Here is a 72,089-nt window from a genome sequence, read left to right as displayed (position 1 = left end):
AAGCCATCCCACCACGACAAGGTAACTCTGTTCGGGATAGTCCTACACTGTCTAATATTAAAAACCTTGCTTTGTGTCAAAGTTGACCTCAATGTGTGAACAAGGGCAGACAAAAGGACTGGGTCCCAAACAGTAGACACCAGTCTGGGGAAGCCTTATATACAATTTCCAGCTCAGGAGAGGGAGGCCACACCCCAGCTTGCACAGAATGCAAAAAATACAAAGAAAAAACACAAAAATTGAGCTTGGTTTGAGATTATACCCTGACATTAGTGTGTATAACCATACAATTGGTGGTATTGTATTTATTTCTATGTAGCTACAAAGTGGGCCCCAAGAATGATTTTCTTTGGTAGGCCCAGGGTGCCCCAGTCCGATGCTTGCTGGAGGTGTAGGTAGATAGTGAGAGAACATTTCACATGGAGGGCAGGTAAAGAGTGAGAGACAGACCCCGCACTTCACAGAGGGCAGGTAGAGAGTGAAAGAACCCTGCAGTACACATGGAGGTCATGTAGGGAGTGACAGAACCCCATAGTACACATGGAGGGGAGGTAGATAGTGACAGACCCCACACTACACATGGAAGGCAGAAAGGTAGTGACAGACCCAACAATACACATAGACGGCAGGTAGGGAGTGACAGACCTCAACCTACACTTGGAGGTCAGGTAGGGAGTGACATACCACATACTGCACATGGAGGGGAAGTAGATAGTGACAGACCCCTGTACTACACATGGAAGGCAGAAAGGTAGTGACAGACCCAGCAATACACATAGACGGCAGGTAGGGAGTGACAGACCTCAACCTACACATGGAGGGCAAGTAGGGAGTGACCGTCCACCGCACTACACATGGATGACAAGTAGGAAGTAACAGACCGCTGCACTACACAAAGTGGGCAGGTAGAGAGTGACAGACCACTGCACTACACAAGAAGGTCAGGTAGAGAGTGACAGAACCCCAGAGCACACACAGAGAGCAGGTAGAGAGTGACAGACCCCACACTACACATAGCGGGCAGGTAGAGAGTGACAGACCCCATGCTACACATGGAGGGCAGGTAGATAGTGACAGACCCTGTACTACACATGGAAGGCAGAAAGGTAGTGACAGACCCAACAATACACATAGACAGCAGGTAGGGAGTGACAGACCCCAACCTACACTTGGAGGGCTGTAGTGCGAATATAAAAATGGCTATTTTGAGTCCATATTGAAATATATAGAATGAATTCTGTATATGACAGAGCTGCATTTACATAGTAACATAGTTTTGAAGGCTGAAGGAAGACCTTATGTCCATCTAGTTCAGCCTATTTTTAGTGCAGCTGTTCTGTATTGTTGATCCTGGGGAAGGCAAAAAAACGCACAGAGTAGAAGCCAATTTTCTCCATAGGGAAAAAAATTCCTTCCCCTAAGCTGGGTCAACCATCTACCTATAATATTATGTTATTTGTAACCTTCTATACTGTTACTCACAAGAAAAGCATCCATTCCTTTCTTAAATTCATTCAGTGAGTTGGCCATCACCACTTCCTAAGGAAGAGAACTCCAGAGTGTCACTGCTCTTACCGTGAAGAACCCTCTTCTATGCTACTGCAGAAATTGTCTTTCCTCCAAACGAAGAGAATTCCCCCTTGTTCTTGTCCAGGTCCTTGGTACAAACAGTTCATTGGAGAGATCTCTGTATTGCCCTCTGATATACTTGTACATATATATTAGGTCTCCCCTAAGTCTTCTCTTTTCTAGAGTAAATAAACCTAATTTTGATAACCTTTCTGGGTATTGTAGTGAACCAACTCCATTTATCATTTTAGTAGCCCGCTTTTAAACCCTTTCAAGTTCAGTAATGTCTTTCTTGAGCACCGGCGTCCAAAATTGCAAACAATACTCCAAGTGTGGTCTGACGAGTGATTTGTACAGAGGGAGAATTATGTTTTCATCTCGTGTCCCCAGACCTCTTCTAATACATCCCATGACCCTATTTGCTTTGGTGGCAGCTGTCTGACACTGGGCACTCCAATTTAGCTTCTTATTGACTAAGATGCCTACGTCTTTTTCCATGTCTGATTTCCCCAGCATTTTCCCGTTTAGGAAGTAATTATAGCATTTGCTTCTCCTTCCCATGTGCATAACCTTACATTTATCTGTGTTAAACCTCATTTGCCATTTTTCAGCCCAATTCTCCAATTTATTCAAATCTGTCTGTAGTTGCAAACTGTCCTCCTTTGTGTTAACTACCTTACATAGTTTTGCATCATCTGCAAATACTGATATTTTTCTGTGTAAGCCATCCACTAGATCAGTAATAAATATATTAAATAGTAGGGGGCCCAATACAGAACCCTGTGGTACCCCACTAGTAACCCTGGCCCAATCTGAGTATGCACCATTAATAACCACTCTTTGTTTTCTATCACTAAGCCAGCTACCTACCCATCTACACACATTTTACCCTAGCCCAAGCTTTCTCATCTCACTTACCAATCTTTTATGTGGGACAGTGTCAAATGCTTTAGAGAAGTTGACATAAATGACATCCAATGATTCTCCTTGGTCCATTTGAGAGCTTACATCCTCATAGAAGCTGGTCAGGTTAGTTTGACAGGAGCGATCCTTCATAAATCCATGTTGATATGGAGTTAAACATTTATTAACATTGAGATATTCCAGAATGGTATCCATTAGAAGCCCTTCAAAAATTTTACCCACAACAGATGATAAGCTTACCGGGTTATAGTTTCCAGGTTCCCTTTTTCACCCCTTTTTGAATATTGGTACCATATTTGCTTGCCGCCAATCAAAAGGAACAGACCCTGTTTCTATAGAGTCTTTAAATGTAAAGAATAGAGGCCTGTCTATCACATTACTTAACTCCCTTAATACCCGAGGGTGAATGCCATCAGGGCCTGGTGATTTGTCAATTTTAATCTTACTAAGGCGGTTCTGCACTTCTTCCTGGGTTAAGCAGGTAATACTTAATTGGGAGTTTACATTATCACTCTGCATTTCCCCTGGCAAATCCTTTTCCTGTGTGAACACTGTTGAGAAAAAAGTATTTAAAACATTTGCTTTTCCCACATCGCTCTCTATGATTTCACAATCATTGTGCTTTAAAGGGCCGACACCATCAATTTTCATCTTTTGCTGTTTATATAATTAAAGAATAGTTTGGGGTTTGTTTTACTTTCCTTAGCAATGAGTCTCTCAGTTTCCACTTTTGCTAAATGTATTTGTTTTTTACACATTTTATTTTTTTCTCTATAACTTTTAATGCTTCTTCATTGCCTTCTTGTTTTAGCTTCCTAAATGCCGTGTTCTTGTTATTTATTGCCCTTTTTACAACCTTATTTAGCCACATTGGTGTTCTCCTGTTCCTAGCCCTTGTAATTCTGTAAGGTATGGCTAGCTCGCAGTGGGTGTGTAAAACGGATTTAAATATTTCCCATTTATTTTCTGTGCTCCTATTTTTGAGGACATTGTCCCAATCAATTCGGCGAAGGTCCTCTCTAAGCTGATCAAACTTTGCTTTCCTGAAATCCAGCGTTTTTGTAACCCCCTTCCAGGGCACCTTACTGAAGGACAAGTGGAATTGTACTATTGTTGTCATTGTTCCCTAGGTGCCCATCGACTCGTACTTCTGTTATTCTATCTGGCCTGTTGCTTAAAATTAAGTCCAGAAGGGCTGTCCCTCTAGTTGGGCCCTGCACAAGTTGTGACAGATAATTATCCTTGGTCACTGACAGAAATTGGTTTCCTTTCTGAGACACACAGTTTTCAGTTTCCCAGTCTATGTCGGGGTAGTTGAAGTCCCCCATAATAATCACCTCATTGTGATTTGCTTCTTTGTCTATTTGTCTCAATAATAAATTTTCAGTGGTTTCTGTTATATTTGGTGGCTTATAACAAACCCCAATGAGGATTTTATTACTTTTCTCTCCTTGTATCTCCACCCATAGAGACTCCACCTCTTCATTTCCCTCTTGTATATCTTCTCTTAGTGTGGGCTTTAAAGTGGACTTTATATATAGACAGACTCCACCCCCTTTCCGTTTTAGACGATCCCTCCTAAACAAATCATATCCTTGCAAGTTAGCCGCCCAGTCATAGCTGTCGTCTAACCATGTCTCAGTTATTCCTACTATGCCGTATTTTTCCTCATACATTACCAACTCCAGATCTTCAATCTTATTGGTCAGGCTTCTTGCATTGGTTAGCATGCAGGAAAGAAGTTTTGCTTCATTTTTCTTAGCTTCCTTCTGAGTACCCTGTCTTGGGTCCTCTTTACCACGTCTAGTATCCTTGATTAGTTTGTCCTTCTGCTGCATGTTCTTGTCTGCTGTTTTTCCTCCCATCCCCTCTTCTTCTAGTTTAAAGCTCTCCTGATGAGTGTGGCAAGTCTTCCGGTGAATGTGTGTTTCCCAGGTTTTGAGAGGTGTATCCCATTTTCTTCCCCAGAATTTCAAAGTCTTCGCAGATAGTTGGTAGGTCATTTCTTGCCATGTCGTTTATGCCTACATGTATCAGTAGGAAAGGGTAGTCATCCTTGGATTTGAGGATAGTTGGTATCCTGTTGGCCACATCCTTGATTTTTGCTCCTGGGAAGCAGCATACTTCTGGAGCGGTTATGTCTGGCCTGCAGATAGTTGCCTCCGTGACTCTTATTAGTGAGTCGCCCACAACTATCACTCTTCTTTTCTTTCCGGACGCACTGCTTGTTGCTCATAAGTGTTTTTGAGTGTCATTTGTTTCCGCTTTTGTTGACAGAGTAACTTTTGTTGATACCAAACAGTCAAACAGTTACAGACAAAATAATGGTTATATTGACAGTCTTGAGAATCTATGTTTGCTGTTTGTCATTGTAAAACATTAAGGTTTATTAACCTCTGCCTGTGTTGATTTTATCTAAACCCATGTGGCTTTTATATTGTTAGTGTTTATGACCCATTGTCTGATGATGCCATGTTGTCTGTTTCATCCAACCTTGAAGGCCGGCCACTGGATGGACTGGGTGAAGCTAGTTACACATTAGTGTAATTTATTATATAAGGCCAGAGAAACATGACTTAGACAGAAGCAAAAACTGGATACCTGTATGTGTACAGTGTTGATACCTGCATAAGTGGGGATGCCCGTGCAGTGTTGTGAATCTTCCAGGGGACTCTGTCTTGGTGTTGCTTCTTTGATATTCCAGACGGATAATGTTTAAAAGCCTCTTGGTGATTGATGATGTGAGTATACTGTATATAGTTAATCTTTATATATATACCTAATCATATGTATTTAATCTTTATATGTACTTAACCTTTCTATCTTAAATTATACAAGTAGTGGGCTAAAAATGCACTACTCCCATTTAAGACTTGGGCACAACAGCAACTTGGATAGTGATCCGGGACTCAGGAGTGAGGAGTCCCCGAAGCAGGCTACAGCTGTCTGCCGTACAAGTAGAGTTCTTGGGAACATCTGTCAGGAGGAACTCCAGTGTAACTAAGTACTAGGAGATATTCACACTTAAAGGTGCTATAAGAGGAGAAGTTCAGAAAGGTACATGTTGGCGGAGCGCTGGAAGGGAGCATTCCATCTGACCTGGAGGTTGATTGAGCCTCTGACCCGGAGAACACAGTATGGAGGCAGGCACCTGTGTGTACTACAGACTGTGAGTAAAGCTTTGGAACTACAAGCCCTGGTGTCCTCCATTGATTCTTGCGTCAACACACCCAGCACTGCAACATCTGGGTACCAGCTTCAACACTGCTTGTGTCTCTCCTCTAACTCCACATCTTCACTGCCCTGGGGCATAGCTTCACCTGTGGGGAGCTTCACCATCTTGGCTGCAACACACCACCAGCTCCAGAGGATCTGCAAGCAGCTTCGGCTGAACATCTCACTTGACGAACACCACAGGTGGCGTCACAAACTATTCCATTTACTACATTCTACCATTCAAACTCCCCCTATTAATTGGGCGCCCAGGGCCACAGACCAGGTACCCGCTGCTGTGACACATCCCGCCGACACCAGCCCGGTACCGAGTACCCCACAGCCTTGGGAGGGCGACCCACACATAGCGGGCAGGTAGAGAGTGACAGAACACTGCACTACACAAGGAGGGCAGGTAGAGAGTGACAGAACCCCACAGAAAACATAGAGGGCAGGTAGAGAGTGACAAACCCCAAACTACACAAGGGGAGCAGGTCCAGGGAGTGACAGCCTGCTGCACTACATATGGAGGGTAGGTAGGGCGTCACAGACCCCGCACTACACAGAGGCAGGTAGAGAGTGAAAGAACCCTGCAATACAAATGGAAGGGCAGGTAGGCAGTGACAGACCCCGCCTTACACATGGAGGGCAGGTAGAGAGTGACAGACCCCACACTTCACATGGAGAGCAGGTAGGGAGTGACAGCCTGCTGCACTACACATGGAGGGCAGGTAGGGCGTGACAGACCCCGCACTACACAGAGGCAGGTAGAGAGTGACAGACACCTGCACTACACAATGAGGGCAGGTTGAGAATGACAGAATTCTGCACTACACATAGAGGGCAGGTAGACAGTGACAGACCCCTGCACTATACATGGATGGCTGGTAGGGAGTGACAGACCCTGCACTACACAAGGAGGGCAGATAGAGAGTGTCAGACTTCGAACTACACATGGAGGAAAGGTAGATAGTTACAAATCCCGCACTACACATGGAAGTCGGGTAGAGAGTGACAGACCTCTGCACTACAGATGCAGGGCATGTAGACTGTCTTCCCTAGTAGGAAGAGTGCAGTATGGCACTTTTTTGAACAAAATCCTAATGATCAGGGTAAAGGTAATCTGTAAGAAGTGCGCAAAGACCTTTAGCCGAGGGAAAAATCTGAGAAATTTGAATACCAGTTGCATGCTAAGACATTTAACCACCATGCACTTGCAAGCGTGGATGGACTACCAAATCTCACGTACCACTTGTGCTACTGCTCCCCAAGAAGGTAGTCAGCAACGCAACATTGTTTCCCCCACTGTAAGTCCACCGGTTAGCACACCACCAGCAGCAAATGTTGAGTTGTCGTCACAAGGGCAATCATTCAGGCAATCACACTGTTATTGCAACGAAAGACTGAATCTAGGCCATCAGAAAGAACACCAACTCCATCACCATCATCAACCCTTTCTCTGTCCGCCATGTCCACCGCTACTTCCACCATATCCAGCTCTCAAGTCCAGCTCACCCTACCAGCGACTATGAGTAGGACTAAAAAGTACTCATCCTCTCATCCGCGTACACTGGCTTTGAACACCCACATTGCCAAACTAATCTCGTTAGAGATGATGCGCTATCGGTTGGTTGAAAGCGCAGCTTTTAGCGAACTAATGGCCTACGCAGTTCCACGCTATGAACTACCCAGTCGCCAATTCTTTTCTCATAAAGCCATCCCAGCCCTCCACCTTCATGTGAAAGACCGCATTGTCCATGCACTCAAGCTGTCAGTGAGTGGAAAGGTGCACCTCACAACTGATGCATGGTCCAGTAGGCATGGCCAGGGCCGTTACGTGTCCATCACTGCGCACTGGGTTAATGTGGTGGATGCAGGGTCCACAGGGGACAGCGGTGGTGGCACAGTGCTGCCTAGCCCACGGTATAGGGAACAGTTGGCTGTAAGCGTTAGACCCTCCTCCTCTTCCAGAAGCGAAAGCTGGTCCACAGAGCGCAGTCGCACGAGCACTGCATCCGCAGTTGACAGTGTTGCAAGCGAGGTGTCCCCCTATCAATCAGCTAGTGGAAAGCGTCAGCAGGCTGTGTTGCAGATGATGTGTTTGGGCAACAGACTCACCGCAGAGGTACTGGCCGACTACTTTCAGCGACAAACTGAGTCATGGCTGGGCAGTCTACATCTTGAGGCAGACAAGGTAGTTAGTGATAATGGCCTGAATTTTGTGGCAGCCATAGCCCTTTCAAAACTCAGACACATACCTTGCTTGGCTCACTCCTTGAACCTGGTGGTGCAGTACTTCCTCCCTAATTATCCGGATTTAACAGGCCTGCTCCTTAAGGTTCGAAGATTGTGCTCGCACATCCGCCGGTCGCCGGTACACTACAGTCGTATGCAGAAGCTGCAGCGATTGCTCCACCTTTCCAAGCACCGCCTAATTATCGAAGTTGCAACAAGGTGGAACTCCACCCTGCACATGGTTGAGCGGCTGTGCGAACAAAGGCAGGCCGTAATGCATTTGTGGGAGGATACACGGGCAGGCACTTTGAGGGCAGACATGTAGTTGACAGGTGTGCAGTGGTTGAAGCTGAAAGACCTCTGTAAAGTCCTTCAGTGTTTTGAGGAATGCACACGACTGGTAAGCGTTGACGACGCCATCATAAGCATGAGCATCCCCACTTATGAGTCTGCTCATGCAAACTTTGACACACATTAAGGAGCAGGCGTCTGCAGCTGAGGTTGATGAGGAGGAAGAGGAGGAGGGAAGCCTTGATGACAGTCAGCCATTGTCTGGTCAGGGAACTGTCGTGGACGAAGTGGAGAAAGAAGAGGAAGAGGAGGAGGATGATGATGGGGATGATTATTTAGGCGAGGAGGATGCTTCTCGTGGGGCAAGAGAAAATGTTGGCTTTTCAAGGTCTGGTACAGGGTTTGTGCGTGACTGGAGGGATGTGGATTTGCCAGAAATTGCTCCTCCACCCAGCACTCGCAGTGCATCATTGACACCGGGAACATTGGCCCACATGTCAGATTATGCCTTGCAGAACCTAAAAAGGGACCCCCGCATTGCCAAAATGATGAACGATGATGACTACTGGTTGGCCAGCATCCTGGATCCACGCTATAAAGGCAAATTCCAAAACATCATACCACATACATACTACATATATACAACATTCATACAACATACATACATACATACTACATATATACAACATTCATACATACTACATACTACATATATACTGCATTCATATAACATGCATACTACATACCTACTACATATATACTACATTCATACAACATACATATACTACATTCATACATACTACATACATACTACATATATACTACATTCATACAACATACATACATACTACATACATACTACATTCATACAACATTCATACAACATACTTACATACTACATACATACTTCATATATACTACATTCATACATACTACATACATACTACATTCATACAACATACATACTACATATATACTACATATATACTACATTCATACAACATACATACATACATACATACATACTACATACATACTACATATATACTACATTCATACTACATACATATTTCATATATACTACATTCATACAACATACATACTACATACATACTACATACATACAGCATTCATACAACATACATGCATTCATACATACTACATACATACTACATATATACTACATTCCTACATACATACTACATACATACAACATGCTACAGACATACAACATACATACAACATGCATACTACATACATGCATACTACATACATACTACATATATACTACATTCATACAACATACATACATAGTACATACTACATACAATACATTCATACATTCATACAATACATACATATAGACATACAGTACATATAACATAGAGTACATACTCACCAATACTGGTCACTTTGATCCCCGAAGCCAGTGTCATCTGTGGAAAAATATGAAAATAACAAGCAAGCCATATACTCCCTGATCCGCAGAATTCCACACGTGTCCCATGCCAATCTCCCGTGGAGAACAGCAGCATCAGCTGATGCGACCGCTCTCTACGGGGCTCCAGGAATCCAATGACGGGAGGTAGGTATCCTTCTGCACTGTATTCCTCCGCCACTGTAAAAAAATAGTCCCTGATCTCACTTTATGGCAAAAGCTGCGTGGGAACTTTCTCACACAGCAATGCCAAAAGTGTGACTAGGGACTTTTTTTTACAGTGGCGGAGGAATACAGTGCAGAAGGATACCTACCTCCCGTCATTGGATTCCTGGAGCCCTGTAGAGAGGGGTCGCATCAGCTGATGCTGCTGTTCTCCACGGGAGATCGGCGTGGGACACACGTGGATTTCTGCGGATCAGGGAGTATATTGTTTGTTTGTTATTTTCATATTTTTCCACAGATGACACTGGCTTCGGGGATCAAAGTGACAAGTATTGGTGAGTATGTACTCTATGTTATATGTACTGTATGTCTATATGTATGTATTGTATGAATGTATTGTATGTAGTATGTACTATGTATGTATGTTGTATGAATGTAGTATATATGTAGTATATATGTAGTATGCATGTATGTTGTATGTCTGTAGCATGTTGTATGTTTGTTGTATGTATGTATGAATGTAGTATATATGTAGTATGTATGTAGTATGTATGAATGCATGTATGTTGTATGAATGTTGTATGTATGTAGTATGTATGTAGTATGTATGCTGTATGAATGTAGTATATATGTAGTATGAATGTAGTAAATATGTAGTATGTATGTATGTATGTTGTATGAATGTAGTATATATGTAGTATATATGTAGTATGTATGTTGTATGAATGCAGTATGTATGTAGTATGTATGAATGTAGTATATATGAAGTATGTATGTAGTATGTATGTATGTTGTATGAATGTTATATGTACTGAATGTCTATACAGTATGAATGTATTGTATGAATGTATGAATTTATTGTATGTAGTATGTATGTAGTATGTATGTATTGTATGAATGTATGAATGTAGTAGTATGCATGTAGTATGTATGCAGTATGTATGTTGTATGTCTGTAGCATGTTGTATGTATATAGTATGTATGTATGTATGTAGTATATGTGTAGTATGTATGTATTACTGTATGTATAAATGTATGTATGTTGTATGAATGTTGTATGATTGTTGTATGTCTGTAGCATGTTCTATGTATATTGTATGTATGTAGTAAGTATGTAGTATGTATGTATGTTGTATGAATGTAGTATATATGTATGTAGTATGCATGTGTGTATGTTTTATGGATGTAGTATCTATGTATGTAGTATGTAAGTATGTATGTTAAATGAATGTAGTATATATGTAGTATGTATGTTGTATGAATGTAGTATATATGTAGTATGTATGTATGTTGTATGAATGTAGTATATATGAAGTATGTATGTAGTATGTATGTATGTTGTATGAATTTTGTATATATGTAGTATGTATGTACTATGTAGTATGTATGTATGTATGCTGTATGAATGTAGTATATATGTAGTATGTGTGTTGTATGAATGTAGTATATATGTAGTATGTATGTATGTATGTATGTTGTATGAATGTAATATACATGGAGTATGTATGTAGTATGTATGTATGTTCTATGAATGTAGTATATATGTAGTATGTATGTATGTTGTATGAATGTAGTATATATGAAGTATGTATGTAGTATGTATGTATGTTGTATGAATTTTGTATATATGTAGTATGTATGTAGTATGTAGTATGTATGTATGCTGTATGAATGTAGTATATATGTAGTATGTATGTTGTATGTATGTATGTATGTATGCTGTATGAATGTAGTATATACGTAGTATGTATGTATATATGTTGTATGAATGTTGTATATATGTAGTATGTATGTAGTTGGTATTTTTTTTTTTTTTACATTTAACACATTAGCCGGATGATGGGACTACTACTGTCCCATCATTGGCTAATGTGTCAATCACTGTGATTGTAGCAGGCATCGCCCGATGGGACTTGTAGTCCCATCAGACGATGCCTGCACACACACAATACCCCCAGCAGGCCCGCACAGACCCCCGGCAGCCGGCACAAGCCCCCGGCAGGCCCGTACAGACCCCCGGCAGCCGGCACAAGCCCCCGGCTGGCCTGTACAGACCCCCGGCAGCCGGCACAAGCCCCCGGCAGGCCTGTACAGACCCCCGGCAGCCAGCACAAGCCCCCGGCAGGCCCATACAGACCCCCGGCAGCCGGCACAAGCCCCCGGCAGGCCCATACAGACCACCGGGAGGCCCGCACAGACACGCATAGTGTCCGCCCACGCACCGCCCACACTCTTCCCCTCTCCCGAACTGGATGTGCAAGTAAAGAAAGGGTTTTTTTTAATTCCGATATTTCTGTCCCATTGACTTGAATGGGACTTCCGGTATCGGCATTGGCGATACCGATACTTTTTTGAGTATCGGGCCGATCCAATCCAATCCGATATTTCTCATTATCGGATGGTATCGCTCAACACTAATTATAACACAATTATATAAGCAAGATACAAAGCATACATTTAAAAACAATTAAAATACCATTGAAAGGCTAAAGTAACCCCAGGAGCACCTAATAGGGACCAACCAGACTCCTCCACTGTGTGCGCCGGAAATAGGCATAAACCATAAAAATCACCAATGAACAGATCAAGAAAAAAAAGAAAATAACAATAAATTCAATGTGTAATCACAAACCAAATGAGGTAAATGGCCTGAGAATGAAAGTAATACACAGATTCTATAAAATATGCTGCACAAGGACCCCAAGGAGGAGTGGAAATAATAAAGCCTATATAATAAAAGGCTCCTCCCTCTGCACAACATGCTGTGACCGGGCATCTGTATATTCACATCAATTCACAGGTCTTAGGCTGCTCCATCTTTTCCCCTTCTCTACCGTGTGTCATATCCTTCAATTCTAGGATGCTGTTTGACTGACCACCTTTATTATTTAGGCTAAGGATTGGTCATCAGTGTTAAAGTAGCGGACAATCTCTTTAAATATTCATGTTTCCATTCTCTGTTCCAGAACTGGCTGATGGCTGACTTTTGGGGCTGATGAGAATTACGTTTTCTCCCAGTCCTCCAGCCAGTTTTGTACCAGGAGCTTATTTAGCCAAGAATATCTATTCTATCATTGCCGGACAATCAGTCCCTATATAAATCAGATCTTCTTGGAAAAATAAGCTCCTGGTGCAGGACTGGCTGGAGGACTGGACATTTTTAGTATATGGACAATCCCTTTTATTTTTACTTTATGTGGTGATATCATTAAGAGCTCGGTCACACGATTGATGATGCCAGAGAATCGTATCGATTATGGTAATGACAGTGATCATACTCTGATCAGTGTCAGCTTACTGTTATCTGATTCTAACGCATGAGATAACAGTGTCAGGTACGGAGGAGACAGAGAATCTACATTTTTCCATCTTCTCCATTCTCTGTGTCTGCTTAAATTAGACTGTAGTCCGATGTGTCACATGCACCCACAGACTTACGTAGGTGCGTGTGATCTGAATTTGGGAGCCACTCACAGCATGCTGCAATTTTTTTTGTTTTCAAAACCAAAAATGTCAGCAGGGTCACGGGGCATATGCGCAGTCATAGAATGCCGTATCTCCCAACTTTTAAAGACAAGGAGTGACGTACCATATATTGTAATTTTTCAGCTATTTAACTACCTAAGGCTAGTTTCACATTTGCTGTTGAATCTGCAGCGTATTTTCCGCAACCTCAAATGCACGAAAAACCGCATGCAAACGTGTGCAAACACTGCGTTTTTTAGACACATTAGCTTACGTATGCTGACAAAAAAACGTAGCGCTTGCATGCTTTAGCATGCATTTTGCATGCGCTTGTGTTTTTTGTGTGCATAGTGGAAAATTTTACAGGAGAAAAATCTAGATAAACAGACACCACCAATGGGACAACAGTGGGTGTGTCTTATAGGATACATTTATATAGACCCTTGGACAGCTGAAAACTTCAGATTTTGCTCCTGTATCCTGATACATAATGGATCTTCGCATGGAGAGCTTTTATTTCAACCTGGATTTGGATATAAAGATGTTTCTTGCCTTTGCTTCTGCTTGTGAGCAACAAAGAAATGGAGAAAGACGGAGAAGACTGTGTCGGCGTTATTACAGACACCCCATTATTGAAGTCCGGGAGAGCCGTGGAGCCTACCACACCCTAAACAGTGAGCTCAATGCCAACCCTGAGAAATTTGCAGAGTATACCAGGATGTCTCAAGAGACCGTCCGGGATTTGCTTGGTCATGTCCAAGGAGCCATCTGGAGACAGGACACCCAGCTCTATAGAGCAATTCCTGCTGAGGAATGTCTCCTGGTCACATTAAGGTAAGTAATATTTAAAAAAAAAATGCCTGTCATAATTATTATTGTTCTGCCTTGTATTTTGTTTTTTTTTTCCTTTATCTGTTTAGCTAAACCCCGTCATATTATAGTTTGCAATATTTTTCTTTCTTTGTTTGGCAGATTCCTGGCTACCGGAAAGAGCTTATCATCGCTCCATTTTCAGTACCGGATAGGAATTTCCACCCTGTCTGGAATAGTTGCGAACATCTGCCGGGCTTTGTGGAACATTCACCGGGATGAATTTATCCCCCTATCCACCATGGAAATGTGGCTTGAAATTGACGAAAATTTCTGGCAAGTGTGTAATTTCCACAACTATTTGGGAGCAGTGGATGGAAAGCACATTCGGATTATCAAACCTGCCAGAACTGGATCTGAATACTTCAAGTACAAGAAATATTTTTCTGTAGTGCTCATGGCAATAGCAGATGCGGACTGTCGCTTTATCGCCGTGGACATTGGAGCTTTTGGCCGTGGCAATGACTCCCTGACTTTTAAAAACTCTGATATGGGCCAAAACTTCAATGGAAAAAATTTTAATTTCCCCCTGCCACGACCTCTTCCCAACACTCAAGGCCCGCCCTTGCAATTTGTTATGGTTGGGGATGAGGCCTTCCAGATGTGTGAAAACCTACTGAAACCTTACTCCAGTCGGGACTTGAACCACACAAGAAGAATTTTTAACTACAGACTGACCAGGGCCCGAAGAACTGTTGAGTGCACCTTTGGGATTCTTGTCTCAAAATGGCGCATTCTTGGAACCGCCATTAATCTAAAAATGGAGACAGTCGATGAGGTGGTAAAAGCCTGTGTGGTTCTGCAAAACTATTTAATGGCTAAAGAGCGACCCAACATTGAACTTGTTGAACCCGTTTCAAACCCATTGCCAGATTACTATCATCACACTCTGCGGTCAACAGTTGAAGTTGCCCAAATGAGGGACCTGTCATGATACCAGTGCTGGGTGACCGGCACTGCTGGGGTTAATGTTTTGATCTCAGTGAAGACTCTTACCTGCACACCTGGGACCTATTATGGTGGCCTCTCATTGCTTCTGGGAAAGCTTCTTATAGCCTCAGGAAGCTCCCATCCCCCGTCAGTTATACTTTTGCCCTTGGCATTGTGTGGTGACCCCTGAGTGTGTTTGTGCTGTGTTCTGGTTACTTGATTTTCTGTGTACGACTTGGTCTGTTCTCTGGATATTGCTTTGGATTCTGTTTGGTACCTTCTATGTCTGTTTGGTTTTGACTTCTGCTTGGCCCTGACTATCCGTTCTGTCTCATCCCTGGTACTTTACTGATATCTCTGTGTATTACCTCCGTTTTGCCTGACTCTGAGTATTTCTGTATAGTGTCCTGCCATCTCTGAAAGCAGGATGCTAAGCCCTGCCCCATTGCAGTCACATGACCGTAGGTCCTGTGTCTGCTTGCTAAACATCAGCGTCCACAAGTCCTGTGTATCTGTACTTTCCGGCTGTACCTGACCCCGGGCCCCCTACAGTGCGGGTGAGTCCCTGCTCAGCGGAGGCTGCACGTCGGCGCTGACAGGATCCTGACATTATAACTGACCATTAAGTTTTTGTGGTTTTTTGTGCAGAGAGTTATGGATCCCATACAGTTTCTGGCTGACCAAATGAAAAGTCTGAGTCAGATGTTTCAGGGTTTATCTCAGGAGCAGCAAGCTCTGGCTCGTTCTCAGCAGCAGGTTTCTGAGACAGTGCGAGGGGCTTTATCTGCTGGGTCTCCGGGGGCTGGGGCGAGGGATGTTGTTCTGGTGTCCCCGGAACCACCTGTTAAACTGCCTGACTTTTTTTCTGGGAACAAAAAGGAGTTCAGGGTCTTCATGGAGGGATGCAAACTTTTTTTAGTTTGAGACCACGTTCCTCTGGGGACGAAAACCAGAAGGTAGCGGTCATTATGTCGTTATTAAGAGGGTCCCCACAAGCTTGGGCTTTCTCCCTTCCTCCCACTGCCCCTGAGAGAGTGTCTGTGAATGCATTCTTTGAGGCCCTCGGGCACATTTATCATGAGCCTGACCGAGTGCGATTGGCAGAGGACATGGTGATGAGCGTCTGTCAGGGGAAACACTCGCTGAGTGGTTTTGTACTGAATTCCACCGCTGGGCTGCAGAGGTCTCTTGGAACAACGCCGCACTCCGAGGACTCTTTCGCAGAGGCTTGTCTGAATGGCTGCAGGATGCCTTGACGTTACATCCCCCACCTAACGCTCTCGAGAACGCCATTACCCAGGCCGTCCAGATGGAACGCAGGCTGCGGGCCAGAGGGGTGATGTAGGTGGAGACTCCATTGTTCCCCAGTGGAAAAGAGACTGCCCCTGAGCTCATGGATGTAGGAGCCCTCTCCCTGAAGGATACGGAGAGGAAACGCCGGAAGGACAAGCAGTTATGCTTTTACTGCGGTAAAACGGGACATTGGAAAAGGGAGTGTCCTGATTGCCCGTCTTCGACCCGGTCGGCGGGAAACAACTAGGTCTGGGTAGTCAACGGGGAGACTACTCAGACCCTCAGGTACCCTTTTCCTCATTTTCTAAAGTGTTACTTCATGTGGAACTGTTTGTGGATGGTAGTTCTTTTCCCTCTACAGCCTTCGTGGACTGCGGATCATCGATTAATCTCATTGACTCCCAACTGGTCACACACACTGCAAGATAGGGACAGTTAGGCTCAAGGTTCCGATCAAGATGATGGCCATTGACTCCTCTCCCCTCACTAAGGAGGGAATTCTCTTTATGTCTGACTTGTTTTCGCTCAGAGTAGGCGCTACTCATGTGGAAAACCTAAGTTGTTTTGTTCTGGACAAACTACTTGCAGGGTTGGTGTTGGGCATGCCCTTGTTACAACACCATAACCCAGTTATTAACTGGAAAACGGGGGAGATTGTTCAATGGGGGTTTAATGATTTTAAGTTATGTGATAAATCCGCACTGCTGGTTGAGCCTGTTAAATCTGTGTCTGTATCATCTGTCCGAGCTGGAAGGTATTCCGGAATGCCTGAAGGACTTCGAAGATGTATTCTCTGAAAGCGAGGCCGAGACATTACCGCCACATAGACCCTTTGACTGCGCTATTGAGCTGGTCCCGGGGGCTAAATTACCTAAAGCCCGTCTGTTTAATTTATCCGGCTCTGAGCACTTGGCTATGAAGGAGTACATTGCTGAAAGTCTGCACAAGGGACACATACGTCCTTCAGTCTCACCTGTGGCGGCAGGTTTCTTTTTTATAAAGAAAAAAGATGGCGGGTTATGTCCCTGTCTCGATTTTCGGGAGCTTAATCAGATTACTGTACGGAATACGTACCCCCTTCCGTTGATTCCCGATTTGTGTAACCAACTATCAGAGGCAAAGTGGTTTTCTAAACTGGATCTTCGGGGGGCATATAATTTGATAAGGGTCCGAGAGGGGGATGAATGGAAAACTGCGCTCTTCACGTCCGAGGGACTGTTTGAAAATTTAGTCATGCCATTTGGTCTTACCAATGCCCCCGCCATATTTCAGAATTTCATCAACGTGGTATTCTCGGATCTCATTGGTCGTTTTGTCGTTATCTACTTAGATGATATTTTGATATACTCCTCCGACAGGCATTCTCATCTGGAACATGTACGAACTGTTCTCCAAGAGAAAATTGTCACGTCACCGTCAGACTCGGGGCCTGCTGTTCCGCCCTCAGCCACTAGGAGGCGACGGACTGTCACGCCGCCCTCGGGCTCGGGGCCTGCTGTCCAGGCCTCGGCTACCAGGAGGCGCCGGACTGACATGTCATCGTCGAATTCAGGGCCTGCTGTTCCGCCCTCAGGCACTGTGAGGCGCCGTGGCTCGCGCCCGAGTAATGGCGGCAACAGTGAAAGGGCTTCTGCGCAGGTGTCTAGTGGACACAGACTCCGCTCCTCTGTCAGTCATGAAGGGGTTGGTGCATCGTCATCAGGTCTGGTCCTGGGGGCGGTCCTGATGACATCATCAGCCCGGGAGCCTGTGAGGGATGACCTGATCCCTCAAATACCTTTGGACTGGGCTTGCAAGCCGCCGGATATATTCTTGGTTCCCCTGCGTGTTACTGTGTGAATTGCTGTTGACTGACTCTGACTTTTGCCTGGACTTCTGACTCTGCTTCTGCCTAACGATTCTGTACCTCTGCGACTCTCCTGGTTTATGACTCTGACTTCGGCCTGGATTCTGACTCTGCTTCTGCCTAACGATTCTGTACCTCTGCGACTCTCCTGGTTTATGACTCTGACTTCGGCCTGGATTCTGACTCTGCTTCTGCCTAACGATTCTGTACCTCTGCGACTCTCCTGGTTTATGACTCTGACTTCGGCCTGGATTCTGACTCTGCTTCTGCCTAACGATTCTGTACCTCTGCGACTCTCCTGGTTTATGACTCTGACTTCGGCCTGGATTCTGACTCTGCTTCTGCCTAACGATTCTGTACCTCTGCGACTCTCCTGGTTTATGACTCTGACTTCGGCCTGGATTCTGACTCTGCTTCTGCCTAACGATTCTGTACCTCTGCGACTCTCCTGGTTTATGACTCTGACTTCGGCCTGGATTCTGACTCTGCTTCTGCCTAACGATTCTGTACCTCTGCGACTCTCCTGGTTTATGACTCTGACTTCGGCCTGGATTCTGACTCTGCTTCTGCCTAACGATTCTGTACCTCTGCGACTCTCCTGGTTTATGACTCTGACTTCGGCCTGGATTCTGACTCTGCTTCTGCCTAACGATTCTGTACCTCTGCGACTCTCCTGGTTTATGACTCTGGCTTCGGCCTGGAATCTGACTCTGCTACTGTCTACTGTTTTTGTACCGTTGCTGCCTGACTGGTTTAGTCTCGGATATCATTGCCTCTGTGTCCTGTATTGGAACACCTTTCTGGCGACCGTCCTGCTCTGGTCATTGCTCCTATTCAGACAGTGCCTCCTGGGCTCTGCTATAAATCCAGATCCCTGTATAGGGGTAAAGGGTATCAGTGTTTCTCGGGGTGCTGTCTGGCTGCAGTCCAGACCGCAGGCAGACGTCACATTATATCCGGCCCAAAAAAATAAAACTGCTCTTGTGTCTATACTTAACACATATAAAAGCAGTTTTCCTCACCTTTTTTTTTTCTTCCTCCTGACTGAGCTGATTCCTGGCCCAAACACCTGTTACATTGCACAGCCTGGAAGGTCACTCTCAGGCTCAAGCATGCTGCAGCCTGGAAGCTTCAAAGAAAATACTGGCTGTTGGAAATCCACATTCCTGGAGCATCGCCCCCTGGTCAGCGCTGGGGGTCAGGTATTGCCCGCAAAAGCGGCCAAACTGTTGTTACCAGTTTCCCTTTCTTTTGCTAAGAAACGTCTGTGTGTGAAGGCTTATGTGGATTGTGGTGCTGCCGGCAACCTTATGGATTTTTTATTTGCTAAGAGTCTGGGTGTACCTCTGCTAAAGCTTAAAGTGCCTATTCAGACTATTACAATTAATGGTACATCTATAGATCAGGGAGGCGTGGAATTCATTACTGACGAAATTTCTATGTCAGTGGGGACATTGCATAACGAACAAATGTCATTTTTTGTTATACACAATTTATCAGATCCAGTTGTGTTAGGCATGCCATGGTTGCACCAGCATAATCCAGTTATTGACTGGCGCATAGGTGATATCGTGCGCTGGAGTCCACGGTGTCAGAATCACTGTATGTCACTGTCAGTGAACCAAGTTAAAATTAAAAACCCCTCCATTCCATATGCATTCGGAGATTATGAAGATGTCTTCTCCATAGTGGAGTCTGAGAAACTACCTCCTCATAGAGAGTACGACTGTCCTATAGACTTGGTCCCTGGTGCCCGTCTCCCTAAGGGGAGAATATTCAACCTCTCGGGTCCGGAGCGTGTAGCCATGAATGACTACATAGCAGACAGCCTACGTAAAGGCTTTATTAGACCTTCCACCTCACCTGTAGGAGCTGGGTTTTTCTTTGTAGAAAAAAAAGATGGTGGACTCAGACCATGCATCGATTATCGTGAGCTGAACGCAATTACTGTAAAAAATCAGTACTCGCTCCCACTCATTCCTGATCTGTTTAATCAGCTACTGGGAGCCCGCTGGTTTACTAAACTTGACCTCCGGGGGGCATATAATCTGGTCCGCATAAGAAGCGGTGACGAATGGAAAACGGCCTTTAATACACCTCTTGGTCACTTTGAGTACCTTGTAATGCCGTTCGGACTCAGTAACGCACCTGCCGTATTTCAACACTTTGTCAATGACATTTTCAGGGACATTTGTGGGGTGTATGTCGTCGTGTATCTGGATGACATTTTGATTTATTCGGCTGACCCTGTGACACATGCTCAACACGTCCGTTCGGTATTGCAGAGACTGCGAAAAAACTCCTTGTATGCGAAATTAGAAAAATGTGTTTTTTTTGCTGAAGAGGTACAGTTCTTAGGATACATGGTCTCAGGCAAGGGGTTTCGCATGGACCCTGCCAAGATTCAACCCATTAAGGATTGGGTGCAACCCAAATCGCTGAAAGCGCTGCAGCGGTTTTTGGGATTTGCGAATTATTACCGCAAGTTTATCAGGGGTTTCTCTGAGATTGCCAAGCCACTCACGGACCTTACCCGAAAAGGGGCGGACGTGACTAATTGGAATCCTGAGGCAACCCGAGCTTTTTCTACACTAAAGGAGTGCTTCGTGGCCAACCCGGTGTTGATTCAACCAAACTTGGACCACCCCTTTATTGTTGAAGTAGATGCCTCCGAAGTCGGAGTGGGAGCAGTGCTCTCGCAAGGCACTGCATCCCTCACTCAGCTTCGCCCATGTGCATTTTTCTCCCGCAAATTCTCTGCCACGGAGGGAAACTATGACGTCGGTAATCGGGAATTACTGGCGATCAAATGGGCCTTCGAGGAATGGCGCCACTTCCTCGAAGGTGCCAAACACAAGGTCACTGTTATTACAGACCACAAAAACCTAACCTACCTAGAGTCAGCTAAAAGACTAAATCCTAGGCAGGCTAGGTGGGCCTTGTTTTTCTCCAGGTTTGATTTTATAATCACCTTCCGCCCCGGGACTAAAAATGTGAGGGCAGATGCCCTCTCTCGCAGTTTCTGCCCCACACAGACCGAGGACTGTGAACCAGTCCCAATATTGGCTAATGGAATCGTCGTGTCGGCAGTGTCTTTGGACCTTCTGGAGGAGATCCGTAGGTCTTCAGAGCAAGTTCCTGACACTACGCCCCCCAAAAAATTGTTCGTTCCGGCTAACCTTCGTCTGCAGGTTCTAAAAGAATCGCACGACTCTGTCCTGGCAGGCCATCCGGGTCTCAATAATACCACCAGGTTGGTAACTAGGAACTTTTGGTGGCCGACGGTGGTCAAGGACTGTAAGGACTATGTTTCAGCGTGTGAAGTCTGTGCCCGCGCCAAGTCCCTCCATAGTCGCCCTGCCGGCTGGCTTCAGTCCTTGCCCACCCCTGAGAGTCCATGGACCCACATCTCCATGGATTTCATTACAGACCTGCCGCCATCAGATGGGAAAACTTGTATCTGGGTGGTGGTAGACAGGTTCAGCAAGCAGGGCCATTTTATTCCCCTGTCTGGGTTGCCTAACTCTGAGACTTTAAGTAAGTTGTTTATCCTGCACATTGTACGTCTGCACGGTGTTCCGGCAAATATTGTGTCCGACAGGGGTACCCAGTTTGTCTCGAAGTTCTGGAGGGCATTCTGTAGACGCATTGGTGTGGAGTTGTCCTTTTCTTCGGCATACCATCCCGAAACTAATGGTCAAACTGAGCGTACTAACCAAGCTCTGGAACAATACCTCCGCTGTTATGTGTCAGGACATCAGACCGATTGGGTGGAACATCTGCCATTGGCTGAGTTCGCCCTCAATAATCAATATCAAGACTCCATTAAAACTACCCCTTTCTTTTGTAACCTTGGACTACATCCGCGCTTTGGGTCGTTTTCGGCCAGGATGTCGGAGCTCCCTGGGGTGGAGCAAAATATACATCGGCTAAAAACGATTTGGTCTGAGGTTAATTCAAATTTGAAAGGGGCTCAGGTTAGACAGGCTTCGGCTGCAAATAGACGACGATCTAAGGGGCCGCACCTGGGAGGAGGCGACAAGGTTTGGCTCTCTACAAAAAATATCAAGCTTAAGGTACCGTCCGCCAAACTAGGTCCCAGGTTCATCGGCTCATACGAAATTATCGAGGTGGTTAACCCAGTAGCCTTCCGCTTAAAACTTCCACAGTCATTCAAATTGCCTAACGTATTCCACAGGTCTCTCCTCAAACCTTATTGTTCTCCCATTCACCCTGTTCAGTCCCCTCCTCCTCCTGTTTCGGTCGGGGGAGCTCTGGAGTATGAAGTCCAGGGTATCCTTGACTCCCGCCTTGTGAGGGGCTCAGTACAGTATCTGGTACACTGGAAGGGCTACGGCCCAGAAGAAAGGTCCTGGGTTCCTGCGGGGAACGTCCATGCCAAGGCATTAATTAGGAGATTTCATCTTCTTCACCCTGACAAACCGGGTTTTGAGGGTCCGGAGGCCCCTCCTGGAGAGGGGGGTACTGTCACGTCACCGTCAGACTCGGGGCCTGCTGTTCCGCCCTCAGCCACTAGGAGGCGACGGACTGTCATGCCGCCCTCGGGCTCAGGGCCTGCTGTCCAGGCCTCGGCTACCAGGAGGCGCCGGACTGACATGTCATCGTCGAATTCAGGGCCTGCTGTTCCGCCCTCAGCCACTGTGAGGCGCCGTGGCTCGCGCCCGAGTAATGGCGGCAACAGTGAAAGGGCTTCTGCGCAGGCGTCTAGTGGACACAGACTCCGCTCCTCTGTCAGTCATGAAGGGGTTGGTGCATCGTCATCAGGTCTGGTCCTGGGGGCGGTCCTGATGACATCATCAGCCCGGGAGCCTGTGAGGGATGACCTGATCCCTCAAATACCTTTGGACTGGGCTTGCAAGCCGCCGGATATATTCTTGGTTCCCCTGCGTGTTACTGTGTGAATTGCTGTTGACTGACTCTGACTTTTGCCTGGACTTCTGACTCTGCTTCTGCCTAACGATTCTGTACCTCTGCGACTCTCCTGGTTTATGACTCTGACTTCGGCCTGGATTCTGACTCTGCTTCTGCCTAACGATTCTGTACCTCTGCGACTCTCCTGGTTTATGACTCTGACTTCGGCCTGGATTCTGACTCTGCTTCTGCCTAACGATTCTGTACCTCTGCGACTCTCCTGGTTTATGACTCTGGCTTCGGCCTGGAATCTGACTCTGCTACTGTCTACTGTTTTTGTACCGTTGCTGCCTGACTGGTTTAGTCTCGGATATCATTGCCTCTGTGTCCTGTATTGGAACACCTTTCTGGCGACCGTCCTGCTCTGGTCATTGCTCCTATTCAGACAGTGCCTCCTGGGCTCTGCTATAAATCCAGATCCCTGTATAGGGGTAAAGGGTATCAATGTTTCTCGGGGTGCTGTCTGGCTGCAGTCCAGACCGCAGGCAGACGTCACAAAAATCATCTGTATGCCAAATTGGAGAAATGTGTATTTTGTGTGCAAGAATTGTCTTTTTTGGGATTAATTGTATCCGGTGAGGGTTTTCGCATGGACCCCAAGAAGGTGCAGGCCATTGCGAATTGGGTGCAACCTCAAGATCTTAAGGGTCTTCAGCGCTTCTTGGGGTTCGCCAATTATTACTGCAAATTTATCCGGGGGTTTTCGCAGGTGGTCAGACCTCTCACGGATCTAACATGCAAAGGTGCGGATGTGAGAAATTGGTCCTCGCTCGCAAAAGAGGCCTTTGCGACGCTGAAAAAATGTTTTATGTCTGCTCCTGTGTTGGTACAGCCAGATCCTTCCAAACCATTTGTGGTGGAGGTGGATGCCTCCGAGGTGGGGGTGGGGGCAGTGTTGTCCCAAGGGCCTGCCACTCTAACCAACCTCAGGCCATGTGATTTCTTTTCCAGGAAGTTCTCTGCTGCGTAAAGAAATTATGATGTAGGCAATAGAGAGCTTCTTGCGGTCAAGTTGGCGTTTGACGAGTGGAGGCACTTTTTGGAGGGGGCCAGTCACCCGATTACTGTGATCACTGATCACAAAAATTTGTCATACATTGAGTCTGCTAAAAGATTAACGCCCAGACAGGCCAATTGGTCACTTTTTTTTCTCGTTTCCAGTTTACTATTACATTTCGTCCACGGTCAAAGAATGTCAAGGCTGATGCCTTATCCTGTAGTTTTCACCCTGTGTCTGCCCCTGAGCCACCGTCCTCCATCCTGCACCCTGGGGAAGTGTTAGCAGGGATCTCGTCTGAATTGGAACGGGAAATTGAGGGGGCCCAGTCACTGGCTCCTGCGGCCATGCCAGGGGGGCAAGTTGTTTGTCCCAGAGCAACTTCGCCATAAACTCTTGGAAGAGTTCCACGAATCCAAGTTGTGTGCTCACCCTGGTATATCAGCCACGCGACTGGCGGTGGCTAGGATCTTCTGGTGGCCTACCCTTGGTTCTGATATAAAGAAATTCATTTCTGGTTGTGGGGTCTGCGCTCGTTCTAAAAGCTCTCATAGCCGGCTGGCGGGGGAGCTGATGCCCTTGGAAGTTCCCGAAAGTCCATGGACCCGTCTGTCCATGGATTTTATTACCAATCTTCCCACTTCCAGGGGTAATACGGTGGTATGGGTAGTGGTGGACAGATTTTCAAAGCAGGCTCATTTTGTACCCCTGTCCGCATTACTTTCTGCTGAGACCTTATCCAGATTGTTTGTGCAGCATGTGGTCCGCTTGCATGGGGTACCCCTGAATGTGGTGTCTGATTGTGGTGTGCAGTTTGTGGCTAAGTTTTGGTGTGCTTTCTGCAAAAAATTAGGGATATCTCTGTCCTTTTCGTCTGCATACCATCCCGAGAGTAATGGTCAGACAGAACTCACTAATCAGTCTCTGGAACAGATCCTCAGATGTCTGACTTCTGCTGAACAGAATAACTGGTGTGATATACTGCCATTGGCGGAATTTGCCTTCAATAGTCGGGTGAGTAAATCCACTGGTATGTCCCCTTTCTTGATCAACTATGGGTTCAGTCCTCATTTTGGTGAGTTTTCTCGTCTGGATTTGGGGTGTCCTGACGCTGAGGACTCTGTTCAGTGGTTAAAAAATACATGGGCAGAAGTCCAGCGGCGTATATCTAGGTCTCAAGGCAGGTATAAGTTTTTCGCGGACAGGAAACGAACACCTGGTCCAATGTTTCAGGTGGGAGAGAAAGTTTGGCCAAGGTCAAGGTCTTAAATTGGTCTAAATTGGTTCAGACGGGTCCGGTTGAACAAGAACCGGGGCCGACATAAAACATGTTTTCAAAAACTGAAATGCAGCTACCGCTGCGGTTGACCAATTCTTGATATCGGCCCCCTTTTGAGTCATGTCAGTGAGGGGTTAAACCACCTGTGAGAACCCCTTCATGAATTTGCGATTGTAATTAGCCCCAGATTTTACATTTTCACATAAGAAGTGGATAAAAATGGCACCAAAATTTCTCCCACAATTTTTACTGAACGTGGCAATACCCCATATGTGGCTGTACGGTGCTACTTAGCCATATGAAGAGACTCGGGAGGAATGGAGCGCTATTTGACTCCTGGAGCGCAGATTTTCCTAGAACAATTTGCGGACTCCATATACAGAGAACCTAATTGCTAAAAGAGCAGAATTCCCCCTCAAGTGATCCCAATTTGGAAACTACACCCTCTGGGAAATTTACCTACTGGTGTAGTGACGATTTTGACTCCATGAGTATTTTCCAGAAACAAGCAGCAATGAATGTTGCCGAGTGAAAATGGCAAACTGCAGTTGTAGAGACCAGTACGTTGTAGTCATCAGTGCATTATGCCCAGCCCATACTTCTGGAGACATGCACCCATAAGTTAGGCAGACTCTCATCGCTTCAGAAATGTCAAATATGGCAGATATATGTGGTTTAGGTACACTGTGGGGCTCAGAAGGGAGAGGAAACTTGGATTTGAGAGCAAAGAATTTGCTGAATTTCTTTTGAGGGGTATGGAGCCATTTCGCTTTTCCAGAGCCTTTGTGCTACCAGCAATGTGGAAACCCCCTATATTTCCATTAACGGATGACAGACCTGAGTGTTGACTTGCTTTTTTTGTGAAATGAGTTGAAGCTTTTTTTAGTAACATTTTACATAACATTTATGATCACATTTATCTTCGCTGACCACTTACTTTGGGGTTTCCATCTAAATCTCTGAGTGATGTGATTCAGATGAAACCCTTTGAGGGATCAATTCACTATAATGAGGCAGCAGAGTTACCCCGGACAGGGTCTGGCCTCTGTTCAGCGGTGTCCTTCTTTTCAGAAGTGCACAAAACTGTGGTCGACGGCACTTTTATACAATCCTAAAAAGGCGGACATAGCCGGATCACAGGTCCGATGCTGTCCACAGTGGCTCCATCTGCATCATTATAGGGAATCTTCTGCCATAGGTTCCATCTGAATAACGAATTTCAAAGATTTACACAGAAACCCCAATACAAGTGCTCAGCGCAGAGCGCAGGATAAATGTGCACAGAGCCTTACTGCGATCATTGAGCGGCAGAATGAAAATATCAACAGCAGGTGAAGAATTGGTTTTATTTATTTTTTACGCCATTCCTCATGCAAATATAAGTGATTAGGTGACTTTATTCTTCGAGTTGGTGCGATTACAGTGATACCTTATTTATATCGGGTTTTTATGTTTGGCTGCTCTCACACACTAAAAGATGCTTTTTATTGCAAAAAATAGTCTTTGCATCACCATAATTTGAGAGCTATAATTTTTCATATTTTGGCCCACAGAGTCATATGAGGGCTTGTTTTTTGTGGGATGAGTTGGCGTTTTTATTGGCAAAATTTTTTAATCGCTTTTTATTCTGATTTTTGGGAGGCAGAATGAACAAAAACCAGCAATTCAGGAATTTTTTTTTTGGGGGGTTATGTTATTCCGTGTGTGGTAAAATTGATAAGGCAGTTTTATTCTTCGGGTCAGTATGATTACAGCGATACCTCATTTATATAGTTTTTTTGTTTAGGCACTTTTACACAATAAAAACTGGTTTATAGACAAAATAATTATACTTTCATCGCTTTATTCTGTGAGCTATAACTTTTTTATTTTTTTGCTGATGGAGCTGTATGGTAGCTTGTTTTTTGAGGGACAAGATGATATATATTTTTACAATTATTTTAGAACTTGTTTTTACTTTTACTTTTTTACTTAGTCCCACTATGGGACAATCATTTTTTGCAGTGGAAACTGCCAGCTCTGCACTGAAAGAGAAAGTTGCTGATCATGCACTGCGCATGATCAGCACGTTTCCTAGCTCTGGTGACCCAGATGTCATTATGGCGACATCGCGTCACCATGGCATTGATTGGGATCCCATGTCACGTCACGAGGTCTATGATCCAAAGGCAGAGGGGCTCTCAGCTCTCTGCCAGCTCCCAGAATGCTGCGATCTCATTCGATTGCAGCATTTCAGGGGTTAAAGTGCCAGGAGCTTTGAACACATTTTATAAGTGGTCATAAACTTGTAAATAACTCATGAAAGAATAAAGTTACGTTAAAACCAAGCACACCATTGTTTTTCTTGTGAAACTCTAAATAAGTGTGATGTGTCACATGACCCTCTTCCCATTGGAAAAAATAAAGTTGGATCCAAAATGGCCGACTTCAAAATGGCCACCACGGTCACCACCCATCTTGAAAAATTTCCCCTCTCCCACATACTAATGTGCCACAAACAGGAAGTTGATATTACCATCCATTCTCATTTTATTTAGGTGTATCCATGTAAATGACCCACCCTGTACATCATGAGCCCCACATAGCCTCCTACATCCAGCATGAGCCCCATATAGCCTTCTATATGCAGTATTATCCCCTCACATAGCCTCCAATACACAGTATGAGCCCCACAGTCTCCAATATACAGTGTCAACCCTACATAGTCTCCAATATACAGTATGAGCCCCACACAATCTCCAATATATAGTATGAGCCCCACATAGCCTCTACTACACAGTATGAACCATACATAGTCTTCAATATACATCATGAGCCCCACATAGTCTCATATATATCAATATATCTCAATATATCATATATATCATATATATATAATCAACAGACAGCCCTGGCACACCAGCCTGACCAAAGAGCTGAGGCGAGCTTCCAGGGCTGCTGAGCGCAGATGGAAAAGATCCCACTCCAACGAGCATTTCATCGCATTCAAACAGTCCCTCACTACTTTCAAGACCACACTCGCCACAGCTAAACAAACCTACTTCTCATCTCTCATATCCTCCCTGTCTCACAACCCTAAACAGTTATTCAACACCTTCAATTCTCTCCTCCGCCCCCCAGCACCTCCTCCCTCCCCACTCATCTCAGCTGAAGACTTTGCCTCATTTTTCAAGCAGAAAATTGATAACATCAGGGACAGTTTTGGTCAACAACCCCCAGAGCCCTTCCTCCCGACTTCCCAGCCCTCCACCTTCAAAACCAACTTCTCCACCATTACAGAAGATCGACTCTCCACTCTACTCTCAAGATCACATCTCACCACCTGTGCACTGGACCCGATCCCATCCCACTTCATCCCAAACCTCACCACAGTCTTCATCCCAACCCTAACCCATCTCTTCAACCTATCACTAACAACTGGTGTTTTCCCCTCAAGCTTTAAACATGCCTCCATCACACCTATCCTCAAAAAGCCCTCTCTTGACCCATCCTCTGTATCTAGCTATCGCCCTATATCACTTCTCCCATACGCCTCCAAGCTACTGGAACAACACGTCTACCTTGAACTGTCCTCCCATCTCTCTTCTTGCTCCCTCTTCGACCGCTTACAATCTGGCTTCCGGTCACACCACTCCACTGAAACTGCCCTTACTAAGGTCACCAATGACCTCTTAACTGCCAAGAGCAAGCGACACTACTCTGTCCTCCTCCTCCTGGACCTGTCGGCTGCCTTTGACACAGTGGACCATTCCCTATTATTACAGACCCTCTCATCCCTCGGCATCACAGACTTGGCCCTCTCCTGGATCTCATCATACCTAACAGACCGGACATTCAGCGTCTCCCACTCACACACCACCTCCTCACCTCGCCCCCTATCTGTCGGAGTCCCACAAGGTTCAGTCCTAGGGCCCCTGCTGTTCTCTATTTACACCTTTGGCCTGGGACAGCTCATAGAATCTCATGGCTTTCAGTATCATCTTTATGCTGATGACACACAGATCTACATCTCTGGACCAGATATCACCTCCCTACTAACCAGAATCCCTCAATGTCTGTCCACTATTTCATCCTTCTTCTCCACTAGATATCTGAAACTCAACATGGACAAAACAGAATTCATCATCTTTCCCCCATCTCACGTGACCCCCCCTACGAACCTATCAATTACAGTAAATGACTGCCCACTCTCCCCAGTCCCACAAGCTCGCTGCCTCGGAGTAATCCTTGATGCTGATCTCTCCTTCAAACCACATATCCAAACCCTTTCCACTTCCTGCCGACTTCAACTCAAAAATATTTCACGCATCCGTTCATTCCTCACCCAAGAATCTGCAAAAACCCTAGTCCATGCCCTCATCATCTCTCGCCTTGACTACTGCAACCTCATGCTCTGCGGCCTCCCCTCAAACACTCTCGCACCCCTCCAATCTATTCTAAACTCTGCTGCCCGACTAATCCACCTGTCCCCCCGCTATTCCCCAGCTTCTCCCCTCTGTCAATCCCTTCACTGGCTCCCAATTGCCCAGAGACTCCATTACAAAACCCTAACCATGACATACAAAGCCATCCACAACTTGTCTCCTCCATACATCTGTGACCTCGTCTCCCGGTACTTTCCTGCACGCAACCTCCGATCCTCACAAGATCTCCTTCTCTACTCCCCTCTTATCTCCTCTTCCCACAATCGCATACAAGATTTCTCTCGCGCATCACCCCTACTCTGGAACTCTCTACCACAACATATCAGACTCTCACCTACCATCGAAACCTTCAAAAAGAGCCTGAAGACCCACCTCTTCCGACAAGCCTATAACCTGCAGTAACCACCGATCGACCAAACCGCTGCACGACCAGCTCTACCCTCGCCTACTGTATTATCACCCATCCCTTGAAGATTGTGAGCCCTCGCGGGCAGGGTCCTCTCTCCTCCTGTACCAGTTATGACTTGTATTGTTTAAGATTATTGTACTTGTTTTTATGTATACGCCCCTCACATGTAAAGCGCCATGGAATAAATGGCGCTATAACAATAAATAATAATAATAATATATATATAGCATGAGCCCCACATAGCCTCCCATATACAGCAAAAGTGTAAAAGGAGAAAGGTTCGTGGGATGCAGTGAAGTGCTGGAGGCAGAGAAGAGGTTAATAGGATTTACTGAACAGGCAATTAACAAGTAATACTCCACACAGGGAGGCAAACAAAAATGGCAATGACGGAAATTGCATGCAACACAGTGTTCAAGAATAAGAAACAGTGTAACTTATCACTTGCAGTTCTTGCAGGGGGAAGGCTGGAAAATCTCCCAATGGCATTGCAAATCATAGACAAAGTCTTTGGCTCTATTATGGAGGAATGAGAGGCACAGTCTCCCCACAGTGCTGATGGATCTGGTCCTGCTTGGCTTGAGTGTACTGGAACAAGGAAACAGTCCTTTAGGTGAATTCCTCAGGAATGGCGCTGAACACGAGCTGTAGGTACGTTCAAGGACTGTGGCAGCGGGCGGGTCTTTGGAGTAGTCTCCAGACAGCTTATCAGTTGCCACAGGTGGGTCAGGGCTATCCACACTTACAGGGTCAGATGAGAACTCAATAGCGTCAAAGTCAATATTACAGTCAGCACTCCGAGGGATGAGTGGTGTGGAGCTGTCAGCCGAAGCAGTGGAGAGGGAGTCATCCCTCTCTTGCCTCTTTCCCGCCAAGTCTGACCCGTTCCTGCACTCAGTCCTCCTTATATTCCCCGTTCCCCCTGCTGTCCAGCGTGAAGGTCCCTCTCTCCCAGAAGAAACATCCCCCTGCAACAGTGGTGACAGTCCCGATAGTTCCAGCCTTAAAGTGCACTGGAAACCGCTGACTCTGTTTTGGCTCATCTTATTACACCAGCACCCACATAGCCTCCCTATATTCAGCATGAACCCAACATAGCCTCCTATATACAGAATGAGCCCCACATAGTCTCCAATATAAATTATGAGCCCTACATAACCACCTATATACAGTACTACCACTCACATAGCCTCCTATATACAGTGTGAGGCCCACATAGTCTCCAATATACAGTATGAGCTCCACCTAGTCTCCTATATACAGTATGAGCTCCACATATACAATATGAGCCATACACAGTCTCCAATATACAGTATGAGTCACACATAACCTCTAATATATAATATGAGCCTCACATAGTCTCAAACATACAGTATGAGCCCCACATAGTCTCCAATATACACTTCGAGCCCTCTATAGTCTTCATCATACAGTGTATGGCTTCTACTCAGTCGCTTGCATTTGAGTTAGGCACAGGAAGCGGTTTCAGCAAAATGACCAGACTAGTTTAGTAAGACTTAATGAACCTCTCAAAAAACAAACTAAACAAACTTTTCTGGCACAAAGTAAAAACACAAACGAAATAGTCCATACAGTATTGCGGGTCTGCCTGTTTGGTTAGTGTCCAGTTCTTGAGTCCTAAACAAAGACACACACTGGAGGTCTACACACCTCCAGAAACAGACACAGAATGAGACAACTGGTCTCTATTTTATCTGGCATACCACACCTCCAAGTGAGGATAAGTGAGCAGCCAGTCCCACCTATCTCTTTGACTGCTGTAAACCTGGTTCTGATACGCCTTATTAACACTCTCAGCACTATGCGTGCTGGAGCTTGATTTCCCATGCATACATCACAGAAGCTTCCAACCTAGATGATACATATATCCCCACAAAGACCTGTCCAGGAGCCATCTTACAGCAGTATGAACCCCGCATAGCCCTCAATATACAGTATGAGCCCCACATAGTCTTAAATATACATTTTGAGGCCCACATAGTCTCCAATATAAAGTATGAGCCCCACATACCTGCAAATATACAATATGAGCCCCACATACCCTCTGCTTAAAAAAATAACACCACACCCTCACCTCGCTACCGTTCCCTCAGCACTCTGCCTCTGCTCCTGTCTCTGTTGCACTGACTCTCTACAATACACACCTGATGGAATTAAATGAGAAAATATCTCACACACTGGTGGAAGTAGGGAAAGGTGGCCCCCCTTCACCAATATATTAACCGCTGTCTGCGTCCTGAAGATGTGATAGTTCTTTTAAGACTTCCAGATTACCTGGAGCGGGATTGTATATACCTAGGATTGCAATGGGTGAACCTTCAAGGTATGCATAATTAAATATACAGTATAGCGATATTACCTTCCACCTGAGGGATTTATGCACATGTGCTAGAGAATGATGTGTGATAGGAATTTCAATACTCAATAGGATTAATAAAGAAATGTGCCTGGTCTCCCTCATAGCTGAGCTGGGTATGCAATAGAATAGGGTATGTGGAGTTTCGCAGTTGATTAATGTGTCTCATTGTTTCTGTAATTCAGAGGAAAATTCCGGGAAGATGGAAACTGTGGCATTGCCATACCAGATCTCTCCTTTACGTCTAGCCATGTGGAGTGCCTTCTATCAGTCCTGGCAATTTAGGAGTCTTGCTTTGACGGTTTCTGGAGTGGACCCTCTTGGTCATGGCACCCACCCACCTAGGGCGAGCTGACCTAGTTAAGACCACCCCCTATAAAGGGAGTGTCAGGGGCAAGCCAAAGGGGGTGAGCCACCACGACTGCTGAGACCAGATGGCCGGCTCACGGGATACACGAGTGTGAGTGTCTTGCAGCAGGAATGTGCAGGGTACAAGCAAGAGCAAAGCATGGTCACAGGGTTTCGTCAAGTGCAAGACAGTGCAAGACATGGTCAGAAGGGCACAGTGGATACAAAGCAAAACAAGGTGCGTGCAGGTGGCATGCCAGGGTCCAAGGCATGATGCGTGCTAGGAGGCACGGAAGAGTCCAAGGTACAAGGCATGGTGCATGCTAGGAGACATGCCAGGGTCAAAGGTTCAGGGCATGGTGCATGCTAGGAGGCACGGCAGAGTCCTAGGTACAAGGCATGGTGCGTGCTAGGAGACACCCCAGGGTCCAAGGTTCAGGGCATGGTACATGCTTAGGAGACACGCCAAGGTCCAAGGTTCAAGACATGGTGCATGTTAGGAGACACGTAATAAAACAAACTGACGGCACATCTAGAACTAGTCTGAATAGGTGCATACCAAAAGGCAACTTACATATTAAATAGAAAATGGCAGCACACCAAATATGAAATATGTGAAATATGAATAGCAAAATGGCTTTAGTAATACATTTCATAATGGCCATTATGAAATGTATTACTAAAGCCATTTTGCTATTCGTATTTCACATATTTCATATTTGGTGTGCTGCCATTTTCTATTTAATATGTAAGTTGCCTTTTGGTATGCACCTATTCAGACTAGTTCTAGATGTGCCGTCAGTTTGTTTTATTGCTTGTATACTATTTTTCTGACTGAACACTCCGCCCTTCTTCAAGTGGTGATTTTAATCGCATTCAATCACATGTTTGGTTCCCGTCGTCCTATATATACAGGCTTTATCATGTTACTAGCCAGAGGTCAGTTCACACCAGGCAGTCAGTATAGGGACCCATTCAATCTGAGATCACCTTGTCGCTGGTGAATGGGCTCACATCTTTTGGCCAAATTTTGTGCTAAGTATCTCATATGTTTTTCAAGATTGCAAAAGCCATTATGCTATTCATATTTCACTTATTTCATATTTGATATGCCTTATAAAAGCCATTATGAAATGTATTACTAAAGCCATTTTGCTATTCGTATTTCACATATTTCATATTTGGTGTGCTGCCATTTTCTATTTAATATGTTAGGAGACACGCCAGGGTTCAAGGCAAAATCCTGTGCATGCTAGGAGACACGCCAGGGTTCTAGGCATGGTGTGTGCTAGGAGGCACACCAGGGTCAGAGTACAAGAATATAGCTCAAGGCAGAGTACAGACACAGAGCACAAGGCAGGGTACGGTACAGAGCACAAGGCGGAGTACAGAGCTAAGGCGCTTGCTAGACAGCACAGCGAAGCGTAGTGCAGAAACGGAGCTTGTGCAGAGAGCACAGCAAAGAAGAATATAGAAATGTAGCACTAGGCAAGGTACAGACAAAGAACACAAAGTACAAGACAGTAAGCAGAGCACAGGCAAGAAGCGGAACGTATGCTGAGGCACAGAGCCAGGTAAAGACAAAGTACTAGGTACAAGACATAAAGCAGAGTTCAGGCAGGGAGTGCTAAAAGGCACAAAGCACACAGTGCAGGAACAGAGTGTGTGCAAGGAAGCACGAAGGGCACGGCTGGGGCACTGGCAGGTTGGTCCGGCTGAGGCACACAGGCAGAAGGGCACGGCTAATGCGGGCACAGCTGAGGCACAAACAGGCGGACATGGCAAAGACACTGGCCGGCGGGCACGTCTGAGGCACAAGCAGGCGGGCACGACTGAGGGGGGCACGGCTAAGATCGGGCGCGTGCAAAGGGCACACAGACACAAGGCAGGGCAAGGAAAGGTACAGACTAAGTACAGAGCTAGGAGCGGAATATAGGCTGAAGCACAGAGCCGGGTACAAGAAAGAGAAGCGGAGCGTATGCTAGAGCCCAGAGCCGGGTCAAGGAAGAAAGTGTAATAAGGAAGAGTAAAGGAAAGCAGAGCCTGTGCAAGGGAGCACAGAGAGAAAAGGTATAGGAAAGCAGAGCCTCTGCAAGAGAGCACAAAGAGAAAGAGCATAGGAAGACAGGGCATGTGCTAAAAAGTGCACGGCTGGACATGAACCAGGAAAGGAGACAAAACATGAGACAAGGTACAAGCACAAAGCATGTGCAAGGGAGCCCAACAAGGCAGAGTGCAGGGGCACAGAATACAGGGAGTGACAGAGCAGAGACCAAGCAGGTCTAGCAGGGAAGCAACACGATATTCAGGTGCCTCCCATAGGAGGCAGCCTGATATGGGACATGAGCACTTGGACTTCCGGGTCAGGCCCTCCAGGACCATAGAGAGGACTTCCGGGTCAGGTCCTCCAGGACCATAGAGAGGACTGCCGGGTTGGGTCCTCCAGGACCATAGAGAGGACTTCCGGGTCGGGGCCTCCCGGACCATAGAGAAGACTTCCGGGTCAGGTCCTCCAGGGCCATAGAGAGGACTTCTGGGTAGGTCCTCCAGGACCATAGAGAGGAACGGCTGCAGGCAGAGCATAGACGGGCGCGCATGCACACTGGGCATAGCAGTCCAGCCAGAGGAAGGAACGCATGCACACTAGCAACAGCATGCAGCCATAGTGCTAAATGAGCGCGTGCGCACTTGAGAGGGCCCCCGGAGCGGCCACGGGGACCCAGCTCCGGGGATCATGCGACGCAAGTGGCGTGACAGGCATGACACTGGCCAAGAGTGGTTTGGGGGGATGGCACTGGAGGAAGGCATTTTGTGGGAACCCTGTCAGAACATTCTACAGCAAAGGTCAAGGAGAAGGGTGTGTCAGGAAATAAACTATTGAGCAATTTCTCAACAAATTTGTGAGACTTTGTACAGCATTAGGCATCTCTGTTGTAAAGTCATCTAGAGACGATACCTGATCCTCCACCTGAGAAATCCTCGATCTCAGCTTCTGTATATTGTGTATATTTTGACTCCTTCCAGTTTTTCAGTCAATGAGGCACTAGTAGATGCAATATTGGATACTGTCATGTGTCTAGATTCAAACACTTGATCTGGTGTTCTGTAGTTGGGATCTATTTCTATTGAGCCACAGTAGATACACTTTTTCATTGGGTGTTTTAGTTTTGTTATCTTTCTCCTGTCAGTTTTGGGTAACAGGTGGTTTTCATTTAATCTGTCTGCCCTATCTCCTTTCAGGTGCAGCTTGATATAGCTCTCCTTGCTGGTGTTTCCTACTGGTGACAGTCTTTGTTGGATTCATTCACTTTGCTATCGTTTATTTGGTTTCAGCTTTTTTGTGTGTGATTCCTTTGTTCCTTAGGGAATTGCTATTCTAGTGATACTAGGAGCTGCTAAGGACATTCAGGGTAAGCCACCGTGGAGTGGGTGCACCATTGCCTTATCTTAGGATGCCAACCTCTACTTTCAAAAGACAAAAAAACTGACTGGTACATCCAGTGAATAGGTGCATACCAGGAGCAGCTACATCCATGTACAATATACAAAAAAAGGCTGCACTCTGTCATGCTAAAGCTTGTCAATGTGGAATATGTTGGATAGGATAGTCAAGATGCTGACAATTCCGCTTCCCCACTCCTCCAAAATCAGGCAAGGGAATCACAGAGTTCAGAATAGTTGCATGCTTTATTCAGGGCTATAAAACTACATGTTTCATGGTCGTCCTGTCCACTTCCCCAGGTACATAGCCAATACTAACCACATGGTATTACTCACATATATAGGGTAGGCTGGATATAGAAAAAAAATGGGCGTCAACAACACCTGACGCCCTGAATGCTGCATTTATGTTTAAAATACAAACATAAATTTGTTGCATATCTGTACAATAATTAAAAATGCAATTTGTTAAGCATAAAAATTATATATGACTAGTGTTGAGCATTCTGATACCGCAAGTATCGGGTATCGGCCGATATTAGCTGTATCGGAATTCCGATACTTAGTTCCGATACTTTTTTCATATTGAATACCGGAATCGGAAGTTCCCATAATGCTAGGAGTCCGCTCGATTTGATTCAGCCAATGGAGATCCTCAGAAGTGTGGGCACATCCTGTTAGGCCTCTTTCACACATCAGGTTTTCGCCGTCATGCGCGATCCGGCGCTTTTGACAAAAACCGGATCCGGCGAAATGCAATGCCGGATCCGGTTTCCCCCCCATTGACTTGCATTAGAGCCGGATCGAGCCGGATGGCCATGCGTTTCATCCGATTTTCGCCGGATCCGGCAATGTGACGCGATCCGGCGTCTGGAAAAAACGGCTACTGTAACGTTTTTTGTCTCCGGCGAAAAAGCCGGACACGCCGGATCCGGCGTGTCCGGCTTTTTCATACAATGAAAGCCTATGAGCGCCGCAATGCACCTGATCCGGCGACAGCCGGATCTGGCGGCCGGATCCGGTTTTTTTGGTCTGAGCATGCTCAGTAGCTCTGCCCACAAGACATATATAAAAGCAAGACAGTGGGACCCTCAGCCACACCCAACATGCCACCCAAGCCAAGAACCAGGAGCAGGAGAAGGCAGCAGACATCTGCAGCAGCACCATCAGCACCACCCCAAATGGAGCAGCATGCTGAACAACGGGAGGGGAGTCCAGCAGCAGATGAGAGACGGTAATTATCAAATCCCCCATTCCTCCAAACTAGGGCTATGGAATATCAAGATATTCATTGGCCCTTTGTTTCTCTTTATTCAACAGCCGCCCAATAGATGCAGCAGCAACAGCAGCAGCAATGGCAGCAGCAGAAACACCACCCACAGCCATGGAGTCTGGCCATGAGGAAGACAGCACATCTTCTTCTGGGAGCCCTCCCTCGCATCGTCAGCGTTTGACGGTAAGTTTTTATTTCCAAAATCCATCATCTCTGTAATATATGTCTATTCATTGCCTTTTATTTCAAAACAGGAATCACAAGATGAAGAGGAGCTCCCAGAAGAAGAAGGAAGGGGTGGACAGACACTTGGAGTGGGCTCACAATTGGTAAGTTTTTTGCATCAAACGCAGAAACACAACATCACACTACACACAACACATAGAAAACAATGTTCTGCAGACCACACACAGCAAACAAATGCCTACATCGAAAAACATAACATTTTTTGTTTTCTTCTCTAGTCTTCCCAATCTGGTGCTCGGCCAAGAGGTCCTCGCAGTGCCTCCCAGGGTCGTCGGCGACAGCAACGCGGCGGTCACCAGCGTGTAAGTATAAATATTTTTGCTTTTTTTTTTTTTTTTGCACTTTTTATTTCATTTTTTTTGTGGAGGCTAATTATGTTATTTTAGTCTTTTTCTTTAACAGCCTTCACAGCGTGCTCCCGACTCTGACGGTGAGGATGGAGGGATTGATGTGGACCGCCTCATCGATCTCGTCAGAGAAAGGGAGCCGCTCTGGAATATGGCTGACCACCGCCACGCTGACCTTATCGTTACCCGACGACTCTGGGAGGAAATCTGTTCGCTCCTTGTGGACCGCTGGGAGGACCTCGAAGCTCGGGCCCAGATTAAAGAGCGTAAGTATATACAGTACCGGTTGCTTGATTTAAACCAGTGTTTCCCGAACTCCAGTCCTCGTGGTCCCCACGGATCATGTGTTCATTATTTCTATTTACTTTGGAAATCCTGAAAACATGACCCCTGGGGAGCATGAGGACTGGAGTTTGGGAAACACTGATGTTGTATACTAACCACTTTGTCCTTTCTCGTTTCAGGGGAGAGAATTGTGAAGCGGTGGTGGTCTGTGAGGGATCGTTTCAAGAAGGAGTTCAATAAAGAGATGCGGGCCCTGAGTGGATCTGGAGGACGCAGGAGCAAGTACAAGTACGCACGAGCCCTGTCGTTCCTCCAGGAGACAATGCTCACCAGAAGGTAAATATTACACACCACATGTGACAAAAAAATGTTTAGATGTAACTTTTTTTTTTCAGCCAGGGCCATACCATGTCACTATTTTAATTGTTTTTTTTTCTCTTTATTCCACAGCACAGTGAGCAGCACTCGGGAGCCTGCACGATTGGACCCTTCTGAGGCGATCCCTGAGGAGACCGGCACCGAGGGACACTTCGACCGCCCCGGTACATCTGCACCTTCCCAGCCTTCCCACACATTCGACCCATCTGTCCCATCCACCAGCACAGGAGCATCGTGGCCGCCTACATTACATGAAGCTGCTGGTGAGGAGATTGCTTTCCCTTTACCCCACCCTTCTGCCCCTGCCACCTCTAGTACACCTGCGGGTACTGGGCGGCAGCGGCAGAGGGGTCAGGAAAAGAGTTATGCGCCAGAGTTCTTGCATCTGAATGCATCTTTCCAGAACTGTCTAAAAGTCTTGTCAGAGCAAATCTCCGCAGGCTTTCAGCAGATCAACTCCAGCATTCTGGAGGTGAAGACACTTCTGCAAACCATGCATTCAGAAGCAAGATCTTTGCCAAACCACACCTTTTTCAGGTCTGTTGTGGAGCGCATGGCAACACTATCTCCTACCCAGCAGATGCATGTAATGCATTCGTGCCACGGTGCTCTACAGCAGGTTACCTCCCAACCTCCACCTCCCACCACTGTAGTTCCTCCACCTGCACCCCCTCCAGCCACTTTCCATCCTCCCCCTCCTATTACATCTGCACCCCCTCCAGCCACTTTCCATCCTCCCCCTCCTATTACATACCAGCAACCTGCCCAGTACCAGCAACCTCCCCAGTACCAGCAACCTCCCCAGTACCAGCAACCTCCCCAGTACCAGACATCTCCCCACTTCCAGCAACCTGCCCCGTATCAAACTAGTTCCCCGTACCAAACTCCTTCCCCGTACCAAACTCCTTCCCCATACAACTTTCCATCAACATCATCTGCTCCTACAGTCCCTGCCCAACCCTCCACTCCACCGCCCACCACCTCTTCTGCCTCCCACATGTCCACCCATTCTGTAGCTTTTTCCACACCATCACCTCTAACTGTTCCTTCCCCACCACGATCCCAGTCCTCTCTCCACACTCCCATTGTCGAAGTGTCCCGCAGCCCCTCCAGCAGTATTTCCACCCCACACTACACAGATTTGTAATGTGTGTTTTGTAATAAAAATGCCCAGTTTTTTTTCAAACCTTTATTAAAAAAGTTTTTTTAACTTTAAAAACAAAAAAATATTTTAAATAAAAGTTAAATTATTGTTTACACTGGTTGTCTGTCATTTCTTTCTGCGGCGAAATATGTTTAAAAAAAAGGTTAAATAAAGGTTATTTAAAAGGTAAAAAGGTATTCAAAACCAGGTATATAACTGTGGGTAAATTTTAGCTTTTTGCCACAGTTGTGTTCCTGGTTGTGTTTGAAGCAAAGTATTTCACCTAAAAAGTTGTGTTTATTGTTGGTGATTTCCTAACAATGTACACAACTTTTGGTAAAAGGTGAAATACTTTGCATAAAACACAACCAGGTACACACCTGTGGCCTAAAGCTAAAAATAGAGACCATGACAAGATAGCCAACTTTGGTTGGCAAAGGTATATACTGTTAGTACAGAAGGTACACAAGTTTGGTTAGGGCACAAATCTTTCACACTCTGTCATCCTGCCAGTGTACTCTGCCTTGAGGTGACATAAAGTATAGGGCAAAATTGTCCCTCATTACTGAAACCGTCACAGAACTTCTAGTGGTAATGTCATGGTGATCTTGCAAGGTGGTTTCTTCAGAGGTGTCCTCAATGGAAATGGGTTCCTTGCAGATAACAAAATTGTGGAGTACCATGCAAGCTTTGATCACCTCGTCCACAGTTTCTGTCTTGAGGTTGATCGCAGTCAATAGGACTGTCAGAATACCAAAGGTACATTCAACCATTCTTCTTGCTCTTGTGAGGCGGTAATTAAAAATGCGTTTTGGTCTTGTCAATCCTCTGCTAGAGTACGGTTTCAAAAGGTGCTCAGACAGCTGGAAGGCTTCATCCCCTACACAGACAAATGGCATAGGTGGACCAGATGTTTGCGGCAGCGGTCTAGGTGGTGGGAACTGGAAGGTGTTTCCATACAGTTTACGCCCCATGGTAGACAGTTTGAAAACTTGAGAGTCATTGGAGCGGCCATAGGCCCCAATATCAACAGCAATAAATTTGTATTCCGCATCAGCGATGGCCATGAGGACAATTGAAAAATATTTCTTGTAATTGAAATATTCCGATCCCGATCCGGCTGGCTTTACAATGCGGATATGTTTCCCATCCACAGCGCCCAAGCAGTTGGGAAACTGACATATCTGTTGAAACTTGTCAGCAATTTCAATCCACCTCTCTGTTGTGGGCTCTGGTAAAAACTCTTCAGCTAAGGAGTCCCACAGTGCACGGCATGTGTACTTCACTATTCCAGATATGGTGGAAATCCCGAGTCTGTACTGGAAATGCAGTGACGAAAGGGATTCTCCAGTTGCAAGAAATCTGTGAGGAATTAAAAAACAATCAATTAGTTTAAAATCACAGCATTACATACCAAAACTCAGCTATAACACTTGGAGATACAAACTACCACCAACAAGATTGCAGTGAAAGTGTGCTCTGATGCGAGCACATCCAATAAATGTGGCTTACCTTAAAGTCACCATCAGACGCTCTGCGGGTGAAACAGAGAAGCGGCAATAGGTGTCCGCTTTTCTTATGAGGTGTGCAATGCACTCCACCAAGTAATCAAAATTCTCCATTTTCATCCGAACATATCCAAAAAATTTATCCGGGTTTCGTCGAAGGTCCATGCAGAGTGTAGAATAGACCCCACGCGTCATTCTCTTGGCTGTGATGGGGTGGATCCACAAACGTCGTCTACGTTGCCTGATGCGCTGCTGTCTCGCTCTCTCCTTCTCCAGAACAATCACCCTCAAACGATTCGCCTCCGCTATAAAATCCGCCAAATTCTTCAAAATATTTCCAATCACAACATCCATCTTCGCCAGTAACTTGCTTTTCTCTCCAACCTGCACTTTCTCCTCGACAACCTGTCAAAGGGCTGTGGGAACACTCTATATATAGTTTTCCAGTTGCCAATCCCGTTCGGAAGGCCACAAGGGTCAATTTTAAAAACCGGATCCGGCGTAATCCGTCGAAAAACGGATAGAAAAACGGATGAACCGGATGAGACGGATCCGGTTTTGTCTGTCAAGAACAAGACGGATCCGGCAGAAAACCGGATCCGGCACATCAGGTTTTACAAAACATTTGCCGGATCCGGCGTTCCGGCACGACGCCGGATCGCGCCTGACGCCGAAAACCTGATGTGTGAAAGTAGCCTTAGGCATGTTAACTACTGGCATGGCTGTGATTGGCTGCTGAAATGATTTCATGATGCACTATAAAAACCGCTGCAGCTGCCATTTCTGGTTCACTCTGCTGTGAATTCAGTTAGGGACAGGCTGCTGTTGAAGACTGTGAGGGACAGTTAGAAATAGTGATCATCAAAAATATCTATTGTTCTACCCAGGCTACATAATCCACCACTGTAGCATTTTTGTAGCCCAGCAGCACTGTTTTAATAGCTGTCTGCAAGGGCTGTGTGAGTGCAGACCCACGCTGTGTAGTGTGTCCTGCAGGCACGTCTGCTTGTAGGCCGCCTAGTGTGTCTCTGCCTCATATACATTTTTCTTTTATTGCTGCTTTTTTTTTCTCCTGTATAGTGTGCTTCCATACGTATCCATATACGTTGGTTGCAAACCAGTGGACAGCGGAGCCTTTCAGCAGCCTTTCAGTGCTATAGCCCATTTCTCTGCACTGTTTTTGGCTGTCTGATAGGTCTCTCTGTGTGTGAGTGCAGCTCACATTGCAGTGTGTTCTACAGCCACCGCTGGTTGTAGTCCGCTCAGCGTGCGTCACTGGCTCATACACAGTCCTTTTTTTTTTATTTATAGCAGCAAATTTGTCCAAATTTTTGCTCCTATATTAGTGTGCTTCCATCCGCATCCATTGTCATTGGTTGGTTGCAAACACTATATAGGATTAGATAGAGGACCCTTTTTGCTGGCTTGTGCCCTTCAGGGCCAGCCAGACTAGTATCACCCTATTTTTTGGAGCCTCATCGATTGCATTGTAGGTTAGCTTCCTGCATTGTAATCGCTCCAAAAAGTTTGTGATACTATAGCTTTCAAACTTTGGTCACATCCTTTTATTTTTCCCAAAAAAAAAAAAAAGGAAGTAAAGTTCACCCAACACTTCACTTTAGAGTTGTGTAGGCCACATTAGATCATATTAAAGTGTAGTACACACACTCTTGTCAAAATTAGTGTTTCTTATACTGGTTAGCAGGTGTTCAGGAATAAGAACACTAAGCCCCCCCTTTTTTACTTTTCTGCTTATCTTTATCAGTCTACCAACATGAAGAAGGCAGGGAGTAAGGCACGTGGTCGTGGCCATGGAGTTTCAGCAGGGAGAGGACATGGGGGATTCAGCAGGGAGAGGACGTGGGGATTCGGTGCCTACTGCGGCCACCAGTGACCCGGCATCCCCCACTTTTACCAGGCAACAGTCCTTCATGCGCAGCTTTCTAGGAACTCGCCGTACCCCACTGCTGCGTGACGAACAAATTGAAGCAGTTGTCGGATGGATGGCAGCTAACGCATCCACTTCAATGACTTCTGCATCCTCCCAGGGCCAGAGCACTCAAGAGCAACCATCTGTCTCTTCACCACCTGCCAAATTGCCCAGGCAGTCTGAGAGCCCTGGACAGGAGCCATCTCAATCTTTACTTCTGTTCTCAGAATCTGTTGGCTTGGAAAGAGGTGGCCAGCCAAGCAGCATTCTAGAGCGTGAAGAAGAGGGAGTATGCAGGGATGCGCAACTGCTTTGTCCCTCTGAATCTGAAGAGGTGGGTGGGCCAGTGCGTATTGTCAGCACACCTCAGTACTCATCTGATGATGATGAGACTCCGTTGCCAATTTCTGGTGCGTACGGTGCTGGCGAGACAACCCAGGACCAGCCGGTGCTTGAAGAGGGGAGTGTAGATGATGAGGTCCTTGACCCATCATGGCGTCAGCCACAGGAAGGTGGTGGGAGCAGCTCTGAGGAAGAGATTTCCCGAACGGCCAAAACAGGAGGGAGAGGGCGGGGGCAGACTTGGTTGCCTGTAGCCTCCACTTTGGCACCCGTGAGGAGCAATCCTCTTCCAAAACACAAAACGGGCGCTCCCAGGACTTGCAGTGCGTGGTCTTTTTTTGACACAGTTGCAGAAGACATTTGCTTTGTCAAATGCAAGCTGTGTCATCAGAAAGTGAAACGAGGGAAAAATGTGAGCAACCTCAATACCACAAATATGTGGAAACATGTGCATACCAAGCACGAGGTGGAGTTACACAGACACACTGAAGATGTAGGCCAACCTTCAGCAGCACCTACCACCTCTTCAGCTCGTGTTGGGGCCTCTTCCTCCAGCTCACACACAGCTGGTTCGGCTTCCTCACTGGAACGCCATGGAAGAACCTCTGCCACTGTTGTCCAGAGACCCAGTGAAATTCCATCCACTGAACCACGTTCTCAGTCATCATCACACTCCCAGGCCACTCACCAGCAATCAGTTGCACAGGCATGGGAGAAAAAGCGGCCATACTTGGCAAACCATCCCCGAGCACTGGCTCTGAATGCCAGCATTGCCAAACTACTAGCCCTTGAGATGCTGTCATTCAGGCTGGTGGAGACTGACACCTTCCGGAACTTGATGTCATTGGCAGTTCCACAATACAATGTGCCCAGTCGCTTTTATTTCAGCAGGCAAGCCGTCCCTGCCCTGCAAAAGCATGTGGAGGGAAAAATTAAAAATGCGCTACTAAACGCCGTCAGTAGCAAGGTCCACCTGACCACCGATGCGTGGACCAGTAGCCATGGACAGTGACAATACCTTTCCCTCACTGCCCATTGGGTCAATGTTGTGGAGCCGGGTACAGATCTGGAGAGTGGCTCTGTACGTATTCTGCCAACTCCAAGGATTGCGGGAATGCAGTCTGTACATACTGAGTCCTCCCCCTACTCTAGTTCCTCGGAATCAGCACTGCATGAGCCTGTTAGGACAGATATGAGCACAGGTGTGGCCAAACGTCAACAGGTCGTACTTAAATTAATTTCTTTGGGGAATCGGAGCCACACAGCACAGGAGCTCTGGAATGCCATCAAGCAGGAGAGCGATGTGTGGTTTGTGCCTGCGAATCTCCAGCCAGGTTTGGTAGTGAGTGACAATGGCTGAAATCTAGTGGCAGCTCTGGGCCTAGGCAACCTCACTCACATACCATGTCTGGCACATGTGCTCAATTTGGTCGTGCAGAGCTTTCTGAGGGACTATCCGGATCTTGATGCACTGCTGCACAAGGTTCGCCTAGAGTGTGCTCACTTGCGGCGTTCCAGCATGGCAAGATCGCGCATTGCATCTCTGCAACGCCGATTCCGCCTGCCAGAACATCGCATCATATGTGACCTCACCACCAGGTGGAATTCAACGTTACATATGTTGGAGCGGTTGTGTGAGCAGCAGGCAGCAGTAATGGAGTACCAGCTGCATCAGGCGCAAACAAGTCGCACTGTGCGCCGGTCACACTTCACCACCACTGAGTGGGCCACTATGAGGGACATCTGCCAAGTTTTGCGTGCCTTCGATGACTCCACGCGGATGGCCAGTGCAGATGATGCATTAGTCAGCATGACTGTCCCCCTTATCTGTCTGCTTCAAAAAACCTTACAAGCACTAAGTAAGGAGGTTTTTGAAGAGGTCGAGGATGAGGAGTCAGAAATGCCATCTGCTTCTGGCAAGTCTGCGCAACGTGGTTCCACACAAAGGCCTAGGCAGGGGACACTTAGTGAGGAGGATGACGAGGAGTCAATGGAGGAGGAGGAACACATCTCTCCAGAGGAGGGAGGTACACAAGGCTCTAGTAGTCAGTGTGTACAGCGAGGGTGGGGTGATGCTGAGCAGGCTGAGATGCTGCCTCAAGCTGGGGACAGCGTTTCCGGTCCAGTTGGCAGTCTGCAGCACATGGTTGATTTCATGCTGCAGTGCTTGTTAAATGACCACCGCATCACCAACATTCTCCACACGGCTGATTATTGGGTGTACACCCTCCTAGATCCTCGCTACCGGGACAACTTACAAAGCCTCATACCACAGTTGAACCGGGAGCGTAAAATGCGGGAGTACCAAGAAACACTTGTGCAGGCCATCATGTTCTCCATTCCCCCCACGAGTGTTGCTGGTAGTGCTTTTCAAAGCAGCCATGTGGGTAGAGGCAGTGGAGGAAGCTCTGTAGCAGAGGCAGTGCCGCAGGACAAGGCAAGGCCAGTATGGCCCAAATGTGGAAAAGTTTTGTGGGACCGCCACATACGACTACACCATCACAGATGGCTCCAGTCAGCAGGAGGCAACGTTTCCGTCAGATGGTGACAGACTACTTGTCTTGCCCTGTTAGTGTACTCCCAGACGGCTCTTCCCCGTTCAAGTTTTGGGTCTCTAAGCTGGATACATGGCCAGAGCTTAGCCAGTATGCATTGGAGGTGCTGGCTTGCCCTGCTGCCAGTGTATTATCGGAACGTGTCTTTAGTGCTGCAGGTGGTGTGGTAACAGACGCGACTATCCGCCGATAATGTTGATCGGCTTACTTTTGCGAAAATGAACAAGGCCTGGATCTCACCTGAATTTGCCAGTGCTCTTCCAGAATAAATAATTGGCTGGCAAGAGGATCCAGGTCTCCTGTTGTGTTCATGTTTCTATGACCTGAACTGTAATTCCTGGGCTACAACAACGCCCGTTGTTGCTCAGAAGTGCTGTCCACACAGACAAAACACTCGCTCATGTGTAAGTGGGGTTTGGTAACGTCAGCTGATCCCCTGCTGTGTGTATGGCAAAGTGTCCTGCTCCCTCTAAACTCTAAGTACCTCAGATTTACACCTGGCTCCAAGGAGGCCTCGGCCTACTACTTGATTTTCCCTGGGCTCCGACAACACCAGTTGGTGTTCGCAAGTGCTGTACGCACAGAAAAAACACTCGCTCATGTGTAAGTGGGGTTCGGTAACGTCAGCTGACCTCCTGCTGTGTGTATGGCAAAGTGTCCTGCTGCCTCCAAAGTCAAACTACCTCCAATTTACACCTGGCTCCTAGTAGGCCTCAGCCTACTCCATGATTGACCCTGGGCTCCAACAAAGCCAGTTGGTGCTCGGAAATGCTGTCCACACAGAAAAAACACTTGTTCATGTGTAATTGGGGTTCGGTAACGTCAGCTGATCCCCTGCTGTGTGGACAGCAAACTGCCGCTGCCTCCAAATTCTAACTACTTCTGATTTAAACATTCTCTGATTTGGCCTCTGTCTCCACTCTGTCTCGAGTATTTCCCCTAACCTCCTACACCGCCAGTTCCTGCTCACAGTTGCCGTCCACACATTCCACACTTGTTCCTGTGTTCCTGGTGTTCTGTTACGTGAGCTGATCCCCCAATGTGTGTCCGGCACTGTCTCCTGCGCTGTCCACCTTCCCACTACAAGTGGTGGGAATGTGGACAGAGCAGGAGACTTTGCCAGACACACATCACGGGATCTGCTGACATTACAGAACCCCAGTAACACAGGAACACGTGTGGATTGGGCTGACGGCTACTGTGCGCATAAACTGGCGGTGTTGGTGGTCAGGTTAAATCCTGGAAACAGAGTGGAGACAGATGCCTAATTGGAGCACGTTGTCAGTCAGCTGTAGTCCAGAACCGATATAAAACTACCATCAAGTAGGCCTCGGCCTACACCATGATGGTCCCTGAGCTCCAACAACGCCAGTTGGTGCTCGGCAGTGTCTTTGGCACGGGTACTCCCTGTTGCCCAGCCTGGTTCCAGCACACCAGCTGTTTCCAGGTAGTGTCAATTTCACTTTGCCACCAATCCGTTGTCCTGTCGTCTTGCGGCCGGGTTCCAGCACTGTCAGCTGGTTCTCGCCAGAGCCTTTGGCCTAGGTGCCTCCATCGCGGTATCCGAAGGTCCAGCACCGTCAGCTGGTCCTTGGTAGTGCTTTCTAGCACAGGTACCTCCTGCCTAGTAACCATGGTCCAGCACCGTCAGCTGTTCCTCGGTAGTGCCATTGGCGCTTGTAGCTTTTGCTACCCATCTGGGTTCCAGCACCGTCAGCTGGTTCTTGGCAGTGTCTTTGACATGGGTGCTCCCTGTTGCCCAGCCTGTTTTCAGCATGCCTGCTGTTTCCGGGTAGTGTCAAGGTCACTATGCCACCAATCCGTTGTCCTGTCGTCTTGCGACCGGGTTAGCCGACGCTACGGTGCCTGCAGTTTAGGTGACTCCTATGTGGGCTGCAGGAACTGGCACTGAAGGCTGGATGCGTAGTGCCAATCAGACATGGACCCCCTGTAGGACTGTGGGTTTCGGTAACTGCGGCCGGCTTGCGGCCTGGCTACTTTGCTTTGGATGGGTACCTTCTGCTACCCACCCGGGTTCCAGCACTGTCAGCTGGTTCTCGCCAGAGCCTTTGGCCTAGGTGCCTCCATCTCGGTATCCGAGGTCCAGCAACGTCAGCTGGTCCTTGGTATTGCTTTTTAGCACAGGTACCTTCTGCTTAGTAACCGTGGTCCAGCACCGTCAGTTGGTCCTCGGTAGTGCCATTGGCTCTTGTTCCTTCTGCTACCCATCCGGGTTCCAGCACTGTCAGCTTTTTCTCACCAGAGCCTTTGGCCTAGGTGCCTCCATCTCGGTATCCGAGGTCCAGCAACGTCAGCTGGTCCTTGGTAGTGCTTTTTAGCACAGGTACCTTCTGCTTAGTAACCGTGGTCCAGCACCGTCAGTTGGTCCTCGGTAGTGCCATTGGCTCTTGTTCCTTCTGCTACCCATCCGGGTTCCAGCACTGTCAGCTGGTTCTCGACAGAGCCTTTGGCCAAGGTGCCTCCATCTCGGTATCCGAGGTCCAGCAACGTCAGCTGGTCCTTGGTAGTGCTTTTTAGCACAGGTACCTTTTGCTTAGTAACCGTGGTCCAGCACCGTCAGTTGGTCCTCGGTAGTGCCATTGGCTCTTGTTCCTTCTGCTACCCATCCGGGTTCCAGCACTGTCAGCTGGTTCTCGACAGAGCCTTTGGCCAAGGTGCCTCCATCTCGGTATCCGAGGTCCAGCAACGTCAGCTGGTCCTTGGTAGTGCTTTTTAGCACAGGTACCATCTGCTTAGTAACCGTGGTCCAGCACCGTCAGTTGGTCCTCGGTAGTGCCATTGGCTCTTGTTCCTTCTGCTACCCATCTGGGTTCCAATACTGTCAGCTGGTTCTCACCAGTTTCTCAGCCTTCTTATACCTTCTGCTACATTTCCAAGATCAAGCTTTTTGAAATTGTCTTGGGTAATCCTTATTGATCTCCATGACGACGACCCTGATGACGATGACCTTGAAGACCACACCAAAGAAGACCAGAAATATGACCCAAAATAATATGACGAACAGGACAAAGAACATGAAGACAACCACCAAGATACAGAACAAAAGACAGAATAGCAAGAAGCAGAAGAAGCAAAAGCAGAATAAAAGAAAGCAGAAGAACATTAAGCATAAGACTAAAAATCAGCATAGAAGATATCAAGAATTATAAGCAGAAGAAGACTAAGCAGTAAATGGGGGTGGGTCCGTTCCTCCTCGTGGTGCCCCTGGATAATGCCTGCTGCTGCAGGCCAAACTGAACACGGACAAATCCTCTTGTAAATCTTTTGTGACAGGCAGAACGTAAGGTGTAATCTTATAACTTTTATAGATAAGTACTACAGGAATGCCTGTCACATGAAGAAGAAGAAGAAGAAGAAGAAGAAGAAGAAGAAGAAGAAGAAGAAGAAGAAGAATAGGAAGAAGATGAAGAAATAGCATATGAAAATTAATAATAGCTGAATAAGAAGAATATGAAGAATGGAAAAAAACAAATTATGGGAAGAAGGTGAAGAAGAAGAAGATGAATAAGGTGAAGAAAAAGTTGATGAAAAAAATGCTACTGCTGCAGATCACGAAGGAGAAAGTGTGGGAGAAGTACAAAAGAAGGTGAAGAGCATAGAAGTTGTGAAACATACATATCTGACAAAATATAAAATAGGTTAACATAGTCAATATCTTTTTAACTCCGAACGTCTTGAAAAAAAAAATTGTAATTAATGCTATGCCATGTGATTTGAATAAACCTCTATGCCTTTAATGTCTCCTCCACCTCCCACAATACATTCTACATGATTCTTTGTTTTCAATTATGTAGAATTAGCCAACAAGGAAATAAAGGGCTTTTTTTAATTCCGATACCAGAAGTACCATTGACTTGAATGGGACTTCCGGTATCGGAATCGTTGATACCCGATATTTTTTTCGTATTGGGCGATACCATCCGATACGATATTTTTGGGTATCGAATGGTATCGCTCAACACTATATATGACATTAAAATGTAAGATTTTTCTGTAAAATAAAATTAAAAGGAAGGGAAATAAAAAGTCTGCTAGGATTGATAAAAGAAAGATGTATATATTTGTACCGTGTTAGCCAGTAGATAGAAAAATATTCAGAATTGAGAGTTCTCAGTTGTTGATACCTTTTAATGGCTAACTGAAAAGATGGTAACACATTGCAAGCTTTCGAGACTACTCACGTCTCTTCATCAGGCACTGACTAATACAAAATCTGAAGAATCACATATTTATACACTACACAGCACAGAAAAAATGCAATAGATAAAACAAGTGACATGAAGCAGAACTATCATTATCGGAGAAGGATAAACATAAATATTGGACAGGTTCATAGATAAGGAGTGAACGTTTTATTGTCCTATCTAATATATAATGTGGTGTACTTTAATTATTTGTACTAAATATCCAACTGGGGGTCTGTATGTGGGGGAGACCGGGCAAAAACTGAGAACAAGGATAAATTCTCATCGTCACACAATAAGAGAAAAAAAATGGATCTACTTGTGGCAAAACACTTTTGTATGCCTGATCACAGCACCATGGACATGAAATTACTGGTATTGAAAGGTAACTTCACATCTCAGAGAGACAGAAAAGTCTGGGAGTACAAACTCATGACGACCCTTGACACTCTCAATGCAGGAATGAATGTGTCACATGGATTTATGTCTATTTACATCAATTAAGGAACTTGCTCCTAAGATCTTGTGGGGGCATCACAACACATTAGCAGACCCCAATCAGAGGACAATAAAACTTTCACTCCTTATCTATGAACTGGTCCAATATTTATGTTTCTCCCTCTCCCATAATGATAGTTCTGCTTCACGTCATTTCTCTTATCTATTGCATTTTTTCTGTGCTGTGTTGTGCATAAATATGTGACTCTCCAGGTTTTGTATTAGTCAATGCCTGATGAAGAGCCCTGAGTAGTCTCGAAAGCTTGCAATTTGTTACCATTTTTTCAGTTAGCCATTAAAAGGTATCAACCACTGAGGACTCTCAATTCTGAATATTTTGCTAAGATTGAAAAACCTTTTTCGTAGTATTCTCTTGTCTTATTGTAGACCAGGGTTAGAACCTACCATCCTTGGAAACACCGTAGAAGTAAAAAGACCTCAAGGCACAGACCTCTGAGCCATTCTGTTAATTGACTCTTGAAGTTTAAAAAATATTGACTACCTAAAGAATCATCGATGTTAATAGTATAAAAATCAATTAAAATGTATATTTGAATACAATTAATTTATGAAAAATGTATGCAAAAAATAAAAATGAAAATGTGAATAAATTAATTTATGAATTGTTATAAAAGGATGAGTGAATGATGAGTGTCTCTACATAAAAAAATTATGATACAAAAAATATATATATGAATTAACATACACATTGTGAATCAATTTAGTAAAGACCCTTTTTAATGTGAACATTTTTTATTTTTTCCAAAACTTTTCATGTATATTTTGCTCTAAAAAACATTACAGAACACTATAGAAACACTTCTGACACCTAAGGCTATGTGCACACGTACAGATGTGGCCAAAAGTATTGACACCCCTGCAATTCTGTCAGATAATACTCAGTTTCTTCCTGGAAATGATTGCAAACACAAATTCTTTGGTATTATTATCTTCATTTAATTTGTCTTAAATGAAAAACCACAAAAAGAATTGTCCTAAAGCCAAATTGGATATAATTTCACACCAAACATAAAAAAGAGGGTGGACAAAAGTATTGGCACTGTTAGAAAATTAAGAGCACCTGTAACTTACCTGTGGCACCTAACAGGTGTTGGCAATAACTAAATCACACTTGCAGCCAGTTGACATGGATTAAAGTTGACTCAACCTCTGTCCTGTGTCCTTGTGTGTACCACATTGAGCATGGAGAAAAGAAAGAAGACCAAAGAACTGTCTGAGGACTTGAGAAATCAAATTGTGAGGAAGCATGAGCAATCTCAAGGCTACAAGTCCATCTCCAAAGACCTGAATGTTCCTGTGTCTACCGTGCACAGTGTCATCAAGAAGTTTAAAGCCCATGGCACTGTGGCTAACCTCCCTAGATGTGGATGGAAAAGAAAAATTGACAAGAGATTTCAACACAAGATTGTGCGGATGTTGGATAAGGAACCTCGACTAACATCCAAACAAGTTCAAGCTGCCCTGCAGTCCGAGGGAACAACAGTGTCAACCCGTACTATCCGTCGGTTGATTTGCTGCCTCTGGCACTGGACTGCTTGACCGTGTGCATGGCATTATGAAGTCTGAAGACTACCAACAAACGTTGCAGCATAATGCAAGGCCCAGTGTGAGAAAGCTGGGTCTCCCTCAGAGGTCATGGATCTTCCAGCAGGACAATGACCCAAAACACACTTCAAAAAGCACTAGAAAATGGTTTGAGAGAAAGCACTGGAGACTTCTAAGGTGGCCAGCAATGAGTCCAGACCTGAATCCCATAGAACACCTGTGGAGAGATCTAAAAATGGCAGTTTGGAGAAGGCACCCTTCAAATATCAGGGACCTGGAGCAGTTTGCCTAAGAAGAATGGTCTAAAATTCCAGCAAAGCATTGTAAGAAACTCATTGATGGTTACCAGAAGCGGTTGGTCGCAGTTATTTTGGCTAAAGGTTGTGCAACCAAGTATTAGTCTGAGGGTGCCAATACTTTTGTCTGGCCCATTTTTGGAGTTTTGTGTGAAATGATCAATGTTTTGCTTTTTGCTTCATTCTCTTTTGTGTTTTTTAATTTAAGACAAATTAAATGAAGATAATTATACTAAAGAATTTGTGTTTGCAATCATTTTCAGGAAGAAACTGAGTATTATCACACAGAATTGCAGAGGTGTCAATACTTTTGGCCACAACTGTATGCAGAAAATTCCAGACAAAAAACCGGACTTTCCCAGAAAATGCACGTTTTTTCTGTGCATTTTTGGCGCGATTTTTGCCCCGATTTTTGCGCGTTTTTGCCGCAATTTTTTATGGAGCATTCCCTGTCTCATAGAAAATAGTTAGAAATGCGGATTTTTCCACAAAATTAATGAGCATGCTGCGTTTTTTACCGCAATGTTTTTTTTTCACGGAAAAAACGCACCAATATGCACAAAAGTGCAGAATTCATTAAAATTAATGGTATGCTTCTTTTAAGCGTTTTTAAGCATTTTTGCCAGTAAAAACGTGTAAAAAATGTGAAAAAATGCTTACGTACGCACAGACCCTAATTCATCCCTTGTGGTTTTGATGTGTTGAGTTTTTACAGTGCCTTGCGAAAATATTCGGCCCCCTGGAACTTTTCAACCTTTTCCCACATATCATGTTTCAAACATAAAGGTACCAAATGTAAATTTTTGGTGAAGAATCAATAACAAGTGGGACACAATTGTGAAGTTGAACAAGATTTATTGGTTATTTAAAATTTTTGTGGAAATTCAAAAACTGAAAAGTGGGGCGTGCAATATTATTCGGCCCCTTTACTTTCAGTGCAGCAAACTCACTCCAGAAGTTCATTGTGGATCTTTACATTTGGTATCTTTATGTTTGCAGCATGATATGTGGGAAAAGGTTGAAAAGTTCCAGGGGGCCGAATACTTTTGCAAGGCACTGTATATCCAGAAGCGTCCTTTCTGTTGAGACATTGAATTCTATTGGAGCTCTCAGGTAAAATACGTTCGATGGGTGAGATTATTATACACTCAAAATCTTGCTTATTGTGCATGCAAATATGACGTGACAAACCGTGTTTTAGAAACCCATGCGCTTTTTTACAGCCAAACACCCATTATAGTCTATGGGTGCGCATACGTGCGCATGGTAATGCGCATGTATGAGCAAAAAAAAGCATGCTTTTTTAAAAAAAAACGCACTAAAACCCACAAAAATAGCACACAAACGCATGATGCGTTTTTTATGAGCGTTTGCACTGCGCACGGTGCGCAGCGCAAAAAACGCAACTGTGAAAGTAGCCTAAGACAGAATTCTGGTCATTGTCCTCTTTTACATTTTTAACCCCTTTCTGACATCAGACGTACTATCCCATCCATGGGCCCTGGGCCCCTATGCCCATGGACGGGATAGTACGTCTAGCGCGATGAGCGGCGCTCACGTGGTGAGCGCTGCTGATCGTGGCCGGGTGTCAGCTGATTATCACAGCTGACACCAGGCACAATGTATCAGGGGCGGTCACGGACCGCCCCGACACGTTAACCCCTTGCACACCGCGATCAAACAAGATCGCGGTGTACCGGGGGTTAAAGGGAAGCATCGGCAGGGAGGGGGCTCCCTCCGTGCTTCCCTGACCCCCCACAGCAGCGAAATGTGCAGCGCTGCTGCGGGGGGCTCCATCCCTGCAGGTCCCCGAATCAAAGATGGCGACGAGGACCTTCGGGGGCCCGCAGGGAGCTGGCTTCCTCAGTGCCTGCAAAGCGCAGGCACGAGGAAGCCAAGTGCAGTGCCTGTGACAGATTGCTGACAGTTATGTCCCCCCTGGGACAATGTAATAAAGTTAAAAAAAAAAAAAAGTGTAAAAATAATTTTACAAAAATCGCTAAATTAAAAAAAAAAATATTACCTAATAAATTCATTTTTTGGAAATAAAAAAAAACAATAAAAGTACACATATTTGGTATCGCCGTATCCGTAACGACCTGCCATATAAAACTGTCCCATTAGTTAACCCCTTTAGTGAACCCCTTAAATAATAAAAATAAAAAACGAAGCAAAAAATAATGATTTATTATCATACCGCCGAACAAAAAGTGCAATAACGCGCTATCAAAAAGACACATATAAATATCCATGGTACCGCTGAAAACATCATCTCGTCCCGCAGAAAGCGAGCCACCATACAGCATCATCAGCAAAAAAATAAAAAAGTTATAGCTCGCAGAATAAAGCGATGCAAAAATAATAATTTTTTATCTAAAATTGTTTTCATTGCATAAAAGCGCCAAAACATAAAAAAAGACCTAAATGAGGTATCGCTGTAACCATACCAACCCGAAGAATAAAACTGTCTTATCAATTTCACCGTACGCGGAACGGTGTAAACGCACCCCCCAAAAGAAATTTGTGAAACGTTGGTTTTTGTTCATTCTGCGTCCCAAAAATCGGAATAAAAAGCGATCAAAAGATGCCACGTGCCCGAAAATGATACCAATAAAAATGTCAACTTATCCCGCAAAAAATAAGACCTCACATGACTCGGTGGGTCAAAATATGGAAAAATTATAGCTCTCAATATGTGGTGATGCAAAAACTATTTTTACAATAAAAAGCGTCTTTTAGCGTGCGACAGCTGCCAAACATAAAAACCGCCATAAATAGTAAATCAAACCCCCCGTTATCACCCCCTTAGTTAGGGAAAAATAATAAAATTAAAAGAAAATTTATTTATTTCCATTTTCCCATTAGGGCTAGGGTTAGGGCAAGGGTTAGGGCTAGGGTTAGGGTTAGGGCTAGGGCTAGAGTTAGGGCTGAGATTAGGGTTAGGGGTGTGTTGGGGTTAGGGTTGGAGTTGTAATTGGGTGGTTTCCACTGTTTAGGCACATCAGGTGCTCTCCAAATGCAACATGGCGTCTAATCTCAATACCACCCAATTCTGCGTTGAAAAAGTCAAATGGTGCTCCTTCCGTTCCAAGCTCTGCCATGAGCCCAAACAGTGTTTTACCCCCACATATAGGGTATCGGCCTACTCAGGACAAATTTCAAAACAACTTTTGGGGTCCAATTTCTCCTGTTAACCGTAGGAAAATAAAAAATTGGTCACAAAAATGATTTTTTTATTTTCACGCCCGGGCGTTATAAACTTCTGTGAAGCACTTTGGGGTTCAAAGTGCTCACCACACAACTAGATAAGTACCTTGGGGGGTCTAATTTCCAAAATGGGGTCACTTGTGGGGAGTTTCAATAGTTTAGCTACACCATGGGCTCTCCAAACGCACATGACACCCGCAGACCATTCCATCAAAGTCTGCATTCCATAACGTCACTACTTCCCTTCCGAGCCCCGACGTGTGCCCATACAGTAGTTTTCTCCCACATATGAGGTATCAGCGTACTCAGGACAAATTGAACAACTTTAGGGGTCATTTTTCTACTGATACCCTTGGGAAAATAAAAAAATTGGGGACTAAATGATCATGTTTGTGGAAAAAATACGATTTTTTTATTTTCATGCCCGGGCATTATAAACTTCTGTGAAGCCCTTGGGGGTTCAAAGTACTCATCACACATCTAGATAAGTTCCTTGGGGTGTCTAGTTACCAAAATGGTGTAATTTGTGGGGGGTTTCCACTGTTTAGGTACATTAGGGGCTCTCCAAAAGCAACATGACACCGCAGAGCATTCCATCAAAGTCTGCATTCCAAAACGTCACTACTTCCCTTCCGAGCCATGACGTGTGCCCATACAGTAGTTTTCTCCCACATATGGGGTATCATCGTACTCAGGACAAATTGCATAACAGCTTTTGTGGTCCAATTTCTCCTGGTACCCTTGGGAAAATAAAAAAATTTGTGACTAAAAGATCATGTTTGTTGAAAAAATAAGATTTTTTTTATTTTCACGCTCGGGCGTTATAAACTTCTGTGAAGCACTGGGGGTCCAAAGTGCTCACCACACATCTAGATAAGTTTCTTGGGCGGCCTAGTTTCCAAAATGGTGTCATTTGCGGTGGGTTTTCACTGTTTTGGTACATCAGGGGCTTTCCAAACGCGACATGGTGTCCGATCTCAATTCCAGCCAAAAACATCAAATGGCGCTGCTTCCCTTCCGAGCTCTGCCATGCGCCCAAATAGTGGTTTATCCCCACATATGGGGTACCAGCGTACTCAGGACAATTTGCAAAATAACTTTTAGGGTCCTGTTACCCTTGGAAAAATAAGAATTGAGGGTGAAAAGATCATTTTTGTGGAAAAAATTGTCAGGAACACCGCACTGAACTTGCTCACTGAGCCAGTGCGCGTGTCCTGAGTAAAGCGAACTGTGCTCAACGATACCTGTGGAGCGGGCAGCAGCCGAGTAGATGCGTACTTCAGAGCAGCAGGACCTGAATCACATGACTGCTAGAGGCGTGGCCTAAACTCCAGGGAGCTAGGAGCAGCAAGAGAACTCCTAGCAGGGTAACTGCGAGACAAAGTTACCAAGGGGCATAGACAGGGAGAATAGTCAGGATGTAGCCAATGAGTCACACACAGAGATAACTGCAAGGTACAAAAGCGGCGAGCAGAGAGTAGTCAGGTCACAGGCAATAAGTCATACACAGAGATAATAACGCAGTACAAAATCAACAGGCAAACTCACAACGGGAAACAGAACCGGGTCAGAACCATAGAAACAAGCTATAACAACAAACAGGCACAGGCACACAGGGGTCAGCACATTAGACAAAGGGCAAAAGTATAACTGGCAGGGATTGAAGCTTCCCAGGGATTTAAGAAGCTCTCCCAGAACCAGAAAGAGGCCACCATCATTAACCCCATGTGTGCAGGTCAAAACCTGCCCTGAGCTCCAGACATTAACCCCTGATGTGCAGCTCAAAAACCTGCACTTGGATCATGACAGTACCACCCTCTCAACGGGAGGGCCTCTGGATCCCCAGGCCTCCCTGGGTACTTGGCATGGAAAGCCCGAACGAGGCGATCTGCATGTACAGAACGAGCAGGGACCCATGAGTGCTCCTCTGGCCCATATCCCTTCCAGTGGACCAGGTACTGCAAAGAGCGGCGCACCCGTCGAGAGTCCACAATATGTCCGCCCTCATACTCCAATTGACCCTCCACCAGCACTGGAGGAACAGCAGACTCAGAGTCCTCTTTGACAGAACCTGCGGGTTTCAACAGAGATTTATGGAACACATTGGATATTTTTAAAGAGACCGGGAGACGCAACCTGTATGCCACTGGGTTGACTATCTCCATAATCTTGTATGGACCAATGAACTTTGGTCCCAACTTAGCTGATGGTACCTTTAAGTTGATGTTATGTGTGGAGAGCCAGACCTTCTCTCCCACCTGAAACATGTCTCCCGAAGTTCTCTTTTTGTCAGCAAAATATTTGTATCTCCCCTGGGCCCGAGAGATATTACACCGGACTTCAGCCCAGAGGTTTTTTAACCGTTGAACGGACCCCTCTGCCCCTGGACAACCGGAATCCACCCGTGAAAACTCCCCAAAATGCTGATTAAACCCATAGTTAATCAGGAATGGGGACATGTTAGTTGGCTGACTCACCCGATTGTTAAAAGCGAATTCCGCCAACGGTAAAACATCACACCAATCCTCCTGTCTGGCGGAGGTCAGACACCTGATAATTTGCTCCAGAGATTGATTGGTGCATTCTGTCTGACCATTACTCTCCGGGTGATATGCCGATGAGAAGGAGAGTGAGATGCCCAATTTCATACAGAACGCCCTCCAAAATTTGGCCACAAACCACAACGAATCTGGAACAAACAGTTTATCCCCTGGCCTGGTTGCCGGAGCTAGGGCCTGAGCCCTTAGAATTTCTTGTTCCAACTCAGTTGAGACCCCCGCTACTACCACCCCTGGTGGAAGAATGGAGGATGGCGGCTCAGGGGGAGACACTGGATCAAAACTTCTGGACAAGGCATCCGCTTTAACATTTTTGGACCCCGGTCGAAAAATAATGGAGAACTGAAATCATGAAAAAAAAGTGACCAACGGGCTTGTCTAGGAGAAAGCCTCTTAGCAGATTCAAGGTATGCCAAATTTTTGTGATCCGTGACAACCGTGATAGGGTGAGCCGCCCCTTCCAAAAAGGGCCTCCATTCCTCAAATGCCAGCTTGACCGCAAGAAGTTCTCTATTGCCTACATCATAGTTTTTCTCAGCTGAGGAGAACTTCTTGGAGAAGAAGGCACAGGGTTTGAGATTGGTAAGGGTGGCCGGACCCTGGTACAGCACAGCCCCCACCCCCACTTCAGAAGCATCCACCTCCACAATGAATGGTTTGGACGGGTCTGGTTGTACCAACACCGGGGTAGACATGAAACATTTCTTAATCGCTGAAAAGGACTCCATAGCGAGTACAAACCAATTTTTTACATCAGCGCCCTTCTGGGTAAGATCCGTGAGTGGTTTAACCACTTGTGAGAAACCTTTAATGAATCTTCGATAATAGTTCGCAAATCTTAAGAAGCGCTGGAGCCCCTTGAGATCTCGAGGCTGAACCCAGTCAGCGATTGGCAGCACCTTCTTAGGATCCATACGAAACCCCTCACAGGACACAATCAACCCCAAAAAAGACAGTTCCTGTACAAAAAACGAACATTTTTCCAATTTAGCGAACAATTGGTTCTCCCTGAGTCTCTGGAGAACTGCCCTTAGATGTTGCAAGTGAGATTGACTGTCCGGGGAATACACCAAAATGTCATCCAAATAAATAATAACAAAGTGGCCTATCAGGTCAGAAAACACAACATTGATGAAATTCTGGAAAATAGCGGGTGAATTAGTTAACCCAAACGGCATAACCAGGTTCTCAAAGAGTCCTTCTGATGAGAGGAATGCAATTTTCCTCTCGTCCCCTTCCCGAACCCTTATCAGATTGTAGGCCCCCCGCAGATCTAACTTGGAGAACGATTGGGCCCCCGCTAACTAGTTACATAAGTCTGGGATGAGGGGAAGTGGGTAAGTGTCCCTAACCGTTATCTTGCTCAGTTCTCGAAAGTCGAGGCATGGCCGCAAACCACCATCTTTTTTCTTCACAAAGAAGAATCCTGCTGCCACAGGTGACACAGAAGGCCTGATATGCCCTTTGTGGAGACTCTCAGCTATGTACTCCTTCATGACTTGGCGCTCAGGCCCAGACAAATTGAACAATCGAGCCTTAGGTAACTTGGCTCTGGGTACTAAATCAATGGCACAATCGTAGGGTCTATGTGGTGGCAGCGCCTCAGCCTCACTTTCGGAAAAAACGTCTTCGAAATCCTTCAGGTACTCCGGAATACCTTCCAGACCGACAGACGACACAGACACGGATTTAACAGTGTTAGCAAGATATCCCAGGTTATTACATTTATCATTGCATCCCCATTGAGTGATTTCCCCTGTAACCCAATCAATGATAGGATTGTGGCTTTGAAGCCAAGGCATCCCCAGTACCAGTCCTGCAGGAAAGTTATCTAGCACAAGACAACTTAGTTTTTCCACATGAGTGGAACCCACTTTTAGAGAAAAAAGTTCAGACCTGCAATAGATACCGCCTTGGGTAAGAGGAGACGAGTCAATTGCCACAAGTTTAACAGGATCCTGAAGCCTGACTGTCCCTATTTTATTGAGAGTCATAACTTTGGTATCAATCAGATTCACAGCAAAACCACAATCAACAAAAGCAGTAGTCTGAACAGGACCATAACCAAGTTCCAGTTCCACCCGCAGCACCATTTTTGCACGTGAGAAAAATTGTACCTGAAGGTCTGGGTAGCCTCCTCGACTACTACCCAGACCTAGTCGTTACCCGCCATCTTGGAGGATGACGGACAGGAGGGGCAGTCCTTCTTCCAGTGTCTGGATTCCCCACAATAGAAGCACAACTGCTTCTCCCGGCGGCGTCTTCTTTCTTTTTCCTCACAGGTGACAGCACTCACCTCCATAGCCACAGGAAGAGTCCGGGTCTCATCTCCACTGAAGAATAATGGTGTTTCCCGTTGCATAACGCCTCTAGCCTGCAGTCTGCGATCCATGCGAACCGTTTGGGTCAAGGCATCCTCCAGGGAGTCAGGCGGAGGATGGAGTGCCAAAGCATCCTTCAGATGTTCACACAGGCCTCTGTGGAAAAGCCCCCGAAGGGCCGCATCACTCCAGGAAATCTCGGCTGCCCAACGTCTGAATTCAGTACAGAACCATTTGGCCGATTGCTCCCCCTGACAGACACTCATCACCTTGTCCTCAGCCAACCGCACTCTATCAGGCTCATCATAAATAAGCCCTAAGGCTTCAAAAAATGCATCCACAAACATTCTCTCAGGGGCAGAAGAGGAAAGCGAAAATGTCCAGGCTTGTGGGGACCCCCTAAGCAGGGACATAACTACCCCCACTCTCTGTTTCTCATCCCCAGAGGAGCGGGGTCTCAAAGAGAAAAAGAGCTTACAGCCCTCCTTAAATGCCCTGAAATCATCTTTGTTACCAGAAAGCGTATCTGGCAATTTAACCGGGGATTCGGGTGGGACCAAAATGACATCTTTATTCCCCACCTGCTGGAAGCCTGCGGAAAGTACCCCCTGAACTGAATCCTCAACCCACCGTTGATACTGGGCCAGAGCTTGGTGTTCCAAACTAAGCTTCTGCAGTGACTGAGTCAAGCATTTCACCTGCTCAGATAAAGCAAACATTGGGTCCATGCTGCAGAAGTGAGGAGAGAAAAAAAAATTGTTGGCCAGTTATAATGTCAGGAACACTGCACTGAACTTGCTCACTGAGCCAGTGCGTGTGTCATGAGTAAAGCGAACTGTGCTCAATGATACCTGTGGAGCGGGCAGCAGCCGAGTAGATGCGTACTTCAGAGCCGCAGGACCTGAAGCACGAGACTGCTAGGGGCGTGGCCTAAACTCCAGAGAGCTAGGAGCTGCAAGAGAACTCCTAGCAGGGTAACTGCGAGATAAAGTTACCAAGGGGCATAGACATGGAGAATAGTCAGGACGTAGCAAATGAGTCACACACAGAGATAGGTGCAAGGTACAAAAGGGGTGAGCAGAGAGTAGTCAGGTCACAGGCAATGAGTCATACACAGAGATAATAACGCAGTGCAGAATCAACAGGCAAACTCACAACGGGAAACAGAACCAGGTCAGAACCATAGAAACAAGCTATAACAACAAACAGGCACAGGCACACAGGGGTCAGCACACTAGGCCAAAGGGCAAAAGTATAACTGGCAGGGATTGAAGCTTCCCAGGGGTTTAACAAGCTCTCCCAGAATCAGAAAGAGGCCACCATCATTAACCCCATGTGTGCAGGTCAAAACCTGCACTGAGCTCCAGACATTAACCCCTGACATGCAGCTCAAAAACCTGCACTGGGATCATGACAAAAATATGATTTTTTAATTGTACGGCTGTACGTTATAAGCTTCTGTGAAGCCCTTGGGGGTTCAAAATGCTCACCACACATCTCGATAAGTTCCTTTGGGGGTCTAGTTTCCAAAATGTTGTCATTTGTGGGGGGTTTCCACTGTTTAGGCACATCAGGGGTTTTCCAATCGCGACATGGTATTTGATCTCAATTCCAGCCAAAAAAGTCAAATGGCGCTGCTTCCCTTCTGAGCTCTGCCATGCGCCCAAATAGTAATTTACACCTACATATGGGATATCAGCGTACTCAGGACAAATTGCACAATAACTTTTAGGTCCTGTTACTTTTGGGAAATTAAAAATTGGGGGTGAAAAAAACTTTTTTGGGAAAAAATATGATTTTTTAATTGTACTGCTGTACGTTATAAACTTCTGTGAAGCCCTTGTGGGTTCAAAGTTCTCACCACATAACTAGATAAGTTCCTTGTGGGGTCTGGTTTCCAAAATGGGGTCACTTGTGGGGGGTTTCCACTGTTTAGGTACATCAGGGGCTCTCCAAACGTGACATGGCGTCCGATCTGAATTCCAGCCAATTTTGCATTGAAAAAGTCAAACGGCGCTCGTTCCCTTCTGAGCTCTGCCATGCGCCGAAACAGTGGTTCCCCCCACATATCAGGTATCAGCATACTCAGGACAAATTACACAATAACTTTTGCAGTCCAATTTCTCCTGTTACCCTTGGTAAAATAAAAAAAATTGAACCTGAATTTTTTTTTGTGAAAAAAAGTTAATTGTTCATTTTTTTTAAATATTCAAAAAATTCCTGTGACGCACCTGAAGGGTTAATAAACTTCTTGAATGTGGTTTTGAGCACCTTAAGGGGTGCAGTTTTTAGAATGTTGTCACTTTTGGGTATTTTCTATCATATAGACCCCTCAAAGTGGCTTCAAATGTGATGCGGTCCGTTAAAATAAAATGGTGTTGCAAAAATGAGAAATCGCTGGTCAACTTTTAACCCTTATAACTTCCAAGCAAAAAAAATTTTGGTTCCAAAATTGTGCTGATGTAAAGTAAACATGTGGGAAATGTTACTTATTAAGTTTTTTGTGTGCCGTATCTCTGTGATTTAAGGACATAAAAATTCAAAGTTGGAAAATTGTGAAATTTTCAAAATTTTCGCCAAATTTCCATTTTTTTCCACAAATAAACGCAAGTTATTTGAATGAAATTTTACCACTAGCATGAAGTACAATATGTCATGTGAAATCAATGTCAGAATCACTAGGATCCATGGAAGTGTTCCAGAGTTATGACCTCATAAAGGGACAGTGGTCAGAATTGTAAAAATTGGCCCGGTCATGAATGTGCAAACCACCCTTGGGGGTGAAGGGGTTAAATGTCCTATTACACTGTAATTGGGTCACAGTTAAAAATGGCGTCAGTATTGGGCCCTCTTGTTTTTGACATATTTATTAGTGACCCTGTAGAGGACATTGAGAGTAGAATATCAATATTTGTAGATAGTGCTAAACTCTGCAAAGTAATCAGTACAGAGTAGGAAAATGTAATATTACAGTGGGATTTCAGAAAACTTGAGGTTTGGTCTGAGAAATGGAAATTGAAGTTTAATAAAGATAAATGTATGGTAATATTTGGGCCAAGGAAGCAAAATTTCCTAAAAAATTAAACACTGGGTAAAACTGTCACTAAAAAGCACTTTGTTGTATTGGTAGACACTCAGAAAACTCAACTTTAATGATGAGAGCCAAGTACAAACTGTCAAAATGAATTACCGTAAATCATGGAATGCATTAAAAAGTCATAGATGCTCCTAACAAGAATATAATTTTGCTTCTTAACAAATATGGTTCTTCAATATAAGATAAGTGGGAGTCTAAAGAACATGAACGTGCAAACCACCCTTGGGGTGAAGGGGTTAAAGGAATTATGGACTAGATTTTTAGGATATTTTTATTTTAAAAATCTCTATTTGAGAATATTCGATTGTTCAATAAAATCAGATTCAATGGTGCAATTTTTCCTGATTTTTCCTGATTCTTTGAAATTGGTTGTAGTGTAGTGCCCACTGGTATAGTGGATATAACTGTTGGCATCAACTGCTTTAAAATATCTTTTAGTGAGAATCTTTTCATTTTCAGTGAAATAAGAAGTGGACAGGACATCTATGAAAAGCATAGTTTTATAGCCCTGAATAACGTATGCAACTCTTCTGAACTCTGTGCCTGATTTTGGAGGAGCGTGGAATTGTCATCATCTTGAATATCTTATCCAGAATTGCTTGAAGATCCTTCGTGCCTTCTGCAGCCCTCCTATCATACTTACCGTATGTGTTGTGCATACTCACAATATGCAAAGGTGAGAATTTTACCTTACAGCAAACTAATTGTTAATTTGGTAACTGCACTATTGCACTCCTCTCTTTACCGATTCTTCCACCCTCCACCAGGTGGTGATTTTAATTACATCAGGTCCCTACTTACCCATAAATGCAGGCTTTGCTTACAGAGGTGTCGACATTAACCTAGAAATTCAGACATCAGCCTTTAGAGAGGCATTTACATAGTTCAGGGACCCATCAGACTGAGACCACCTTGACGATGGTTGATGGGCAGATAACATTTGGCCAAATTTTATGCTAAGCGTTTCCTATTTTTTCCTAATACTCTAAAGCCATATTGCTATTGAAATTTCACATATCCCACATTGACATGCTTTAGCATGGTATAGTGCAACCTTTTTTTGTATAACCTCTGCTTTCAGGCAGGAACAGACCAGGGTCAGAGAAGGATTTCTCCTAGTTTGAACAGGGTTCTGTCAGGTACAGATATTTGTCTCCCTGGTTTGTAAGCTACCCTTCTGAAAGTGCTTTAGCAGTCATAACAGATACCTGTTTCAGAGTTGGTTCAATCGCCTCCATCTATTCCTCTGGGGGTACCTGGTCTTATTTCTCGGAATATGATGGTGGGTCTAGAAGTATCCAGTTGCATGCCCCCTTTCGTGGAGTATGGCTTGCAATTTTATTCATTCTTTCAGTAGCAGAATTTCTGGTTGGACCCATCGTGTTGGGGAAGCGCAGCCCATGGAATTTGTTACGTTTAGGAGAAATTATGCATGAAAATCCAGTCCCCAGCAAGACAGCAAATCACAGGAATGTAGGAAGGACGACACACTCAAAAGTTAGCAACACATAGGGTCATTTTGACAACGTAGTCACACCTCTTGTTATGAGAACGCTACTTGTTCATAAGCATTAATAACCAGCTACTAGGTGATAGCAAGATTAATTACAGGGTTAATTCAAGTCCCAGGCAGTGAACTGTGAGTGTAGAGCTACAGGAAGCTAGGCAATCCAGAGACTGTGCAGGGAGAATGGAGCAGCTGCTCCATCACACACAGGTGTGAAGGCAGACTTCAGTAGCATAGTGCTTCAGGGAGATTTGTGTCATCAGTGTCTGTATATTGGAGCACTGGTAGACAAAATTGTACTGGCAGGATGAGGTCTTGATGTCATACATCCACTGGAACCAAGCAGGTCTTGCCAACAGAGGCTCTCTCAGGCTCAGAAAACAGTCCTGAAGAGATGGGTACCATTTTCTTCACAGTGAGAAGGATTTTATAAGGACACAACTAGAATTCCAGCAGAGGCTCCTGTAACTTGCTGCTGTCACAGGTTTATTGTGACAGAAAGAAGCAGGAAGACATTATGCTGAATGGTAAGGAAATGGTGGTTTGTGGTTGCTGTTGTCTGAGAAGGCTTTTGGCGGATTTAGTTGAGACTGTTGCTAGTTTTTGGGTGTGTGCTAATTCCCCTCCATCTCCTACTTTGGTTTTACCTCATTCTCCACTCACTGGTGTCTACTTGTGTTGTTTGTGTGAGTATATTTGTATGATTGGTATTTTCCTTTATCCCTGTTTGCATTACCTTGTTAGTCTGGTTGGTGTAATACGGTAGACTACTATTGCCCTCCTCCCTGGTTTGGGGAAGGGTACAATCCGAGGGTGGTTTCAGGAACTAAGGCAAGGTAAGTGTCTAAGTGGCCCTTGTGTCTTTACGGTCAGAAGTTATCCGGGAAACAGATCGAGCTAGGGCACCCCTAGCGTTAGGGACAGGGAAGGAGCCCCTGGTACAAGGACATCCGACAACAGAGCCGTGACAGATTATTTCTCCCTCGGCAGGCAGGCCCTGCCCCCAAAAGGTCCACTTTAATTCATACTTTACACGTGTGTTGGCCATGGGTGGACATTAAGAACAATGCAATATTCAAATGGATACTGAAAGGATTGAAATTCCATTATATTGGTGCCCTTCACTGGCAAAAGAGTGGTATAAATTAGAAATTAAAATATCTAAACAATATACTTTACTTAGGTCATAACTGGATTGGCTTTCCTAGATCTGAGTAACTACAACATGAGTAGGGATGTTTGAGACTTTGGTAAAAAATCTTTAAATTCCATTATAATCTAAAAACATAGCTGTCATGTAGAAGATCACAAAACTATTAAATATGTAGCATTTTGAACTTTAAAACATGACATGATGAATTTGAATGCATTGTAGAATGAGTCTGTGATTACATTGGAAAGTATAATGATTAAGAGAACAATGCTAAGGCATGACAAAGCAGCAAACACGTATTCTTGTCCTGTCTATTTTTGAAACAAATTTTCCTCATTTATTGAATTGAATATGTTACATTTTGTGTTGTATGTTAATCTAAGTGTCTGCATGCTGAATTTAAGATTTAGAAAATAAGGGTGCTTGAAGTTCAGAAATCCTTTCTCCTTGAACATTTTTAACAAGCATTTTGTGCTGTTGTTTTATTTTACCTATATATATAAAATGAATGTATGTGTATGTATGTGTGTTTCACCAACCAATCACAAAGTATCTTTCATTTCACCAGAGCTGTTTAAAAGAAGCTGAGCTGTGATTGGTTGCTATGAGCAACAGTTTTCCTTGCAACCAATCACTAAGCACCTTTCATTTCACCAGAGCTGTTTAAAAGAAGCTTTGCTGTGATTGGTTGCTATGAGCAACATTTTTCCCACTCCACAACACCTCAGCAGACACTGACCGGATGGGAGAAATCTAGCATCCCCAGAAACATAAAGGGAAGCCATCACATGTTTCTCAAACCACAGACAGCATTAATCACAGACCTGCTCTGGCATATCAACTGTGTTCCACACTGAAACACTGAAACATTTTAGAGAAATCATCACTAAAGATCGGTTGGAAATTATGTAACTAATCCATGAAGCAGGTCCCTGCCAACGTCTCCCAATCTGCTCAGCTAGACTGACAAGTCTCCCCTATTGAGTGCATGTACAAAGGCCTGACACTGTTGTTAAGCAGGAGATATCCTGCCTCTTGGACTAGGCAAATGTTCCCCTACCACTCTTACAACTGTTTCTCTTTGATTGACATGGAATTTTAAAGTAAAACACACGTTTGTAATTCAGCAGCCGGTTTCTTTTTCATGCTCCCCTTGGTTCGAGCAGTTTGAATTAGTTGACATGTTCCCTTTAAAGTGGCAACCTCCACCCCTCAAACTATCCACAGTCCTACTGTCCTATCTTGGAAAAACTCCACTACTGCACCATGTGCTCACCATTCAAACATTAACATATCCAGATCACATACATAGCCAGCAGCTTTTGTTTTGGCCAAAAGATTTTTTAATCCGCCACCACGACAAGGTAGACTCTTTTGGCAGGGCCCAGCTCTACTGTAACTTCTTAAACATTTGTTAAAATATCCTATACTTTTTAGGTATATTCATATTGACTTTTCAATTTTTAAAATGATAAATGATATCACATACAAGGGACAAATGCCACCACACCATGACCAGAGCACATATTACCACCATATAGTGACTGAATAATACCACATAGAAGGAACAAATACCGCCACACCATGACCAGACCACAAAATACCACCACAGTGACCGAATAATACCACATACAAAGATCAACTACCCCACACCATGGCCAGACCAAATATTACCACCACATAGTGACAGAATACTACAAATCTGATCATTATTAAAAAAACACAATACTAATGTCATCATAAGTGACATTATTCAGAGGAGATCTGCACTTACTATACAGTGTCAGTGTACAGGTAATACAGTGATCACCAGTGACATTATACAGAGGAGTTCTGTATATAGTTTATAGTGTACAGGTGATATAGTGATCACCAGTGACATTATACAGAGGAGTTCTGTATATAGTTTATAGTGTACAGGTAATATAGTGATCACCAGTGACATTATATACAGGTGCTCTGTATATAGCATATAGTGTATAGTGGCAGTGTACAGGTAATACAGTGATCATCAGTGACATCATTCACAGGAGTTCTGTATATAGTGTATAGTGTACAGGTAATATAGTGATCACCAGTGTCATTATACACAGGAGCTCTGTATATAGTGTCAGTGTAAAAGTAATACAGGGATCACTGGTGATATTATACACAAGACCTCTGTATATAGTTTGAGTGTACAGGTAAGGTAATACAGTTATCACCAGTGACATTATACACAGGAGCTCTGTCTATAATAAACAGTGTACAGATAATACAGTGATCACCAGTGACATTATACACAGGAGCTCTGTATATAATATACAGTGTACAGATAATACAGTGATCACCAGTGACATTGTAAAACGAGCTCTGTATATAGTGTAAGTGTACAGGTAATACACTGATCACTGGTGACATAATACACAAGAGCTCTGTATACAGTGTCGGTGTACAGGTAATACAGGGATCATTAGTGATATTTTACACAGGAGCTCTGTATACAGTGTCAGTTTACAGGTAAAACAGTGATTGCCAGTGACATTATACACATGAGCTCTGTATATAATATACAGTGTATAGTGCGCATGTACATGTAATATACTTACTCACCAGTGACGTCTCTAGTTTAAATCCTTCATCTTCGCTTTTCATCTTCATCCAGAACAGACCACCATCACTTCTTCCAGCTAGGACTTTTCTCTGTAGGAAATAATACATTTATTTAGAGCACATTACTTTATTCTTTCCCAACTTCTACACTATACCAGATGAAGAAAAAAAGACTACATAGTGTCACTCTGCAAAGTAACAGGACCCCCCATTGAAAACAGCATTCTCAAAAATAAAACACATCATTGCAGTAATAATATCCTTTAATTAGCCCCTACAGTAATAATATCCCCCATCCTGGCCCCCTTGTGTCTCATTCCTGGCTCCAGCCATATGTTCTCCCATTCTGGTCCCATATGTTCTCCAATCTTGCCCTCATGTATCTCCATTCTGCCCCCATGTGATGTCCCATCCTGCCCAATATAATCTCCGCCTCCTATCGCATCTGTCCCATGATCCTGCCCCATCTGCCGCATGATCCTGCCCCATCTGTCCCATGATCCTGCCCGTTCTGTAACATGATCCTGCGGCTTGCTGCTTTCAGTAGATATAAAAAAAACTTTCTCTGTACCTGACCATGGTCCAGCCATCCATTTCAAGTGTGTACTCGCCGGTGAATGACAATGACGATTGACTGGCAGCTTTTAACTATTGCCCTGCGGGCTCGCATGACAATAGTCTCAACTGATCCTGTGTTTCAGTTACTGCACCGGCAGAATCCTGACATGAACAGAAGATGGGTGGCTAGTTGCAGGCCCCATCTGCTCACAGCACCCCATGCGCCAGTGAGGTCAATAATGCCCTGATGGCAGCCCTGTATTAGGAAGTGGTAGCCCACTTTTGCACAGGGACCCACTGGAGGATTCTCCTGTAATCCTGTGGGTCAGTCCAAGCCTGAGCACACACTATTTGTGATCTAAAAAGCAGTTGAAATGGGAACAAAAAAACTGCATATTGATGTGTTTCTATCCAGCTAAGTGCAAGCTTCTTGTGGTGTTCTATTGTTTTCAAGCTTCTTTATACACTTTCCTGTGTTTTGGATTTCTTGGACAACTGTTCCTAAAAATATCAATATATCTTTTACATTTACCAGATGAGACTGCAGCTTCCCAAGGAGAGGCATGTGAGGAAGCAGCTACCTAGGACCAACCTTATAAATCATCAGCTACAATACAAGTGCTGTGTCTGGATGAACAGCTAATTCTCATTTGTGACATATCTGGAGTTGACTGGCTTGGAGATGGCAATATGCTAAAGACTAACTATAAAATCCAATGGAGCTTTTTTTGGACTTTGTGCGCTGCTTTAATAATATACAAGATTACAGTTGAGATGAAAGATCAATATTTTTATTCCCAACGCGTTTTGAAGTATGAGCTATTTCTTCCTCAGGGGATGACACACATCCCCTGAGGAAGAAGTAGCTCATACTTCAAAATGCGTTGGGAATAAAAACATTGATCTTTCATCTCAACTGTAATCTTGTATATTATTAAAGCAGCGCACGAAGTCCAAAAAAAGCTCCATTGGATTTTATACTTCGGCGGTCATTTGTCTGACCCTTGGATGTGCAGCAGCTTATCATCAATCCTATGTGCCTTTTCTCTCCAACAACGGGTGAGTAGAATTTATATATTTCTATTATCTTATCATCGGATAAGACCCTATTTGCGCTTTTCTGTTCCTATAGTGCAAATCATTAACCCCTTTCTGACATCAGACGTACTATCCCGTCCATGGGACCCTATGCCCATGGACGGGATAGTACGTCTAGCACGATCAGCGGCGCCCACGTGGTGAGCGCCGCTGATCGCGGCAGGGTGTCAGCTGATTATCATAGCTGACACCCGGCACTATGTGTCAGGGGCGGTCACGGACCGCCCCCGACACGTTAACCCCTTGCACACCGCGATCAAACACGATAGCGGTGTACCGGGGGTTAAAGGGAAGCATTGGCAGGGAGGGGGCTCCCTCCGTGCTTCCCTGAGCCCCCCACAGCAGCGCAATGTGCAGCGCTGCTGCGGGGGCTCTTTCCCTGCAGGTCCCCGGATCCAAGATGTCGATGGGGACCTTCGGGGGCCTGCAGGGATCTGGGTTCCTCAGTGCCTGCAAAGCGCAGGCAAGGAGGAAACCTGCACACTGCCTGTGACAGATTGCTGATCTGTCACAGTGAACTGTGATGTGACAGATCAGCGATCTGTCACAGGACAGGGATGTCCCCCCTGGGGCAACCTAATAAAGTTAAAAGAAAAAAAAAGTGGAAAAATAATTTTTTAAAAATCGCTAAATAAATTTAAAAAAAAAAAAAATTCCCTAATAAATTCATTTTTTGGAAATAAAAAAAAACAATAAAAGTGCACATATTTGGTATCGCCACGTCCGTAACGACCTGCCCTATAAAAATGTCCCATTGGTTAACCCCTTTAGCAAACCCCTTAAAAAATATCATACCGCCGAACAAAAAGTGCAATAACGCGCGATCAAAAAGACGCATATAAATTTCCATGGTACCGCTGAAAACGTCAACTTGTCCCGCAAAAAACAAGCTGCCACACAGCATCATCAGAGAAAAAATAAAAAAGTTACAGCTCGCAGAATAAAGCGATGCAAGAATAATTATTTTTTATATAAAATT

The sequence above is a fragment of the Dendrobates tinctorius genome, unplaced genomic scaffold (genome assembly GCF_039654945.1).
Source record: "Dendrobates tinctorius isolate UK_male_01 unplaced genomic scaffold, ASM3965494v1 ptg000160l, whole genome shotgun sequence".
Classification (NCBI taxonomy): domain Eukaryota; kingdom Metazoa; phylum Chordata; class Amphibia; order Anura; family Dendrobatidae; genus Dendrobates; species Dendrobates tinctorius.
Note: the sequence above shows the minus strand (reverse complement) of the source record.